Consider the following 72,089-nt stretch of genomic DNA (forward strand, 5'->3'; position numbering starts at 1 on the left):
AAAGGAAGACACAGCTGCCTTCCTCCTCATCCATGGCCACAGTCTCTGGAGACACTCATCCCCACCATCTCTTTGCCTGCTTTCTTCCCTCCTCAGTGGTCTGCAAGTCTACTTTCAAGATCAGTTGCTGCTCCAGGACAGTCTTGGGATCCCACTCCCTAAACAGCGTCTGACCTTCACAGGCCTTACTGCTTTAAACACATATGAAAGGAACTGGAAAACTCATCTATGCTGAAGAGTTAGTGGCTGATGTGGAGGTGGTATTCACGTCGAAAAGGGCATAATGAAAAGCCGACTCTTTGGGACAGATCCTGATGCTGGGAAAGATTGAAGGTAAAAGAAGAAGGACGTGGCAGAGGACGAGATGATTAGATAGCATCACTGACTCAATGGATAGGAATCTGAGCAAACTCCAGGAGATAGTGAAGGACAGGGAAGCCTGGTGAGCTGCAGTCCAGGGGGTCGCAAAGAGTCAAACATAACTTAGGAACTGAACAACATGATGAATTCAGTAGAAAAAAATAAAGATGGGATTTCAGGCTTCATAAGACTTGAGGAATACGGTGCCCGCTTATCCACGTATCATCTTGACCTTTAGAGTAGTGATGAAGTGGGGAGGTCTCCACCTGGCACAAGGGGCTGTCAAGATATTTCTAAGTTCTTTAGCTTATATGTCAAGGGCATCACTGGGGAGAGGAATGAAGGCATTTGGGTAGAAGGGTCTTCCCTGGCTCCAAATGTAGAGCATGCTTCCTGCACACAGGGAAGTTTCAGGGTTGAAGTCCTGGTCTGTGGCCACATTCACTTCCTCTCTGAAGTCTGTTTTCCTAGCAGTAAAAAAAAAAAAAAAAATTGAAGACTGTGATCTCTAAGGGTGTACAAAAGGAAGACACAGCTGCCTTCCTCCTCATCCATGGCCACAGTCTCTGGAGACACTCATCCCCACCTCTCTGTGCATCCACAAGACCTGGATTGATGGCACTCACTTCAGAAGATGATGCCTGGAAGAATGATGCCCCAGAGGTGTTGTTAGTTTCCGTGGCTTCAATCCCTCCCACCAGTCAGGACACCCCATCAAGAATGTGCTACTTAATGCATCCTCTGTTCTTACCAGAAGTAAGGCTGGTCCAACCCCACTCCATAGCCAGGTCAATGAGGAAATATCTACCTGTGTGGAGGGGGCCATTCACCTCTGCCCAAACTCCAAATGCAAAGTCCAGTGCTGGGGACATAATGGGAATTTGTGACACTCGGCGGAGAACTTTAGGTCCATAAACCATAGACAGTATGTAGTCGTTCATCTGTGGCAGACATAATAGGAATAATCATCACTTAATAAGCAATCCAAGGCTAATTAAATGTTACTAATACACATTACAGAGATTCTATTTTTTTTTTCTCACACTCCTTCAGCATACCCTTTGCGAGAGTGTATAGGAAAAGATCCTGAACGTGAATACAGAGGAAAATACTGGGGAAAAATGTCTTCTTCAATGGGGCTGAGGAAGAGCCATCACTCACTCCCTGACATCCCTTCAGAATCTCTGCAGGCAGATGGGTTCACAGAGCTGAAGTGGGGGCTGCACAGAATGACCTGGACATTCTGCAGACTTACAACTAGTGTAGCCAAGATACTGGCGCCACGCTGCCAGCCCCCATCCTGTGTGGTAGCATTTCCATGTGAAGACTCCATGCCTGATTCACCTGCGTGGCAGCAGGTACCGACCTATGCCCTAAAATTACTCTTTAAAAGCCTCTGAATCCTTTATACTTGGTGGCTTCTGACTCTGGGGGAGGATCGTCCTCACCCTAGGGTGGGAGGACTCAGAGGCTATGTACAAAGATCCTTTGGGATCAAAGGACCTTTCCCCTAGTTGCTGGGAATGTTGGTCATAGACAACTCTGCTGAATTCCTCTCCAAAAATTACTATCTTCTGAGGAGAGTTTCCTCCTTGAGGTCATATGGCAGCCCTGGGGGATGCCCATGTCCAGTGACAAGTCATGTGGGTATACAAAGGTAGGCAATTCTGAAGGTCCATCCCAGTTCCTGAGCTCCCTGTGGGGTTGGCCAAGGCTTGGGCATGACTGCATCCCAGTTCAACTTTTCCCTCTGCTCAGTCCTGCTTTCCTCCCTGAAGTACTGGTTGATGCCAAGCACAATCTTGAATAAGCCTCCTGCCTAAAAATCTAGGGCCCAGAGTCTATTTCCTGCTCCTCTACCCCGGAGACCTATATGGTGGCTGAGCTGCAAGTTCACTGTGTGAGGATTTGATTCAGACACTCAGTTCCCAGCCCACTGTGGCTCTGAGCTAGGCTCTCCAGACACAGACCTGAACCAGAAAGGTCTCCTGTGAAAATGGTTCCCGTGAGAGCATTGAGTTGAGGTTTATAGGAGATGGAATGAACAGAATAGGGCAGGAGGAAGATTCCAGCAAGACGGGGCCTCAGGGACGTTCTAGTCTTGAATTCAGGGGGAGAGTGTTCTGGAGCATAAACCACACTTGGAAGCCAACACCTTTTATATCAGTCAATCATTGATTGTGGTTGCCATGGTGATAAGAATCAGGGCGTAGCTTCTTGAGGGGTAGCTCCCATGGCAAAGAGCAGTTCTCCAGAGAAGGAGCAACTGAGAGCCGGTACCCTGGGGAATGGGTGGGCACAGTGTCTACTGTACCACTTGTCCTTATGCTAGGAAAAAAGCTTGTCGCACATGAGCTGTGTCCACCCTGGTCCCAGGAGACTCATTCCATGCATTTCCTGTCTGAACCATCATCACAGATGATTTAAGAGAAAGGACGCTCTTATATTTGCATGTTTAAAAATTTTTGTTTTGCAAGCCTTTTCTCATCTGCAGTCTCCTCTTTTCTTCACAACCACACTTAAGTAGGTAGAACTGGTGCTGCTATTCCATTTCACAGATGGGGAACACTAAGTCCTAAGAGAGGCCAGACCAAAAGTCACCCGTTCTGAGTCAGAGGTGGGGCTCAAGACAGCCCTCCAGTGTGTAACTCAGGGTACTGGAAATCAGGCAGGGATCCCTGGGTGCTACCACCAGTGGAAGAGCCCACATTATTGTCTATGAAGTACACAACCTGTGCAACTGTATCAAGCTACCCTGGGTGCACTCATACTGACCTGAGCTAGAGTCAGACCACCCTAGAGACTGTGGGGATTCCCCTCTAACCTGAGTCAGCCACTTTTCACTGGTATATTGTACTCTACTCTGCCTCCCACTGTCTTCTTTTCCTTCTCAAAGTTTCTGCTCTTCAGAACTTCAGCTTGCAAGAGTTTTCAGCTTGTCACTACGGCTCCTGCTTTAACCAGCCTGCTAATGGGCAGTCCCTGCCCCAACCCAGCAACACTTTTCTTACTCTCCCATTTCTCAGAGTATATTGGCTCAGCTTATCTTTTGATGCTGCGTCAGAGGTCATGGGCCAGTCAACGGATTGTTGGACTTCTGATGTTCATCCAGACCCAGGTCACCAGGTGGGATTATCTGGTACAAAAGGGTGGCCAGCGCCCTTCACAGGGTCTGTGAGGGCAGACTGCTCCAGTACACCAGGTCTGGATTGTCACCTCTCAGGGTTCAGAAGCAGATCGTGAACTGAAGCTCTTTCCAACTCTGAATTCTGTGATCTTAAGGCCCAAACCATACCTCTTAGAAACAAACCACAAGGACAACTCACCATCTGGATGGCTGATCCATTTGCTGGTATCTTCCTAGTCGAGCCACCGGACTGTAGACGAGATCTCAGCAGCCAACATGCATCAGTGTCTCACGTGGCTATCCATGGGATCAGTACATCTGGTGCCCTGGAAGGGGACGGGCTTCAGTGGTAGGCACACAGATCTCTCTTGGTGGAGAAGATGGGAGAAGAACGTACTACTAAAGAGAAAGAAAGAAAATAAGACACTCAATTTGAGGTCAGAAGACCCACACTATGACATTGGCCAATCAAGGGGTCCCTCCAAGCTATCATTTCTTCACTTGAAAAGGAGGACACCACTTTGGAAATTGACCAGGTAGATATTTGTGAAAGCCAGAGATGAATGCTGGGGCTCAGCACAGGTGCACGCAGTAGTCACATCTTCGGGGACATTCCTGTCTGGAAGTAGCCACTCCCGGGCTTGTGGTGGTGGTAGTGAGACAGGGCCTTGCATCTTTCCTGTTTGCTCATCGTCCCTGCCACCTCCTATCTTCCCTCTGTCACAGCTGAGTCTTGCTCCCTGGCCATGCAAACGGGCCACTCCTTCTGGCGGGGAGCAACAGCCCTGAAGGACCCAGCTGCTCAGCTCCAACCTCTACCCCAGGGTTGTGTCCTGTACACCCACCATCTTGCCCCCCACCCTTTTTAAAGTTTCTTTTCAGAATCCCACACAGTGTGTGGGGAGCCCTGCATAGCTTCCACCTCTCTTATATACAGTAGCTTGTTTTATGACTTTGTTTTAAAAACTATTGGCTTAGGGTGCAATAACACAGATGTCTTTGCCTCACAAGAGAACCGTGAATTTCCACTTCTCTCTCCTCAGTGACAGCTCCATTACCTTCCATGGATAGTCTCTTCTCTGGCCCTGCAAAAAGCAGGGGGAAAATGGTGTTTCTCCCTCCATTGGCCCTTACCGCCAGGGCCACCGGATCAATAGCGCCGGCGCCCAGGCTCCCTCCGTGGGCCCTCTGCATCCTCGCACTCAGGCCTGTCTCAGCCTGCTGGTGGAGGAGGAACACCACGTCTGAATCCCCAGCGGAGTGCTAAAGCCATCACGAAAGAAAGATCTGTTTTCTCGCTTGCGTCCTGCAGGCGTTTCTGTAAGTGGTGGCAACCCAGTGGCAGGGAAACTTTGTGGGCTGCCTTCCTAAATCTTCACCTGCCTGACCTCAGCTTGACAACTTCTTAACAGGCGCAGAGAACAGTCAGTGCTCCGTGCAGAGCGCAGCGCTCCATCAGCCTCTCCCGCGGATGTCGGGAGTCCGGGCTGGATTCGAAGTGGGGAGAGCGGGAGGCAGATTTACACGCACATCACGGCGGGCACGCGGCGGAGTCAGCCTGTCTTGTGCTCACAGGCAGAACTCTTCCTGCTCGGTAGCATGTCACACTGTCACGCTGCCTCTTCCCTGTGTGTAAAGTGGTAAGGTGTGAGTTTAATTAGCATAGAACAAAATTTCTTACTCTCTAATAATAACACCTTGAATTTTGATGTTACCTGCTCTCCGAGGAACTCAAAGCATTAAAACAAAAAAGCATTTCTTCATTGTGTCTCATCTGACTTCAAAGACAAGGGTCAGAGCCCCATTCCGCAGACAGGGAAACCGAGGTGGAGGGCTATTCCTGGTTTACTAAAGCACTGAAGGAACTTAACTGCCCTCTTTTCTCTTAATAGTTAGTTGTCCTTCAGTTTTATGCAGAATGTATGAGCTTCAATTCCTTGAAAACAAGGGTGATGGGACTCATGTAGGGGTTGCAATAAGAGTGCCTTCAGACAAATGGCAGGTGACATTCATGAATGGGGTGGGTTGGGTGTACCCAGCGGGAAGTGGCTGGGCCTGGACAAACCAGAAGGAGGTGCCTTCCCTTGCTCCAGATAAGTATTGGCATGCAAGACAACGAATCCAGCATCATCAAGTCTTCTAATACATACATCTACAAATGTTGACATCCACTCCCCCAAAAACTATAATATCCTCTCTTTTACAACTAATATGTGTCCTGTTGGGCACAGCCTCTAGTCCATGACTTTTAGACTAAGGTAGGGTTTGCACACTGAGACTAGCGTGCTAGCTTGTGGATGGCATGTTAGGGTAGATTGGGAAACACACTGGCCTGAAACAGGTGGAGGCTCTGCTCCAACTGTAGTGTGAGATGCTGGGTCCCTGGGGCATGGCAGTGACATGGAAAGAAAGAGATGAAGCCGAAAGAGGTAGAGGAAAAAGAATGTGGTCCATTAAATGAAGGGAGAACCTCAGTTCAGTTCAGTTGCTCAGTCGTGTCCAACTCTTTGCAACCCCATGGACTGCAGCATGCCAGGCTTCCGTGTTCATCACCAACTCCCGGAGTTTACTCAAACTCATGTCCATTGAGTTTGTGATGCCATCCAGCCATCTCATTCTCTGTCATCCCCTTCTCCTCGTGCCTTCAATCTTTCCCAGCATCAGGGTCTTTTCCAGTGAGTCAATTCTTCACATCAGGTGGCCAAAGTATTGGAGTTTCAGCTTCAACATCAGTCCTTCCAATGAATATTCAGGACTGATGTCCTTTAGGATGGACTGGTTGGATCTCCTTGCAGTCCAAGGGACTCTCAAGAGTCTTCTCCAACACCACAGTTCAAAAGCATCTGAACCTACCTACAAAGGTTCTAACTGGAGAGCCCAGGGTCAGGATGGTAGTCGTGCCTTTGATGAGGACAGAATTGCTGAGAGAAGCCACTTATGGGATCTGGGACTGGGAAAGGTGACTGTGAGGGTTTCTGTATCAGGTACTCCAGGCAGAAAGAGGACAGGTAGGGAGGATTGTCCTGTGTCCTGTATGTTTTGGGGCTTCTTTGTTTCTGAGGAAAGTATACATTGTAAAAATTGTGAGATCAGTTTGGTCTTCAGCTTGAGATCACTGACTTTTTATTTGGCCCAGTGAGCACCTGAAAAATAAATAAATATCCATAGCAACTGTCTCAATTTCGTAGAAGAAAAGATCTTCTCGAATTAGAATGTATCTCATGATAGTCCTATAAAAGAAATAAAATTTAGCTTAATAAAAAACATTTTTCCTTAGCTTGTATATATGTATTTATTTTATCACGAATGGACATGAGTCCATGGATTACTGTTTGAGAGCCACTACTCTGACCCTCCAGAAGTAGCTGAGAAGAAAAGACTTGGGCTGGATTTTAGAAGCAGTCACAAGAGGGGAGATTTGTGAGCTTGAGGAATCCCCAGCGCCGCTAAGACAGAGAGGCACAAAATATAGCTGCTGTATTCTAAGACCCAGAGGATGTTCCCTGCCAAAGGCTTGGGGAAGAAAGAGCGAGGAGACAGAAGGAGCAGTGGGGTGATGGGCGGGTGAACCAGCCCTCAAGGGAGGATGCACTTGGCAGGATAAAAACAGTCCTTTGGCTCAATGGGTGCCTTGGGTTGTCTGGAGCCCCATCCGATTCATTTTAGGGGCAGAGACAGAGCCTTCTGTGTCCCTGTGAGAACAAAGGCTGGAGTTTGAGATGCAGGGACAGCCACCTTCCTCTGGACACGAAGAACAAGTAGGCGAACTAAGTTGGGTAGCCGTAGGGGTTACACTGGTCCCCAGATGCTGGAGGACCGTCCCGCACAATCCATAAACTTAGACGGCTGCTTTCGGGCAACTATCTCTCTCTGCACTGGGCCTCCAGGCTGACATTGATGAAGCTTCTCTGGACACCGAGGCAAGAGTCTTTCACTGGGTTGGGGATTAACCATGGCTGTTAGTACTTGTGGAGAGGGAGCCTCCCCTCCCCTCAACAGAAGTGTGCGCTTCCTGGGGATTATGAGTTAATGCATCTCATAATGTTGTTGGCTTGTTGGCTTCTCCAGGTTTTGTGGTCTATTTGGAAGTTGTATTCCAGGGCTCCCACGAGCCACCTGGCTGCAGTTCCACTTGGATCAGGGTTTGCCATTAAATGCAATGAGGAGCTCGGGCCATTTATCATGGTGAATCCAGTGCCTAAATCTGGGAGGAAATGGTCATTGCTCCAAATCGGATCTGAGTCTCCCTGCCAGGAACCGAGTAGGGCTAGCTCTGCTAGATTTCTGGGCTGAGTTGTTATCTGTTTGTAAAAATGAATGCTATTCATTTAACTCCTCTTCTGGATCTTATCCATCAGGCAATGAATTTCACTGGTTTGCATATTCATTCATTAAATGTTTGCTGAACTCTTACTGTATACCAAACCTTGTACTCATTACCATAATCAAGTAACATTCTTGTCTCATATTCTAGAGGAGAAGACAAACATAAAACAGCAACTAGGTAATTTCACAAAGTAATAAATGATCAGAAGAAAAAGCAGAGAGATTAATATTATAACAAACAACATAACCAAAAAATGAGCAAAAGGTCTCAACAGACTTTTCTCCAAGGAAGACATACAGCTGGCCAATAAACACATGAAAAGATGCTCAACACTGCTCATTACTAGAGAAAGGCAAATCAAAGCTACAATGAGATATCACCTCACACTGATCAGAATCATCAAAAAATCTACAAACTATAAATGCTGGAGAGGATGTGGAGAAAAGGGAACCCTCTTTTCCTACTGTTGGTAGGAATGTAAACTGAACAGCCACTATGGAGAACAGTATGGAGATGACTTAAAAAACTAGGAATAAAATTACCATATGTCTCAGCAATCCCTCTACTGGGCATATACCCTGAGAAAACCACAATTCAAAAAGACACGTGTATCCCAATATTCATTGCAGCACTGTTTACAATAGCCAGGACATGGAAGCAACCTAGATGTCCATCTGCAGATGAATGGATAAAAAAGTTGTGGTATACATATACAATGGACTATTACTCAGCAATAAAAAGGAATAAATGTGAATCAGTTAAACCAGGGTGGATGGGCTTAGAGCCTGTAATACAGAGTGAAGTAAGTCAGAAAAACAAGTATCATGTATTAACACGTGTATATGAAATCTAGAAAAATGATGCCAATGAACCTATTTACAGGGTGGGAATAGAGACACAGAGAAAGCAGACTTATGGACACAGTGGGAGAAGGAGGGGGTAGAAAACACTAAGAAAGTAGCATTGACATGCATTCACTACTACGTGTAAAACAGCTAGCCAGTGGGAAGCTGCTGTATGATACAGGGAGTCCAGCCTGGCACTCTGTGATGACTTAGAGGGGTATGATGGGGGTTGGGGTGGAGGGAGATTCAAGAAGGATGGGATATACACGTAGTTATGGTGGATTCACATTGTTGTATGGTGGAAACGAACACAATATTGTAAAAACAATTATCTTCCAATTAAAAAATAAAAGAAAAGAGTGACTGGGCTTCTTTAAGACAGTTGTTGGAGATGTTTCTTCTAGGGAGGTGGTATCTGAGAATATCTGAATCCACTGAGGGCCTGGGAGAAGATTATTCCAGGGGGAGATAACGGCAAGTGCCAAGTTTTACTTGGAGGAATGAGCATGGCATGTTTGGGGAACAGACAGAAGATCATTTTGGCTGAAACAGGCAAGCAAGGTGTGACTGGTGGAAGATGAGGTTGGAAGGGAGGTAGAAACCAGATAATGCAGAAACTTACAGGTCATGGTGAGGCTTTGGGATTGATCATATTAGAGTTGTGAAGAAAAGCATTGAAGAATTTTTAGCTATAAGTTGTATTAGTCAGAACAGGAGAGGTTGTGCTGCAGTAACTGATAACTGTGAAATTCCAAAAACTTAAAATAATTTCTCCCTCAGACCATAAGTGCATCTTAAGTCAGTGGCGGGGATGTGCTTCTCACCATGTGTGTTAGCAGTCTCAGCTTGACAGACAACCCACTGTCTTGAATGTTACTGGTTCCCATGTCTTGGAGAAGGCCAGTGGCACATCACCCACAGTATAAATTCAGGGAGTGGCATAGGCAACTTTCATCACTTTCCGTTAACAAACTAGGTCACACAGTTTTGCCTGCCCTCAGAAAGATGTGTTGCTAGCCTGAATGACTACCACCCAGGGCCCCTGCTGGTGGAGGAGAGTCCAGGGATCCAGCAATAGCCTCTGGTGTCCCCGCAATCATGGGCTCCATGGTTCAGTGTTCACCTTGTTAGAACCATTTTCCCCCTAAATATTAAGACTAATCCAGCTATTGAGTTTAATCGCTAATGTAGTAGTAAAGACTGGAGTTATTTTTTTTTATTGTTATTTTTATTGGAGGCTAATTATTTTACAATATTATATTGGTTGGTTTTGCCATATATTGACATGAATCCGCCCCGGGTGTACTTGAGTTCCCCTTCCCGAACCCCCCTCCCACCTCCCTCATCCCCCTATCCTCCCTCTGGGTCATCCCCGCATACCAGCCCTGAGCATCCTGTAACATGCATCGACCCTGAACTAGCGATTCGTTTCACATATGATAATATACATGTTCCAATGCCATTCTCCCAAACCATCCCACCCTCACCCTCTCCCACAGAGTCCCAAAGACTGTTCTATACATCTGTGTCTCTTTTGCTGTCTCGTATACAGGGTTATCATTTGCATCTTTCTAAATTCCATATATATGCGTTAGTATATTGTATTGGTGTTTTTCTTTCTGGCTTACTTCATGCAATAAATGCTGGAGAGGGTGTGGAGAGAAAGGAACCCTCTTACACTGCTGGTGGGAATGCAAACTAGTACAGCCACTATGGAGAACAGTGTGGAGATTCCTCAAAAAACTGGAAATAGAACTGCCATATGATCCAGCAATCACACTCCTGGGCATACACACTGAGGAAACAAGAATTGAAAGAGACACATGTACTCCAATGTTCATTGCAGCACTGTTTATAATAGCCAGGACATGGAAGCAACCTAGATGTCCATCTGCAGACGAATGGATAAGAAAGCTTTGGTACATATACACAATGGAGTATTATTCAGCCATTAAAAAGAATGCATTTGAACCAGTTCTAATGAGGTGGATGAAACTAGAGCCTATTATACAGAGTGAAGACTGGAGTTATTGATTTAAATTTTTGCAAAACATTGGGATAGAGCTCTGAGAAAGCAGCTAAGGGGGAATCTCACTTGGTGCAAGACTGGACTTGGATATGACCCCTGGGCTGTTGCTGGTCTGCTCCCTGCTTGTGAGCACTCACCCGCTGCCCACCTCCACAGTGGCCTGGAGAAGGTATTTGCCTGGATTGGGTGGCCCCAACAATGGTGAAGACCAGACATCCCTGGAGAGTCCCCGCATTCTCCTTTTCTTCATGGACTCTAATCTCTAGGGGTCCCAGGACTGGCCACTGTGATATCTATGGTGTGGGCATCCCTCCAGCTGGGGCTCCCTGTTTGGCTGGTGTCTCTTTCTCCAGCCTTGGTTTTCCCAGTTGAGTGGCTTCCTCATGAATCACACCGTCTACCTCTGAGGGCCCCTTCAGGCCTTTAGGTGCCAGAGGAGCAGCAGGAATCTCTGCCCTCCTGTTTGACCACTCACTGATTGGACTTCACATAGAATGGCCTTTCCTCTCTCCCCAAGCAGGGCAGGGGCTTTCCCCAGTGACCATCTGACTGAATTCTGTCTTCCCTCACTATGACTTCCCTGCCCAACTCCAGCTCAGCTGAGAGGTGAGGGGCCAAGGTGCCTGGACCACCAGCCCTGGCTGAGACCTCTGTCTGAGGCTCCTATTCTATTGTTGGGCCAAAAACCTTGTTCCCGAGCCTCATCTGTAGCCTCCCTTCTGGCCCACCCTGAATTTCTTGGACTTGACCCTGCATTGTGAATATATTCCCATGGGCATATTCTTTTGATCTTTTGGCCTGCTACGTGCATTGCTAGCTGGCCATGCCTCTTGTGTCTGGAACTGTAGGCAACAATCTTGAGTCATCTTTCTCTTGCCTCCTGTGGCCTGAGACAGTCCAGAGCATTCAGTATGAACTCCATGAAGCCTCACTGGTTTGCATTGTTCTGTGAAAGTGCAACAATCTGAAAGTTGGATGGGGAGAAACATCATCCTCTACAAGGCTTAGGGCAGAAGATGGTCTTAACCCTGGTAGGAAAACAGAATCCCTGGGCTCACCTCCTGGACCTCCCCTGACTTACATGTCATCCTGAGCCACTTCCCCTCTCCAGGCCTCAATTCCCTTCTGAACAACGAGGAGGAAGGGCTTCCAGATTGGAAGTCTGTGCTTGTCAGATGTGGGTCTTTCAAGTACAACAGTCTTAAATTTGACACCTGACTGCCCTCCCCTCTAAGCCAGGTGTGATGGGTGGGTGGGGGGATAAGAAGAGATGAACAGGAGAGTTAAATTCCCAGGTGGCACTAGTGGTAAAGAATTTGACTGCCAAGGCAGGAGACACAAGAGATGCAGGTTCGATCTCTGGGTTGGGAAGATCCCCTGGAGTAGGAAATGGCAACGCATTCCAGTATTCTTGCCTGGAAAATTCTGTGGACAGAGGAGCCTGGCGGGCTACAGTCCATGGGGTCGCAGAGTGGGACACGACTGAGCATACATGCATTTGCCATTTGTACTCCCTGCAAATCCTCTCTGCCAAGCCTGACATCTCTCCTGCTACCCCAGCTGATGCCCATATGTGGGGGTGCTGAGATGGGCTGCCCAGAACCCCTTCAGGAGGAAAGGATATATTCTCCCAGCTGTCTGGAAAGGCTCCAACATTCACCCCTCAGCTGTCAGCTGTTTCAGGAGCACCTGCCTGAAGACCCCAGCCCTGTCCGTGGGTTAGCCTTTTTCCAGGCTTGATTGACCCAGGTAGGGGCTGTAAAGGCCTCAGAATCTGGAGTCCTCCAACCTGTTGGCTGAGGCCTCACAGCTCAGCATCCTCCCCTGCCCAGTCCTGCTTCTTTCCTCCCCTTCCTTGTCTTCCATGGGGATCCCAAGAATGCTCATTAACAAACTTCTACTCTGGAGCCCACCTCCCAGGAAACCCCACCTGTGCCTGCCACAAGCAGCCTGTGAGGAGGAGAGAGGCCTGGGAAGGGGAGGGAGAGCCGTGGAGAGGCACCTGAGGCAGACACGGTGGCCTCGTCCTATCTCCCAGCCCCTCTCTCGGCCTCCTGCTACCTGACCTGGGCCATCCTGCTTCCTGACCTGGGCCATCCTGCTAGACAGGACTTCTGCTTTTCAGCCATGTCTACATGCTTGGGTCCAAACGAGCAAGTTCTACACTCTGGTCAAACAAGGAGTTGATTACATAGCTTTTCCATTCATCAGGGTGAGTGTTGTTTTTTTTTAATATATGTATTTCAGTTGGAAGCTAATTACTTTATAATTTTGTAGTGGTTTTTGCCATACAGTCACATGAATCTGCCCCAGATGTACATGTGTTCCCAATCCTGAACCCCCATCCCATCCCTCTGGTTCATCCCCGTGCACCAACCCCTAGCATCCTGTCTCATGCATCGAACCTGGACTGGCAATTCGTTTCATATATGATAATATACATGTTTCAATGACCCATTCTCCCAAATCATCCCACCCTCGCCCTCTCCCACAGAGTCCAAAAGACTGTTCTTTACATCTGTGTCTCTTTTGCTGTCTCGCATATAGGGTCATCATTACCACCTTTCTAAATCCCATATGTATGCGTTAGTATACTGTACTGGTGTTTTTCATTCTGACTTACTTCACTCTGTATAATAGGCTCCAGTTTCATCCACCTCTTTAGAACGGATTCAAATGCGTTCTTTTTAATGGCTGAGTAATATTCCGTTCATTTTGCTCTCCTTTTCACATTTGCTCTTCAGCTCCTTTTAATCTAAGGTGGGATGAGGTGTGACCTAAGGGGCACCTGGCAAGGGCCGCAGGGTCTGGAGGCCCGGGAAAGGGAAGGCCTTGCTCTTCAGTCTGGCCAGAGGCCTCATCTTTGCCTTCCCAGTCTTTCACCCTGTGGACGGTGAGAGCATCTTTTGGTCTCCTTTGGCTTCCTTGGCCCTAAGGATGCTGAGAGGGCTCATCCTCTTGTCATGAGTATTTCCCAAGGATGCGTGCCCTCAGAGCCAGGCACCTTGTGGACGGGGAGTTCAAAGGAAAAGAGAAGGTCATCCTTGTAGTGAAGGGCACAGTCTCACACAGAGGAACACAATTGAGCTGTGGAAGAATGGCATCAAGCAGGGGTTCCCAGCCTTCAGGATCTAATGCCTGGTGATCTTAGGTGGAGCTGATGTAACAATAATAGAAATAAACCGCACAATAAATATAATGTATAATACACTTGAATTATCTGAAATCATCCCCCCACCCCTCCAGTCCATGGAAAAATTGTCTTCCATGAAACTGGTCCCTGGTGCCAAAATGGTTGTGGACCGCTGGCATCAGAAACTGTGCAGAGACCTAGAGGATCAGCATATGTCACCAAGGCTGGGAAGCAGCAAGGGCTTCCTGGAAGAGGTGACATTTGAGTTGAGCCTTGAAGGGAGAGTTGACTTTCTGGGACTTCACCACTTTCTTGAGTTGCCATAATCCTCCTTGGCCCCTCTGAGGGCTGAAAAGCGAGGCAGCCATGAGGCCCCTTCCAGGCCAGGCAGGAGCATGTCCTGTGTTTGTGCCTTGGTTTTTCTGTACACGTGATACCTGGCCAGCCTTCATTTTGTCCACATGTGAGCAGCTGAGCTTTGGGAGCCAGAGAGGAGAGTGGCTGTTGAGACCAGGGGGAGTGACAGGGCAGAGGGCGCTCAGGAGGAAAGGTCTCTGCTCTCCTGGTGGGAGGACGCAAAGGTCCAGTCCTGGGACTCTAACTCCTGATAAGTTTCCCTGGTGGATGCCTTCTGATGCCCCCAGCAGTGAGAGGTCCTGGGCGAGGCCTTTACTTGGGGCTCAGAAGCCCCAGGATGGCCAACACCTGGAGTCTGACAAGCTCAGAGATTGCAGGCAAACCCCCGTCCCTCCTGGGCCTAGGTATCTTGATTGGGAAATACGAACCTCCCTCTAGAAAAACTCTCTGTAAAAGTTCTTGTTGTTCTGTTCACTTCAGCTCTGTTTTGATACACGGTGCACAACAAATGTTCAGTGTTCATCTGCCCTGCGTCGGGCAAGGGTAGATGTTCGTTCATCCCTTCTTTATCTCACTTATCAACTTATTCAACAAATACCCTGTCTGTGCCTGGCCCAGGTCCAAGTGTTGGGGACACAGAGGTGAACCCCATGTGCATGTCTCTACCCTTCCGTTCTGGTGTGGGAGGCAGGAAAGTGAGTAAACAAAGTGAAATTCCCCTGTCCCTCCACCACCTGCCCTCAGAGTCACTGAAGGGGCTAACGAGGACTCCATCTCTGTGTTCCCCCAGGAGGCCAGATGCTTTAATTGGATTTAACTCTCCCGAAAGTTTAATACGAAGGCAATAGTTTGTTTTTCATTATGATGGATATTATACTCTGAATATGTCTTTTCAAAGAATGTGGCCCTTCCCCCTAGTTACTGATCTACCCCAAACTCCACTGGAGACCCATTAGGGCAAAAGGACCAAACCGTGCTGTTCTCTCAGAGAGGAAACTGAGGCAGCAGGCAGGAGACTCGCCCACTCCTGACTTCCAACTGGATTTGCTGCTGAAGCCCCTGTCTGAACAGCTTAGGAAGGGTCCTTTTGGTCTGGGCTGGTCCCTCCTGCTCCACACCATTGCCCTGCCTGTCCCCTGGTAGTGCAGCGAAGGGTAGGGCCCTGGTGGAGTGAATCTGGTAAATTCAGCAAAGTGGGTGGTCTGAGCCGGGCTGGCCCAGCTGATGAGCATTTTTGTGTTGTTTGGTTTTTGTGTGCCTCTGTTTATTTTTGCCTTAACAGCACAGACTGACTTTTGATCCTGCCCCAAACTGACTTTCTTTCTCCTTCCTCCTAGACTCAGCTCACTTTGCTTCGGTTTGGAAATCATTTCTCAGTTTTTTCCCTCTGTGGACTCTAAGGTTTCAGGAGCAGCTGAACTGTAAAAAATCCTTACTGAGAGGCCTTCCCCAGAACCACAAAGTGGGTTCAGAACTGTGTGAGGGGTGTAGCCCTGGGCACGGCCTCGTGAGGTCTACGTGGGGCCAAACATCTGCTCAGAGATGGGAATCACCAGCTGGTTAGCTTCATGCAGAGAGATATAACCCTAGGTACTTATAAATTGTTATTTGTGGATACAGAGAAGCTTCCATCAACCCAGCTGTGTTAGAAAATTTGATCAAAACTGAAAGCTGTTCAGGTAATAAATTTAATTCCAAATTACAGAGCCCAAGATATACACTGACTTTCAGGAAATGGAAAAGTCCACCTAGGCCCATCACTGTAGACTTTGAACACTAAGGCATTTGACAAAGCTATGCAGAGACCCTTCCTGGATGAGGCACTATCCTTGGGACCAGCTCCAGCAATGAGCACAAGGTTTCTGCCCTGACACAGTGTACTGTGTGGCTGGAGGAGGGGCCTGGTGTGGTAACAGACACCCCAAACAGACCATGTGATGTGAGCTGCCACTTCAGGCTGCTGGTCTAGCCAGGGAAAGGAATGCAGGTCCTGGTCTCCTGGGTGTGAGATTGGGGAACAAGATAAAACTTAGCACTTTTAGGAAACAGATTGAGTTCAGTGTTTCCAGACTGATATGGCAAATCAGGACCCACCTAGGGAGGCAGGTGAGTCCCATCATGAAGGTCTTTGAAAACATGTTAAAGAGGGAGAGACTCTGGGTATTTCCCTGACAGTCCAGTGGTTAAGACTGTACTCCCAGTACAAGAGGCCAGCTTTGATTCCTAGTCAAGGTAATAGATCTCACATGCCACAACTCCATGCTTGAAATAAAAACAGATCCTGTATGCCAGAGCAGAGACTGAGGATATCACCTGCCGCAACTCAGACCTGGCACAGCCAAATAAATAAATATACATATATATATATATATTTAAAAAGATGGAGGGATTCTGCAACAGAGAATAAACATGCAAGCTGCAAGGTCAAGTTTGCATTAAGAAGGATGACTGGTTGCTGTGTGAAAGATACATTGAATGTATCTGTACTTTTTAGTTTGTGTTCATTCTTTCAGTCATGTCTGATTCTTTATAACCCCATGGACTGTAGCCCGCCGGGCTCCTCTCTGTCCAAGGGATTCTCCAGGCAAGAATACTGGAGTAAGTAGACATTTCCTACTCCAGGGGATCTTTCCTGACCCCAGGGATCAAACCTGCCTCTTTTGCATCTCCTGCATTGGCAGGTGAATGCTTTACTACTAGCGCCCCCTGGGAAGCCCGTTGGATGTATTAGAGGCTGGCAATATGGAAGCTGTTGAACTGATCAAGGGAAAGGAAGCGGTGGTGGGGGCCTGCTCATGGCAGCAGTAACGATGAGAAAGGACACTCATGGGAATGGACACGATTCAGTGATGGAACAGACGACGGCTGTACTGGGGAGGAGATGATCTAGGATGGTCTCTGGTCATTGATCTCTAGACAAAGAATTCAAGGCAGGTGAGGACAGGAAGAGAGGCGGTAGGTTAACCTTGCACGCGCTTATGAGATATCCAAGATTGCTGTTCACAAAATTTATATTTGAAGTCGTATTTGATGCCAAAGGAGAGATTAAGTTTGCCCACAGAGTAAAGTGAAAAGAGAGAAAAAAGGAAATCCCAAGGAAATGACTTATAATGGAAAGATCATGAGAAGTAAGTAGACTTACTTCTCATGTAAGAGACCAGAAGGAATGGCCAAAAAGGGAGCAACAATCCAAGTCTGAAAGTCAAACATTTTTGAAGTAGTTATGCTCTCATGCTTGCAGAGAAATCAAGTTAACTAGCAATTGAAAAGCATCCTTGTCTGCATGCATAATGGCATTCTTGGTGACACAAGTTTCCATGAGATGGAAAGAGCAACTGCCAAACTGTGTGATGAGTTAATTGTGAAATCACATACAAGCCCCCATGTCCCTGTCCTTTGAAGGAAAAAGATTTTGCTTTAGTCTCCCAAGCATTCTCTGAGACTCAAAAGACTGGCTCAAGATTTAATGATTAGGAAATGTGAAGATGTAGAAATAAGCAAACAAAAAAATAGCTTTGGGCCAGGAAATGGCTAACAATTTAGACTATAAATCTGCCACATAGGGGCAGAATTTTGGAATCCCTGAGCTCCCAGTTCCTTGGAAGATACAGATATAGGCTATATCTGAGTTGTTTTTACAGGAAGCAGACCCCCACCAGGTGAAAACTGCTGACTACAAGCACTAGACCCTAGACCAGTTGAAACCAGGAGGCAGATGAAGATTGAAATCTTACCTTGATGCCAACCAATTGTGCATGAGCTGATTACACACTCTGCACCCCTGCTCCTTCACACTGCCTTTAAATACCCTTCCTTGAAAGCCATTGGGGAGTTTGGGTCTTCTGAACATAAGCTGCCTGTTCACCTTGCTGGGTGCCCTTCAGTAAGTGCTGTACGTTCCTTTACCATAACCTAATGTCAATACATTGTCTTTACTGCACAGGGGTGAGTACACTCATATTTGGTCACTAACCATTTCGGGGAAAGTGGAGACAGCAAGTGTAGACCACTCTTTCAGAAACTTGTCTGGGTATGAGGACAAGAAGCTGCTTAGGGCTGCAAGGATTTTTTTATTAAGTTGGGAGGGGTTTAAGTATGTTTTGTTGTTAAAAGGAAGGAATAGAAAGATGTTGAAAATATAGGAGAGAGAGGAGTGAATCCACTAAGCCATAGCAGCCAGAGAGCAGACTTGGAAGAAAAGTGGAGCAGAAACAAAGTGGGATGGTCAACTTTCCATACAAGGAGAGAAGATTTTTATACTGAGATGGGAGAGAAAGATGGAGGGTAGGAGATGTAGAGAAAGCCAGGCGGGAAAACTCAAGAGAGGTGGTACAGAGTGTGGAAGGTTCGGCTAGGCCCAGAGACTTTGTGCTTGTAGAGCTCCAATTTGCAGAAGACTGTGGCTTTTCTCCAGCATTGCTTGTTAATTCAGAGTGGGAATACAGACGAAGGGGAAATGGATGAATTTGGGACTGGGATTTTTGCCAGGGTAGAGCATGGACAATGCGAAGAATGGTGACAAGGAGGAGCCTCACACCTAAGTGAGGATCTTTTGAAACAAAAGAATGTAGAGCACAGATGAAGAAGCAAAGGCAGAAAGCATTGCAGGAAGGATGAGAGAATTGACATACGTTCTACCAGAAATCCCAGGAAAATCAAAGAAAATGTATATAAAGAGAAAATCTCCAAGACAAGACCCTGTGCCTGAGAATGTGTTGCTTCCAGCATTTAAGACTTGAGACTCATAGTTCCTAGGGGAAGGTATAGACCATCTGGGGTTGACCAGACACCCATATGGCAAACATAGGATGGATCAGGTCACTGGAAATCGGCAGGTGGATCAGACATTTGTGAGCCATCAGTGATGGATGATGGGTCATGCATGTTAAGGCTGTGTGATGTGCTTGCTTAGTCTCTCAGTCATGTCCAACTCTTCGACTCCAGGGACTATAGCCCACCAGGCTCCTCTGTCAAGGTGATTTTCCAGGTAAGAATGCTGGAGTGGGTTGCCATTTCCTCCTCCAGGGGATCTTCCTGACCCAGGGATCAAACCTGCATCTCCTGTGTCTCCTGTATTACAGGCGGATTCTTTACCCACTGAACTATCTGGCAAGCCCGTGTGTTAAGGCTGAGGTCACCTTAAATGATGACAATGGGTTAGGGGTAAGAGAAAATGTTGATTCCGTTGTCATGGTGTCTGATGAACGAGAATGACTGAGAAGAATACTGTATCCAGGAGATTGGTGAATGCCAGGAATTACCAAAAGTGAAGGGTAGCACAGGCAGATGATGCTTGTCTTCAGGGATAGGAGGAAAAATGATTCCCAGATGACACTGATGTACATGAGCCTGGAAGAAGGAACAGCTGCCACTATAGAGGGCTGCAGGGGAAGCTTGTCCCTAAAGAGCATCAGCAAGACCACAGCATCAGTTACAGCAGAGTGAGAACTTTGGAGATAGAAGGGAGATTTAAGGAGGTTTGTTTATCAAGGAGCAGGACTTCCATCCAGCAGTTTGGAAGGGAGAGGAACACATGGCATAGGAATGGGAGAACTTGGAGGCTGGATCACTAGAGGTCAGAGGTAGAAGGGTTGTAGGAGTAGTGGCATCAGCTTGTGCCCAAGGTACCCGTGAACTGGGAAAAGAGTGCTTGAGAGCCAGTCAGTAACAGCAGAATTTATTGCTTCCATAGATTCCCAATAAATGTTGGAAACACGGGCCAAGGCTCCATCATTTCCATAGGCGTTCAGCCTGTGGAGCCCAGTGCCCCCTGAGTCCTCCTCCTGCGGGGTCTTCCCTAGGTTAACCAGGAGCTCTGCCTCCATGGAGGCCCAGTTTGTCCTGGGATCACCAGACTCCGGTGGTTGCCACTCTGGGGGAGCTGCTGCTTCCCTACTAACAATCAAGGTCTCTACCAGGAAGCTCGTTCCACATAAGATAGGGGGAGAAATGACTTTTTCTTTTCTTAAATTAGGATTTGACAGAGTAATTGTTAAATTGGTATTTTACTTTAAAACCCTTTCTTTGAGCTTATAAATTGACAGGAGAGAGAAACTTTCTCAACAGAGATTTTTGTAAGATGTATCATTACTAAACTGTATTTAAACACATTGAATGAGCATACATTATCATCAGTAAAATGGGGAGGGGGAAGGACAATTGTTTTGTGTCTAAAATACTTCAATGATGTTCACACAATGAGACCATGTGGCCTTATCAGCTCTGAGGGATGATGCTGGTGCTGCAGCTTTGAGCCTCTTAAAATAGAGCATCTCAGGTCTCATGAGGGAAAGAACAGTGGATGGGATGTGTATTCCAAGACCCAAGGGTTGAGATTTCTTTAAGAACATGTTTTTAAAATTACTGCTGTGTTGCAAGAAAGTACAAATAGTCTAAGATCGTAGGCCCGAATTTATTGAATTCCTGGTTCCTAAACTAAAATCTAGTATCGATAGTCCTGGAAAAGTGTATGAGAAACTGAGCTAAAGCCAATTTTCAAGTGAGCAAATTGGAACTCACCACAAGAAAGTCATTAGACTAATTCCTGGGGGGAGATAGTAGCCAAGACTAATAACCCACATTATTAGTGGGCAGACAATAACCCACGTGCTGATGGTGATGGCTGGAGGAGCAAGGCCCTTCTGTTACATTCCACCCAAGAAAGCACTCTGGGACAGCAGAAGGGGGTCTGGGTCTAAATCTGTGATTCATCCTCCCTGGGTTCTTCTATCTTGAGATAAACCCATCTTCTGTCCCTCCCTGCCCTACTTGTTCCCATGCTGAGCTCATACCTGTCGCTCCCTGCAGAGGACGTGGGTGGATGGATGGATGAGAGAAGGAAGAAAGTCACCTCTGAAATCCGCTCATCTCAGGCTCAGCATCAGTCTGTGGTACCCAAGGTAACATGCTGGGAGAGCCCCGAGAGGCTGAGTCCCCCCACCCCCAACCCCGTGAGGCTCCAACCAACTCCCTGAGGACTCAGGTTGGAAAGACCAGCACTCCTCAGTCTACAAAGCTTCAGACCAAGAAGAAAGGTGGCTCAGTGATAAAGAACACACCGGCCAATGCAGGAGACGTGGGTTTGATCCTTGGGTTGGGAAGATCCCCTGGAGTAGGAAATGGCAACCCACTCTAGTGTTCTTGCCTGGGAAATTCCATGGACAGAGGAGCCTGGCGGGCTACAGTCCGTGGGGTCACAGAGAGTTGATAGGAATGAGTGACTGAGCATGCAAGAAGAAAGCTCCTCTACCTTCCACATCTACAGTGTGGGTGCCAAGAACGCAGATTTGTTTGCCTGATTTCAGCGTCTAGAGCAGAATCACATATTATAGCCACCTTGCAGGTCTTACCTTTTCTGTTCCCCACTTATGACCTTTAAGAGAAAAGTCATAAATATTAGATGTAAGACCACCAAAGGTGCTGAGTGTAGAATAAAGTCCCAGAGCCCATAACTCTGCTCGGTGGTCCCAGTGGCCGCTACAAAGACATTTAATGAAGACTCAAATGCCTCCTCAGGTAGCTGATGCATAGTGGACCATGAGTCAAGTTAGAAGGCTAGGGGGTGAAGAAGTCCCAGAATCTTTCTCTCTTCCTCCTACCCTATCTATTCACCTCGCATTCCTCCAACTTGCCTCTCTCCCCGACTAATCCTTGACTCAGAGAGGAAACACCTCTGGTCTGACCCTGTGGGGATCTCTGATACCTTCAGCCCCCACCCTCCCTGACGCCTCCCCGCCCCCTTCTCCGTCAGCCAGAACTTGCGCTGATGACACTTGGAATTCCACCTTCCCTGGCACGTTGGATGAAGAAATGACTGGAAACCTGACAGTCTATCACTACCAGGGAGTGACAATATATATATAAAAAAAAGATTCCAGTTATGAGTGTAAGTTTAAAAATGTAACTAAAAGCCTTCATCAAAGTTTAAAGAGCTCCTTGCGCTTTTAGCATTTGCTTATTCTGATTTATTGACAATGACACACCTAGGAACCGTCGTCTCAGCTGAGGCAGTGAAGTAATGGACTTTAGGGGGAGAGGGAAGAAGAGAGAGAGGGGGAAAAAAAGGGAAAAAAAAAAGAGAAGGTGCAGCTCGCAGAAGAGAGACCGCTGATTACAGCCCGCTAATTTGTTATGCACTCCGGCAAATCAGCAGTGATTCATATGACAAATAAGGAGGAAAAATTAACAGCTGTCATGTTGTGATGTGTTAATTTCCTGACAGTCTCTGCACTGAAGCCAATTACTGATTTAAGGGCAGGGAGAGAGAGCCCTGTTCAAGCTTCTAATTAGGCTTCTTCAAGACTAAAAGGATAAAAGCAAAAATAAGAGCGAGAGAATGAGGCAGGTAGCTGGGCTCCACAAGGCTCACATGCTTTTAAAGCCCCAGTTAAATAGCTTTAAGCTTAAGTGTGTTTAAGATAAGAATTTAGAAACATTTATTCACTTTTATCCCTGACCTGGTAGTTTAGGCTTTTGTGGAGTAATTGGGAGTCGAGTGAGGCCCAGGGCTCTTGTTGGCCTCTTTCTGCACGAGTCCAGCCTCTCAGATGTAATCTACTAATAATACCTTTGTTTAGTCGTGTCAACAACCATTCATCACCATGGTAGACAAAGGGCGGTGGGCACTCTACCAGCATCTCTACTCGGGAATCGCGCAGGAGGCATTGGTCTCTGGCTGTGCCTCTGTTGCACTAAATATTCCTGTTGGCATTGGCCCCAAAAGAGAGGCCCTGGGGTAGGGGGTTGTGGGGTCTGGATATTTAGACATCAAGGTGACCTCCACATAGAACCAGGGAAGGGAGAATTCAGACATTATTGGCTTGACTCTGGCTCCTGCTGTCTGGTCTGGCTATCTCATTTGGCATCTCCATTGGTCCGGCTATCCAGAAGACAAGACGTTCTCTAGGAACCTGAAGAGTCTCTCACAGGAAGAGCTAGGGGTTACAGGTTGGTGGGGGACTTATCCTTGCCCATTCTGAGCCAAGGCTTCAGCAAAGCTACCCATAGTAGAAACTCTTTGTCTCCACCATTATGATCCATGAGAAAAATGGAACACAGCTCAGTGTTATATTCCAGCCTGGATGGGAACAGGGTTAGGGGGAGAATGGATACATGTATATGGATGACTGAGTCCCATTGCTATTCAACTGAAACTATCACAACATTGTTAATAAGCTATACCCCAATACAAAAAAAAAAAAAAAAAACAATGAAATCTAAAAAGAAAGAAAAGGAAAAATGGGACTTCAGAGGACCATGGATCTCTGAGTATGACCAGCTACACGGGTGACTCTCTTTTTCTATTGCCTTCCAAGAAAAGCAATTCCTTTTGCATCTGTGCCCTCACTCGTTTCTGGCATATATGCATGCCTGCTAGGTCACTTCAGTGGTGTCTGACTCTTTGCGACACTATGAACCAAGCCCACCAGGATCCTCTGTCCATAGGATTCTCCAGACAAGAATACTGGAGTGGTTTGCCATGCCCTCCTCCGTGGCATCTTCCTGACCCAGGGATTGAACCCGCATCTCTTACAACTCCTGCATTGGCAGGTGGGTTCTTTACCGCTAGTGCCAGGGAAGCCCAAGGAAGCCCACTCATTCCTGGGGCTTGCTTAAAGACACGGTAAAATTTAGGTTTGGGTACTCAGTGGAGGGGGCTTCCCTGGTGGCTCAGATGGTAGAGAATCTGCCTGCGATGCAGGAGACCTGGGTTCGATCCCTGGGTCAGGAAGTAAGAGAAGAGACACTTATCCTCTTACACAGGAGTAAGAGAAGACAGATTTCCAAAGAAACTCAGGGAACAAGCCCTGGAAAAGGAGCAATGGACGCCAGAGAGACAAGCCACAAACGTGTCCCGGACTGGACAAGTGGCCACAGAAGCAAGGCTTTTCAGAAATCTTCTAGATCAACATTGATCGTTTCTGAATTTCCTTGAGCTTCCTAATATTTGAATTTATTTAAGGTGATGTTAACTGACTTTTTAGAGGGATGCAGGCAGGGGCCATGGCAGAGCAGGGGTGGGGGCAGAAGCCCATTAGCAGTGATTCTTATTTTCTCAACACTGACTCTGGGATCCTGATATACAGAGTGGGGCCTCCTTTATGGCAGGGCTTTCTTTCCATTGAGATTTATCACAAGTCTGGGAGTAAAACGGGCCCCTACCTGGGAGGGGCAGCCATGGACCCTGGTAATACAGCCCTGCTCAGGGAGCTGTGTAGCCCCAGCTGAGGTCACGCCAGCTCTGCGCCCCAGAGAATTGCTGCCTCCTGCTGCCCGAGCGTCTGGGTCCAGGGTAAGCGCATCATTACTACAATTAAAGAATCACTCATGCGTTGACCGGTGAGGGGAAAACAGGTCCCTAGAGCCCCAGCCTCCTCCCGGATGGCTTCCTCCTTTCAGGCAGGTGCTCTGATTAAAAGGCTTCAATGGTTTATTTCATTAGGAGTCACTGTAGGTATTGCCTGAGACAACAAGAATCCTTCGACATTGATTTTGTTGGTGACTGCAACCCTAAACTTGAAGGGATGGCTAAAAGGTAATTCACTCTCTAAGCTGTGCTCAATCCTGGCCCATTATCAATTGAGTTGAAATATGTCAGGAGGGAGAGATACTGAGTGTATTACTGTTTTTAGGAGGGTTCGCTGAGTGAAGAACACACATGCATTTACCTACCTGAGTGCTGTCCAACAGACTTATGATTTATTAATTCGTGGAGCATCTTTCATCTGCATCAAGATGTTCTCCAAGACAGTGTCACACCCCAGGTCAGGCCTGAACTCAGGAAAAAGAGGGCATCTCCAGGGTGAGGGGTCTCATCTCCTACATGGGAGACCTGGCCAGCAGAACAGGATTTATTGTATGAGGAGACCATGAACTTGACTGAGCTCCCCCAGGGTGCCGCAAGGAGCAGCCAACCAGCTGTAGTCGGAGTGGGCCTCAAGATAACTCCAACGGAGGGCTGATACAGGGGAAACAGACCTGGGGTTGAAACAGAAAAGTCAGGAGACACCTAGGAGGATGGCCAAGACACTTGACTGAAAAATACTGTGGAAATGCTGGCTTTGAGGAAAACCATAATGCCTTATCAGGCTGAAAATCTGGCACTAGCATTGGTAAAAATGAGGAAGAGGATATGATATGAGATTCCAGGACTTGTGATTTGGCCCTTGAATAATCCAGAAATTTGCTCAGGGCTCCATCCTGCTGTCTGTTGGGGGACACACTGCAGGTCTGTTGTGGTTCCAAAATTCTCCCCCTGTCTTCTGGGACTTTGAAGGATACCTTCTGTTTCCTGGACCCCTGCCTTCCTCCCATCCTCCATCCCCATCTCTGCTTCTGCATGTGTTCTTCCATCTACCTTTATCAATCCTTCTCCTCCCTTCTTTACTACTTCATCTCTCTTGTGCCATGACCGGTCCTGATAATTTCATGTCTGGTGGCTTTTTAACTAGCACTCAAAGACTGTAGGTGGCTCAGTGGTAAGGAATCTGCCTGCCACTGCAGGCGACACAGGTTTGACCCTTGGGTAGAGAAGACCCCCTGGAGGAGGAAATGGCACCCCACTCCAGTATTCTTGCCTGGGAAATCCCATGGGCAGAGGAGTCTGATGGGGTTGCAAAGAGTCAGACATGACTTATCGACTAAACAACAATGAAGGCTATAGGGTATTTGAGGAAGGGCATGAGGAAAGACTCCAAAGGAAACAGACAAGTGAAACCTAAGCTAAAGTGTATCCAAACGGGCAAAGCAGATGTCAGATTTATAGCCTGCTTACACCAAAGCCTAGCGCCTTTCCTTGGCCTTGTTTTTTCCATTCATACCTACTCCTGACCACTGGCCAACGAGAAGATGCTTCCCTCACGATGGCCTTGGTGGCAATTTGGGGACCCCAGTGTCTCCCGTGCCTGAAGCCTGCCTTCTTCTCATCTGACTTCCTCTTTTGCATTGAAAAACTTTGCAGGTACTTTTTCTTTTATCTCCCCTCCATGGGTACCTGTAAATGTTTTCAAGTGCTTTGATTTGGCGGTTGCATTTAGGAGGCATAACTTTCTGATGTTCTCTTGGCCTTATCAGCTTCCTTTCTCCCTGCACCGCCACGTCGAGTGTTATCAGCACAGCTCTGGGAAGCAGCCTCAGATGAAAGGTGCTGTGTTGCCACAAAGCTTTCAGATGATGGAGTGGCCGGTGCTGAAAGACACATCGAGATAGCAGGAATCCTGAGAATGTTCTCTGTAAGATTAAACAGCAAGAATGGGTCAAACCAGGGACCCACAAGCAAACATGCAGGGAGAGGAGAAATAGACACGCGTGATGTCCTAAGTGATGACAAGAGTCAGAGAGCTGTACCTTTGGACCCTGGGAAGGATTTTCCCAGTTTAGAGATGAGTAAACTGAGCTTCCCTGGATTTCGACCAGGCTCTGTACCTGTCTGGGTTCCTGGAGGGATGTTGTCAGAGGCTTGCAGGTGACCTGAAGGCTTTAACTCTTCTTCTCAAGAAGGGCACCCTAGGCGGGCATGTGGGGAGACGCTGACAGAGCGGGAGTATCTGAGTGGGAGTGCCAGCCATCCGTCACTCTCCCAGCCCTCTCAGATGCAGGGAAGACCAGGTCCTGTCCCAGCACTGTGATACCACGCTCCAGTCTCTCGAGCTCCACTTGGGTCCATTTCAAACTCTGGTGACACTCAGCTGGAGTTCAGGAAGGAGGGCAGGAACAGAGTAGGCAGGTGCCATGTCTGGTAGCATTCATTTCTGTTTGTTTCAACTGAGGCTGGGTGAATGACAAAAGGGGACACTCCCAACCTCTCAGGAGAGCTCTTTCAGACCCGGTGCACAGAGCCCCGTGTGGGCCCTACAGAGATGGCCAGCAGAGAATCTGGGAAATCTATAAAATCGTATATAAAATGTCATTTGTGTAAGAAACGCCCAGTCCATAGATTTCATCAAATTCTAAAGAGAAAATGTGAGACCTGAGAGTTATTAATAGCTGTCTCCCCACACTGCTCCTGAATCCTGCTCTGAAGTTAGACAGACCTGGCTGGAACCCTGGCCTTGCACTTACAGGCTACACAGCCATGGCCAAATTCTCTGTCCTCTGTGAACTACAGGGTCATAAAAAACTGCAAGGGGGATCATAACACTACCACCTCAAAGAACAGCTTTGGGATCAAACAATGCATTGCCTGTGGAACCCTTAGCCGAGCTCCAGGCACACAGCGGTCCTAAATCCGTGTGAGAGAGTGGCAGTGGGGGGGAGGGGGCGGAGGCAGGACTCCAGCCTGAACTTGACCTCAACGTGAAAGCCCCTTCTCTCAGGACCATTTTCTTCTCTGTGAAATGGGTACAGTGGCCCCAGCCTGCCTGACTCACATGGCTGATATGAAGAGACAGTGTGCAGAAATGGTCTTCAGAGTATTCATAAGGCCAGAGTGGTGATGCCAATGGCCTTTGCCCACAGCCAGGGCTCACTGGGGGTAGGGGGAGTGTTCCTGGCTCCCAGCTCCAAGCACAAGGTACGGGAACAACCTTCTCAAATGCCAGCTCTACCCTGATCTCCAGTGGCTTTCCCCAGCTACCACATCGCCAGAACTTCACCTTTGATAAAAGCCCAAGGGTAGCTGGGGGAGGGGAGATTGCATTTTAATTTAATAGGGAAAATAATTCACGTACTTATAATGAAATGCGACAAGCAGAACATAACAAGTAAATACACTACACACTATGTTGCAAGCCTCTAAGGTAACAGAAAATAACTAGTTTTAGTTGCTTTTTTATCTATTATGAAGAATGTCAAGCATTTGACAACAGAGTATTTAATAAAAAATGCTATAATTTGTGTTTAAGCGATAGCAATAGATATTACATTTATTTTATTTCTATCCAAGGAGACAGGTTTGGGATTTCTTAAAGGAATTAGGAAATACAAAGTGAGAGGTTTAATGGGCCTGGGAGGAGCAGGCCGAGGGCTGGGGCTCCCTGAGGCTTGCGTGTGCAGACCTTACCTGCTAGGGGCACACGGCGTGCCCAGCCTGTGCCAGCCTCAATGAGAACTGAAGGAAATATGAGCACATTCCAAGAAAAATACCAGGCGCTGGCTGGGGGCTGAGCTGGGCACCTTCTCACATTGGCCTTGCAGGCCCCCAAAGGCCTCAGTCTCCCTAGGGAGAGACTCAGGATGTGTCAGAGAACCGATGAAACTCTAGAACCAGCCTCATTAATGAACCCCAGAAGAGATACACATGGCTGCCAGAGCTTCACCCTTGGTGAGAAATCAGCAACAATGTACATGCCAATCCAGAGAGGAGCAGGAAGACAAAATGGTACATCCCTCATGAAACCCCTCGTACAATGGCTAAGTGGATTCCCAAGTGTGGGTCCTCGGACCTCAAAAATGCCACGATGATGGAAAAAAAGCAAAGAAGATTTATGTAGACTTAGATATTTGCACATAACCACACAGTAAATAAAATTTAAGAATGTGTGTACATGCATATGTGTACATAAGCGTATGTACATGTGTGTGCACAAGTTGCTCTGTGTTGGGTGTGTGAGCGTGTGTATATGCACATATGCATAAATCAGAAGGATGTAAAGCAAAGACACGACCTCAGGAGAGAGAGAGAGAGAATGGAATGAGATCAGGGATGGTATGGGGACCTGAAAAGTACCACGCAGGCCTCCCCCCAGGACTGGGCTCAGGATTGTTGTTATTTTTTAGTATCTGCAACCAATATGGCAAATGTTAATATTTGTTGAATCTGGATTCTGTGGAATTAGGCCTTTGGCTATTGTCTGTACCTTTGTATGTTTCCCCAAAAGAATAAAAAATGAAGGGCAAGCAAGAAGTGAACTCAGGTAACTGTGTCATCAGGAGGCCTTATGGATCAGGGGAAGGTGTGAGCTGGTAACATGGCCAGGCCAGGGCCCTGGTTGGCCTTGACTGCATTTCATGTCAATAGGAAGGGTGCATTCAAATATCCCCCTGGGCCCCTCTGGCTCTGACATGTTCCCTGTGTCAATCAACTGAGAAGTCCTGCTGAGCTTAGGAAAGAGGAGGCCAAAGAAGGCTGACCAAGGCGCCAGCTTGAGCTGGGTTTGGAGGCCAAGAAGGTGTTAGGCAGGGAAGAGGATGGCGGGTGTGTGTGACAGTGATGAGTGTATCCTTTGGAGGAAAAGGGAGCAGCAGCACTGGGCCCTGGGAAGAGACCAGCATGGTCAGTGGCCAACCTGGGAAGGTCAGTGGAGGGTCATCAGATCATTGGGCAGCAGGATGAGGCATCACTTGGGTCACTGTCTCCATGGAGCCTACTGGCCTCTGAGAGCTCCTGGCCCTCTGAGCCGAAGCCACTGCCTGTCTCTATCCAACACCACCATGATGCGATAGCATCCTCTGATCAGATTTCAAGAGGTTTCTCCCAGATTGGCTTGTCAAAAAAGAATCCACCTGCAATGAAGGAGATGAGAGTTTGATTCCTGGGTTGGGAAGATCCTCTGGAGTAGGAAATGACAACCCGCTCCAGTTTTCCTGCTTGGGAAATCTCATGGACAGAGGAACCTGGTGAGCTACAGTCCATGGGGTCACAAAAGATTTGGACACGACACGAGAACTAAACTACCACCACCATCACCTCCCAGGTTTCAAGAGGAAATTGCAATCCCTTCTATGAAACTTCTTAATTTTCAGATATTTGCTCAACTTATTTTTGTTAATTGTGTTTGGAACACAGTGCATAGGTCTGGGGGTTGCATTGGGCCTCTGGAGATGGGCAGTTCAGTTCAGTTCAGTTCAGTCGCTCAGTCGTGTCCGACTCTCTGCGACCCCATGAATCACAGCACGCCAGGCCTCCCTGTCCATCACCAACTCCCGGAGTTCACTCAAACTCATGTCCACAGAGTCGGTGATGCCATCCAGCCATCTCATTCTCCATCGTCCCCTTCTCCTCCCGCCCCCAACCTTTCCCAGCATCAGAGTCTTTTCCAGTGAGTCAACTCGTCGCATGAGGTGGCCAAAGTATTGCAGTTTCAGCTTTAGCATCAGTCCTTCCAATGGAACACCCAGGATTGATCTCCCTTAGAATGGACTGGTTGGATCTCCTTGCGGTACAAGGGACTCTCAAGAGTCTTCTCCAGCACCACAGTTCAAAAGCATCAATTCTTCGGCGATCAGCTTTCTTCACAGTCCAACTCTCACATCCATACATGACCACTGGAAAAACCATAGCCTTGACTAGACGGACCTTTGTTGGCAAAGTAATGTCTCTGCTTTTTAATATATTATCAAGGTTGGTCATAACTTTCCTTCCAAGGAGCAAGCGTCTTTTAATTTCATGGCTGCAATCAGCATCCGCAGTGATTTTGGAGCCCCCAAAAATAAAGTCTGACACTGTTTCCACTGTTTTTCCATCTATTTCCCATGAAGTGATGGGACGAGATGCCATGATCTTTGTTTTCTGAATGTTGAGCTTCAAGCCAACAGAAGACTTGAATTCAGACAACCTTTTTTCTGTGGTTTTGAGCATGACAAGCCCCAAGAGAACCCCTAGACAGCCCCATCCTTCTTGCCTTGAGCAACCAGCTGGTCCGGCAGCTGAGCCATTTCCCAGCCACTGGAGCTAGGGCAAATCTTCAGACTTCTCCAAGTTGAGTCTCAATTTCCTTAGGAGTTGAATGAGTGTCCCTAGCCCCAACTCCTAGGCAGCTGGGAAGATTAAACAACATCCCACAAGCATGGGAAAGCATTCATGAAGCTGGGAAGTACTATGCACACACAAAACACACTGCTACCTTCCACGTTGGGCTTTGTGACTATTTATAAGCAAAAGGTCATTGTCAAATCCATTCGGCATCCTCATCTTTTAACTCCAAACAGATAAATGTTCGTAAGAATTCCTCTCACGTGGCTCAATGCAGGACTCTGTGGAGAGGCTGTCTGTGTATGTGATCAGACAGGACCCTCTTGCTGACAGAAGCCACACCTCCTGTCCTGCTCCAGGGCTGTCACCAGGCAGCTGCGCTTGAGAAAGGAGCTGGCCACCCTGCTCTCCATCCCAGGCCTCATTTCCAGTAGCCCTGCTCCACCTACAGCTGCTCTGTCCACAGCTGCTCCAACCTGGCTGACACTGCACAGCAGAAGGAAACTGCAAGGGTGAAGGACCTGGAAATGATGCTATGGGAGAGACGCACGGAGGACTTCTGGGGAGAAAATAGCCGCTGTCCTCAGCTGTCTGAAGAACATGCGGTAAGGTGGGTGGTCCACATCAGGGTTTTGCAATGTGAAATGGGCAGCTTTGCAGGTGGGGGGCTTCTGTTCATGGGAGGTGTTCATGCCAAGGCTAGTGGATCTCAGAGAAGCATACGTTTCAATCAGGGGTAGGATCTTACTCCATTCCAGACCAGGCATCTAGGATGCTCCAACAACCAGGCATCACAGGCAGCCCTGTGTATCAAAAGCTGGGGCCACCTCCGAAACCCAGACAAGCATCAGCGTCCCCCATGGGCTGGGGGCCTCTGCAGTTGCAGCCCCAGGACAGTACAGAAACAAATGCGGGCAAGGCCAGTCCTCCAGCCCCCACCCCATGGCCTGCCCAGGTAGGGCCCTTGGCACAGCCAGAGCGATTAATAACCTTGGCACCTGGAGGAGAAGCCCTGGTGGGTTCCCATTGGTCTCCATTTGCCTTCCCAGTGTCTGTGAATAAATTAATCCCCTAATACATAATTAACTCGAAGTTGAAAGGTGAAGTCAAACTTAACCAATTTACTGTTCTGGAGCTGGTTTAGTTCGGATCATGTGATTTTAATTCTTTCCGTATGACCAGGTGATGGGGAAGGCGGAAGGGGGAGAGGAAAATGCACAGATTAATTTCATTCCTTAACCTCCCTAATGCGCCTGCTTGCTCGCATCGTGTTGCAGACAGCAGATCATCACATGATTTATGGGACTGACCGCTGCCTGCATCTCTCAGGCTAATGACACACACACTAGAGTCATTGATTTGTATGAGTAGCCCCCACTCTTCATTTATCACAATTTAATGTAAGAGTTTGCAATGCAGAGAAAAAAATCCACATGGGAAACATGGGCCCATAGGCCTAGCCGCCAACCAGTTATGAATCATTTGCTGCCTTTTAATATATGGACTATTCTATTCTGGAAAATGCCCCCGTAAGGTCACATTCTTCTCCCGAACATCCCGACAATTAAAGTCCCCAGGAATCAGTTTTAAGATAGGTGACCCACAGGCACCTTTGTTAGCTCACGCTGTCCCGTAATGCGCCATATCGATTGCTCCTGAACTCTCCGGAACCCTTCATAAGCCATAACCCACGAAAGTTTCCGAGGGCAGTGTTGTACAACCTGAGTGTGGGGTGCCTGGAGCTCCTGTCATGGGCCAGCCAGGGGGCATGGCCTCTTTCTGCAAAAGCGCTGTGGGCAAAGCTCAAAGGGTCTTGTGCCCTGCCAGAGCCAAACCAACACACCAAAAGTAACAGTATTTCAAAGGTTAGCATTTAATTTCTGATTATGAAAAGTGGTCTTGAGTTAATAACTTGGAAGGTTTGGAAAAGAAGCAAAAGATCGGAAGAACATTGAGGTTGAGTAATTCCTGCATTTCTCAAGCTTGAGAGCCCACCTGGGAAAATTTTCAGGACACACAGAGCCTCAGGACAGCTCTGGGTATCTTCCTGGAGGGATTGATCGAGCCCATGTTTCAGGAAGAAAAGCAAAAGTTTACTTAAAACACAGAGAGCCATACTATATAGTAAGATGGAAAATGCACGATTTTTTAAAAGATTAAAATATAAGCTTTTGAATAGCTGTGCTGATGCCAGAAAGTTGACCTTGGCCCCAAGTGCTCGATTGTGAAGCAGAAGTGAGTGTTTCTGGGAGAAAGCTGAGGGAGCGTGGTTGGTTTGAACCATGGTCACAGACTCAGACAACTCTTGGTTAAGCAGGCCAGGCAGGGGCTGAATGAGGGAGGAACTGGAACCCAGGTCTGGGGAACAGCACTGCTCAGCTCCCTTGGGAAAATAACAGGACAAGTAAGACCCCACCTCCTAACTTAAAAAAAAAAAAAATTATTATAGTTGCTTTACAATGTGTTATTTTCTGCTGTACAGCAAAGTAAATAAGCCACAAATACACATATATCCCTTCTTTTTGGCTATTGTAAACAGTGCTGCAATGAAATAGAGTGCATGTATCTATCTTTCTGAATCACAGTTTTATCTGGGTATTGGCCCCCCTGGTGGCTCAGATGGTAAAGAGTCTGCCTGCAATGCGGGAGGCCCAGGTTTGATCCCTGGGTTGGGAAGATCCCCTGGAGAAGGTGATGGTTAGCCGCTTCAGTATTCTTGCTTCGAGAATTCCATGAACAGAGGAGCCTGGTGGGCTAGAGTCCAAGAGGACGCAAAGAGCTGGACATGACTGAGCGACTAAGCACTGCTGCCACTGCTGCTAAGTCGCTTCAGTCGTGTCCGACTCTGTGCGACCGCATAGATGGCAGCCCACCAGGCTCCCCCGTCCCTGGGATTCTCCAGGCAAGAACACTGGAGTGGGATGCCATTTCCTTCTCCAGTGCATGAAAGCACAGCATGATAACTTTTTAACATAAGAATAGGATTCTGTTGTAAAACAAAGGGTGGGGGCGGGGTAGAGAATTCTGTATTGTTAACAGTCAGAATAATGGAAAGAACATGGCCCAAGCAGAATGCCAGAGCCAGGCCCTGGCTGTGGCCTGTGATGTAACTGCCCACCATGTGCACCCGAATTACATGCTCCCCCTCAGCCTAGTCCCCCTGACTCGGAAAGGAGCTTGTTGTAAACTGTGGAGAACTTTAGAAAGTACTATACGGTATCCTGGTAAAGCTGGTGTCTCAGAGGTAAAGGATCCGCCTGCCAATGCACCAGTGCAGGAGACATGGGGTCGATCCCTGGGTTGGGAAGATCTTCTTGAGAAGGGAATGGCAACCCACTCCAGTATTCTTGCCTGGGAAATCCCATGGACAGAGATGCCTGGTGGGCTACAGTCCATGGAGTTGCAAAGATTTGGACACAACTTAGCAATCAAACAACGGTATCCCTGAGCAGCAGTAAAAAAAAAGAATGGACTTTTGGTGGATTTCAGCATGGATGGGAGGTCAGTTTCAATTCCAGGGCCAATAACCTCCAAATTAGAAGCTTTGGGTTTGGAATAAGGAAGAAATATCTATTCGCCATGTATTTTTTTTTTAATCTCTCAAAGGCACACTAGGGTTTTTATCAATCCTTGAATGAATTACTGTTTAAAATAATTGGTCTGAAAATGTCATCTTAGGTCACGTAGCATTTTTCTGCCAAGTTGATTTTGTCATGAGGTCCACCTATAATACCTTATTGTTTTTCCAGAAGCATCCTAGCCCCAGGTCTTGGAGAAAGAAGATAGAAAAAAATTAGGAAATCACAAACTGACCCGTTTTCTTCCTGAAAAGTTCTAGCCCTCTCAGGGTTTGGCTATACATGCAGAAATCTAGACCGTAAAATTGTGCCAAGCCCTGTTCTCTGTGATATGGTGAGTGATTGGAGGAGCAAAGGGCTGAATTATGGCTCAAGAGGAAAGCCAGCAGCATCCTGATGGGAGTGATGGCAGTGAAGGGGAGGAGACACCTCTCCCTGTGGGGCTTATTCTGGTGGGGGAGGGTGGGGATGGAGTGTCAGGGAAGTAGCCCAGGGTATGGATACCAGTATCCACAAAGAGGTGGCCCCTCTGTGATTCTAGTGCCACATCTATTACAGGAACCTGTGCTGTCCTCCCCTGCCCTACTCTCTGCTGAGGCTATTGGTTGGTGAGTGAGCCCACTGGTTCGCTTTCTCATTGACTGACTCATTAATTCATTCAACAGCTACATACAGGCATCTCCTCGGAGCCAAGCTCTGCTCTAGCTCCTGGGAGTCTGGAATGGGCAAGGTCCTTGTTCTCATGAAGATTTTATACTGGAGAGGGGGCAGGGGACAGAGTGTTAAGAATAAAATGCATCAGATAATTTCAGATGGAGGGAGAGTATAGTTATTAAAGTAGGTGGTCAGGGAAGTTCTCTAAAGACAGGACTATGAGCTGAGACTTGGATGACAAGAGAAGCATGAGGACCTGATGGAGGGTATTCCCAGGAGGATAAATAGCAAGTGCAAAGGTCCTGGGGCAGGAATGAGTCTGGTACAACTGGGGAAATGATCAGTCCAGTGCATCTAAAGAGGAGCCTCACCCATTTGAAGGGAAATCTCCAGGTTCCTCCACTCCCCTCCCCACTCAGGACAGAGAAGGGCAGCAAGCCAGGGAACTAGAGACATATCCATACACACAGCCACCTGCCCAGGCCTGCAGTGCAATGCACAGGGGGTAAGGTCTCTCAGAAGATATACCTCCCACAGTGCATCAGGGGAAGCTTTGTAGACGTGAGGTTTAAGTTGGCTCATGAAGGAAGAGGAAGAGTTTGCTAGGAGGAGCAGAGGATGGGAGCTGCATCTAAAGACAGAAGGCTGGACCACAAGCTGGATGTACATGGAGGGGCTGCACGTAGGAGGATGGGGTGATACTGATGAAGCAGAGAAAGACTGGGAGTACTCGTGCCAGAGCAGCTGAACCCTGTGTGGGAAAAGTTAGGAGCCATCATCCCTAGTGGTTTCAGGGGGAGCCAGGCAGGGACCCCCACGGAGCATTCATCAGACAAGTCAGCTGGATAAAGACCTCCTGGGGCTGGACCTTCCACACCGAGTCAGGCCAGTCCTACATCTCTAGCAGTACAGACAGCTGACTGGCACCCGTAACACACTAAGTGAGCGCCTGCTCAGGGCTCAAAGACTCTCACCCTTGTATATCCCATCACTGCCTCTGGGACAAAGAAAGGCCAGTCTCCAGGCACCCGGGTGACTCCTTATATCCCAAACCAATAGCTCCCAGTGCTTTTTCCTTCAGCTAGTGACCGTGTACCACTGTATCATTTAATCCTCCTGTCAATCCTGTAGTGTAGGCACAGAAGCATCCTTGGAAATGCTCGTTGATCGGCTCAAGATTTCAAGCTAACAGGTGATGGAGCCAGGGTGTAGGATTCATGCCTTTGCAGGGGCACAAAGTGACGTTAGGTGCCACAAAGATGCCATGTTTTATCTTGGGCTTTCCTGAAGTCAGAACCTGGAAACAGGGCTTGTATGCCCGTGGTTTACCTAGGAAGTGATCCCAGGGAGCAGGGGTAGGGGACCAGGGGATGTAAACAATGAAGGAGTGAAACAAATTCAATCGGGAGGTGTGTTGAGGTGTCCCCAGGCCTGCCAGATAGGCGGTGTGGCCAAGATGGGGACATTAGATCAACCTGCTCACAGTCGGAGTGAGGGCAGGCCAGAGGGATAAGGCTAAGACCTGAACTCGCAGATGGCACCGAGTTCCCATGAAGGAAACATAATTCCCTTCATGTTTTTCATTCAATCCTGGGACTCCCTGTCACCTAAGCCCTGCATTGGGCTGGAGCTGGGGCAGGGAAGTGAACCTCACCATGATATATACTTACTGCTTTGTTGTTTAGTCGCTTCAGTCGTGTCTGACTCTCTGCGCCCCCAAGGACTGTAGACTAACAGGTTCCTCTGTCCAGGGGATTTCCCAGACAAGAATACTGGAGTGGGTTGCCATTTCCTTCTCCAGGGGATCTTCCTGATGCAGGGATCGAACCCATGTCTCCTGCATTGGCAGGTGTATTCTTTACCACCGAGCCACCAGGGAAGCCCAAAATACTGCTTTATAGACTTTTTTCACTATTATCTCCTACTTATGTCAAATGATATATGTTTCCCATTTATGATAATTGTTGAAAATTTCTTTCAAAAACTTCTCGCTTATGTAACAGAGGTAAGTGGATATAATCAACATATTAGTGATCAGTGGAAGAGACGGCCAGGGGTGTGGCGAATGTCGTGAGGACACCCAGAAATCCTAGAAGGCAGGCCCTGCGGCCCTGTGTTGTGCTCACTAGTCCCGATCAGGTGCCCACGTTGGGGGACTCACCTAATCCCCGATCCCTGCATGCCTGGGGTTCCTGCTCTGTAGTCAGAAGGCAGCCTCCTCCAGAGCAGAAGTGACCTTGCTTGCTGATGATGGTAACAGCAACAGCCACAGCAACAGCCACAATCGTGATGATGGAAACGATCGTGTCTGATCACAGCGCTTTAGTGTTTGTCAGCTGGTTTTGCTCACACCTCTTAACGGTGTTTGGATCGGGTCTCCTGTCTGCATCTCCCGAAGGGATCACTTTGGCCAGAGGGCCCCTGGGCACCCAGACCATGCACAGTGAACAGCTATGAATGGACTTATTGACTGATTGGTTAATTGATTATTAAACAATCATAAGAGCCATAGGGAGAAGCAGACCTCTTGAGTAAGCCCTGAGCTAGCAGATGGCACCAAGTTCCCACAGAGGAAACAATTTCCTTTATGCTCCTCATTCAGTCCTGCTCACTCACTGGAAACCAGTGATGGTATAGTTACTCCTGCCTTTAGCTGATCATTAAAAGTAGCAGTAATGTTTATCTGCTGACTCTGGACTGTTAACCCTGTGGGTAGGGTCTCTCTCTGCCTGTCTACTTCCCCAGGTCCTGATACAAAGCAGGGGCTCCATATGTGCTTGGGGCATGAATATCACTGTTTTATTTTTTAAGCATAATTTTATATATTTATTTTTTGGTTTCCCTGGGTCTCTGTTGCTTTGCTCGGGCTTTCTCTAGTTGCAGCGAGCAGAAGCTTCTTTGCAGTGTGAGGTCTTCTCAGTGCGGTGGCTTCTCTTGTTGTGGAGTGTGGGTTCTAGTGATCATGGGCTACAGCAGTGGCGGGGCATGGGTTTGTTGCTCTGTGGCCTGTGGAATCTTTCCGGACCAGGGATCCAACTCATGTCCCCTGCAATGGCAGGTGAATTCTTCCATTACTTCACCAGGGAAGTCCAGCATCACTGTTTTTAAAAGATGATGACTCCTTTCTATAGGTCTTAGGAGGATCCTGAGTGCAGAAAAGACTGATTTGCAGGAGCTTGTCCTTGATAGCTGGGCCAGGATGCCCGTGAACTGTTGGGATGTTAAGTGCAGCCATTAGCCAGGAACTCTGGATGGTTTAAATCACTGTGCAAACCTGGGGCCATGATTGTGCTATACTGCAGGCAATCCACATTGAGGGATTATATTCTCATCTAACTTCCACACATGCCACAAATGATGGTGTAAGGGAAGAGGCAGAGAGAAACATTCACATCCCACCCTCCATCTGCTGCTGGCAGTCCCTGCTAATACGCGATACCTGCTGTCTGGTCCCTGGAGGTTTGTCCACTCAGGCTGACTCCCTTTCTGTCCACAAGCTCCTTCCGGCTTAGCACTCTGAATTTCCAGGAGTGCAGGACAATTCTAGTGGTCCTGCCCCTCCTGGACATCCTGAGTCAGCCCAAGACCTATCTGGGATTCCTCCAGTCCTGGCGCAGGCTGTGGGGCTCAGTCTCCTTCTCCCTGTCTCTGCTGTTGCTGGATCCCAAAAAACCACTGGGTGCCTGGAAACAAGGCCCATTTCTCAGGGTCCCTGGGGGCTCCCACGCTTTGGTGCCCCTTCCCAAGCCCCTCACTGTTCTGGAGGCACACCTTGTTCTTTTCGTTCTCCTGTTCTCTCTCCAATGGTATTTTGAGTTGCCCCTCCCCTCAAGCCTAGGTTTCTGGGTATCTAAGTCAGAAAAAGACTCTTTTGCCTGCTTTCTATTGCTTTATTTCTGCCCTGGACCTGACTGACAAGAGAAAGATGAGCTGAGGGATAAAATCAAAGAGAAGGGAAGATGTTAGGTAACAGTTCAGAATGTTATCCCACTATTCTCCCCTGCTAAAATATATTCTTGTTTAATTGCTCAAAACAAGTTTCTTTTTTGGGCCCATTTTTTAGATCAGGAAACTGAACGTTAATGGGGCTAAGTAATATCTCCATGGTCATGGTTAGTGAATAAGAAGCCATGATTCACAACCAGGTCTGTCTGACCTTAGAACTTACTGTCTCACAGTGCACCAGCCCATTCTTCCAGATGAAATCTAACAGCTTGGGGAAAGGGGAAGCCAGTGGTGCCAGGTGGTAGGTAAGTCAGGTAAGCCCATAGCCTCTGTTCTCCAGCAGGCATCCTTCTTGGTGTCTATAGACAGAAGCCCCTAAGTTCAATATGGGGTTTGCAGAAGCACATTTCCAAGTAACTTGGTCCTAGTAATTCAGGAAGTTCACATTAAGTAGAACTGAATTTTAATTTAATTTCTTTCTTGGGGGGAAAAAAATCAGCTATGCCTCTGGGCTCCCTCTGTTTGGCTCTAAGATTCATTTTGGCATCTGCTGTTGTCTCCTGGTGTCACAGAGAATCAGATCATGAAGACCGAGCAGCAGCGTGTGCTCAGAGCTAGGAAGCTGTTTACTTGCAGCTCAGAGAGCCTTTTTGTGCTTGGCCCCAAGGGAGGCTAAGTCCAGCTCCACTTGTGCCAGTTACGCTGGGCCTTGCACAGCACGCCTTGTTTGAGTCCCAGGATAGGCAGACAATGCTACTGAGGAACAGAGGTAAAATGACCTATCTAAGGTCTCATAGTGACTAAATAATAGAGCCAGGATTGAACCATTGGCTGTCTGATTAGAGGCATTTTTTTTGACCCTGAACCTTCACACAAAAAGTTAATAATGAAAGTAATAGGAGCCTAAAATATATTATAATAATGGTTTAAAAGAAAAGGAAGATATGTAAGTGTTCTGTTGTAAGATTCTTATAAAATCTGTGAAGGTGCATGAACTTACTTACAAATTAACTGTGTTAATGATGTATGTTGTAAGTCACAGACTAATCACAAAAAATAAGACAAAGAGGTCTTAGAGATAAATATGGGGATAGAAAAATGAAATAAGCTCAGAAGAAGATAGGGAAGGGGAAAAATAATAAAGATAAATGAGACAAATAAAAAGCAAATAACAAGATGACAAAATTTAACTTAAGCATATTGATAAGTACAATAAATGTAAATGGCCTAAGCATTGTAATTAAATTAATTTAAATTGAATTAAACTAAAAATCAAATAATTTTGGATATAAAAATATATAGTATCTCAAAAATTATACACTAAATATAGGGCACAGAAAGGGCAAAAATAAAAAGATGCCAAACTGTCCTTCAAAAGATGATTGGATAGAGAACACTGTGGTATGGCTAAACAATGGAATGACTGTATTAAGCAATAAGAAGGAATAAACTATTGATTTATACAACACAGATACATCTTAAATGCACTTTGCTAAATAAAAGAAGCCAGGTCCAAATGTTATATATTCCATAATTTATTCTCATAAAATTATAAAAAAGACAGAACTTTGAGGGCAGAAGACAGATCGGTGGGTGTCAGGGGCTGGATAATGGGGAGAGATTGACTACAGAGGATGCACAGGAAATTTTTAGAGTGGATGTATTTTGTGTTGTAGCAGATAATGGAAGCTAGGTTTCTCACTGTCAGAGAAAGAAGTTACAAATGAGCAGGAGGGTGGATGGGAAGAAGGGAAAATATTCTGAATCTTGAATTTTAAAATTATATATATACATATATATATCAACATATTATATCAATATATCCATAACCTCATAAATGCAGAAGACACCACCCTTATGGCAGAAAGTAAAGAGGAACTAAAGAGCCTCTTGATGAAAGTGAAAAAGGAAAGTGAAAAAGCTGGCTTAAAACTCAATGTTCAAAAAACGAACATCATGGCATCTGGTCCCATCACTTCATGGCAAATAGATAGGGAAACAATGGAAACAGTGACAGACTTTATTTTCTTGGGCTCCAAAATCACTGCAGATGGTGACTGTGGCCATGAAATCAAAAGACACTTACTCCTTGGAAGAAAAGCTATGAGCAACCTAGACAGCATACTAAAAATCAGAGATATTACTTTGTGAACAAAAGTCTGTCTAGTCAAAACTATGGTTTTCCAGTAGTCATGTATGGATGTGAGAGTTGGACTATAAAGAAAGCTGAATGCCAAAGAATTGATGCTTTTTGAACTGTGGTGTTGGAGAAGACTCTTGAGAGTCCCTTGGACAGCAAGGAGATCCAACCAGTCAATCCCAAAGGAAATCAGTCCTGAATATTCATTGGAAGGACTGATGTTGACGCTGAAGCTCCAATACTTTGGCCACCTGATGTGAAGAACTGACTCATTGGAAAAGACCCTGATGCTGGGAAAGATTGAAGGCAGGAGGAGAAGGGGACAGCAGAGGATGAGATGGTTGGATGGCATCACCGACTCGATGGACATGAGTTTGAGCTGCTGCTGCTGCTGCTAAGTCACTTTAGTTGTGTCCGACTCTGTGTGACCCCATAGACGGAAGCCCGCCAGGCTCCCCCATCCCTGGGATTCTCCAGGCAAGAACACTGGAGTGGGTTGCCATTTCCTTCTCCAATGTGTGAAAGTGAAAAGTGAAAGTGAAGTCGCTCAGTCGTGTCTGACCCTTAGCGACCCCATGGACTGCAGCCTACCAGGCTTCTCCATCCATGGGATTTTCTAGGCAAGAGTACTGGAGTGGCTTGCCATTGCCTTCTCCGATGAGTTTGGGCAAGCTCCAGGAATTGGTGATTGACAGGAAAGCCTGGTATGCAGAGTCTTTGCATGGGGTTGCAAAGAGTCAGACATGACTGAACAACTGAACTGAACTGATATATATATATATATATATATGTTTGTGTGTGTATGCAATTGTATGCAAACTAAATAGATATATATGGAGATCAATCCTGGGTGTTCATTGGAAGGACTTATGCTAAAGCTGAAACTCCAATACTTTGGCCACCTCATGCGACGAGTTGACTCACTGGAAAAGAGTCTGATGCTAGGAGGGATTGGGGGTAGGAGGAGACGGGGAGGACAGAGAATGAGATGGCTGGATGGCATCACTGACTCTGTGGACATGAGTTTGAGTGAACTCCAGGAGTTGGTGTTGGACTGGGAGGCCTGGCGTGCTGTGGTTCATGGGGTTGCAAAGAGTCGGACACGACTGAGAAAACTGAACTGAACTGATACAGAAAATTGTGGCTATATATGTGTGTGTGTGTGTATATATATTTATATAAACTTTATATATCTCTCTTTCTAGACACTTAGTCATGTCCAACTCTTTGTAACTCTATGGACTCCAGGCTCCTATGTCCATGGAATTCTCCAGGAAAGGATACTGGAGTGGGTAGCCATTCCTTTCTCCAGGGCTTCTTCCCGACCTAGGGATTGAACTGGTATTCCTGCATTGTAGGCAGATTCTTTACTATCTGAGCCACTAGAGGAAATCCAATAATTGTATATTAACATATATACATAGGCATGCTCAGTCACGTTCAACTCTGTGACCCTATGGGCTATAGCCTGCCAGTCTCCTCTGTCCATGGGATTCTTCAGGTAAGAATACTGGAGTGGGTTAACATTTCCTCCTCCCGGGGATCTTCCTGACCCAGGGATCAAACCTGTGTCTCCTGCGTCTCTGGCATTGGCAGGCAGATTCTTTACCACTGAGCCACTTGAGAAGCCCAAAATGTACTTATATGTGTACGTAAACACATTCATTGGAAGTGACTCACTCCCAGTGAATAAACTATGGAAAAGAGAGAATACAGTGGTGAAATCTGGCAGATGTCATCTTAACCAAGTGATCCAAGTCAACATCACCAGGAATCACGTGATATTAGGTTGTTGCAAAAGTAATTGCAGTTTTGCATTGTTGAACTTTGCCATTTGATATTTGAATGCATTCTTAAATAAATCTGGTTATGTTATACATCATTTTAATGCATATTTCTTGTTTTATTTTTTGATAATGACTTATTATCTGCTATTTCCTTTTTATTTATTTTAGACTAGGGAAATGATGTTAGACAAAAAGCAAATTTTCTTTTTTGAGTTAAAAATGGCTCGTTAAGCAATGGAGATAGCTCACAACATCAACAATACACTTGGCCCAGGAATTGCTAACAAGTGTACCAGTGGTGGTTCAAGACATTTTGCAAGGGAGATGAGCACATTTGCAAAAGGAGGAGTGCAGTGGCTGACCATCGGAAGTTGATAATAACAAGTTGAGAGGATCATTGAAGCTGAAATTATAACTACGTGAGAAATTGCTGAAGAACTCAACGTTGACCATTCTATGGTTGCTCAGCATTTGAAGCAAACTGGAAAGGTGAAAAAGCTAGATAAGTGGGTCCTTCATGAGCTGATTGCAAGTCAAAGAAATCATTTTGAAGTATCATTTTCCCTTATTCTACACAACAACAATGAACCATTTCTCGATCAGACTGTGATGTCAATGAAAAGTGGATTTTATATGATGACCAGCAATGACCTGCTCAGTGGCTGGACAGAGAAGAAACTCCAAAGCACTTCCCAAAGCTGAACTTGCACCAGAAAACGGTCATGGTCACTGTTTGGTGGTCTGCTGCCCCTCTGACCCACACAGCTTTCTGAATCCTGGTGAAACCATTACATCTGAAAAGTATGGTCAGAAAATCAATGGGATGCACTGAAAACTGCAATGCCTGCAGCCAGCACTGATCAACAGAAATGGCCCAGTTTTTCTCCAGGACAACACCTGACTTCACAGTCGCACAACCAATGCTTCAAAAGTTGAATGAATTGGGCTACAAAGTTTTGCCTCATCTGCCATGATTCACTGGACCTCTCGCCAACCAACTACCACTTCTTCAAGCATCTCAACAACTTTTTGGAGGGAAAATGCTTCCACAACCAGTGCAAGGCACAAAATGCTTTCCAAGAGTTTGTCAATTCCCGAAGCACGGATTTTTACACTACAGAAATAAACAAACTTATTTCTCGTTGGCAAAAATGTGTTGATTATGATAGTTCCTATTTTGATTAATAAGGATGTGTTTGAGTCTAGTTATAATGATTTAAAATTCACAGTCCAAAATTTCAATTATGTTTGTGCCAACTTAATATCATTTACCCCCAGCATGATGTGATGAGCAAAGCAATCCATCTTCTATAATCTTGGTATAATCATGAGAATGTATCAGACAAATCCAAACTGAGGTGCAGTCTATAAAATACCTGATCAGTATTCTTCAAAAGTATAAACAAAAAAAGACAGAGGATATCACAGAAGAAAAGAAATGAAGGAGGCAAATGTGAACTCTTGGATTGGGTCCTGGAAGAGAAAAGTAGATTAATCAAAAATCTGGGAAAATTCCAAAATAAGTCTATATTTTAGTTAATAATAATATGTCAACGTTAGTTTCTTAATTTTGAAAAAACTGTACCATAGGTATGAAAGAGATGGGTGAAGGGTATATAAGGAACTTCAGTACTATCTTTTCAACTGTTTTGCAAATCTAAGATTATTTCAAAATAAATGCATTTTTTAGGTTAAAGGATGAACAATGATATACCTAACCACTAATCAAAAGATGAGCTGGGGTAGTTACATTTCATATCAGAGAAACTAGATTTCAAAATAAGAAATATCACCAGGGCTAAAGAGGTACATTTTATAATGCATGTGCACTTAATAAAATTTTAGAATACATTAAGAGAAAACCTGACAAAACACTAGAAAGGAATGAAAAAACTGACAATTATTTTTAGCAACACCCATCTACCAATAATTGAAAGAACAGTCAGACCAAAAGCAAAATTAGTAAAATATAGAAGATTTGGACAATGTTATCAAGGTACTTTGGCCAACTTGCCCTGATTAGTGAAAGTGATCTGTGTGCATTTCCTCCCAATTCCACATTCCAAGACATCACATCGGTAGCTTAAGTTTGGACACAATGGGAGGATATTTCTACAGAAGTCTTCAAGAGCTGCAATTGCTGTTGTTGAGTCCCGAAGTCGTGTCTGACTCTTTTGCAACCCCATAGACTGTAGCCCACCAGGCTCCTCTGTTCATGAAATTTCCCAGGCAAGAACATTCAAGTGGTTTGCCATTTTCTTCTTCAAGAGGATCTTCCCAACCCAGGCATCAAACCTACATCTCCTGCTTACCACTGAGCCACTGGGGAATGGGAGGATATTTCCACAAGGCCTGTTTCTTCCAGGGATCCAGTTAAACATTTCCCACCATCAATCAATCAAAACTAAATGACATTTAGAGACACTTAGAGTATCCAACAACAGTAGAAAGCACATTTTTTTCAAGTGCTTTTGAGATAGCCCCCTCAAGATAGTCCATATACTGGGTCATAAAACAGTTTTCAGTAAAAGTAATAGAATTAAAGTAGAAGGGAATATGTTTTCTGATTATAGTGGAACTAAACTAGAAATCAGTAACATAAAGATATCTGGAAAATCCAAAAGCATTTGGAAATTAAAAAACGTGGTTCTAAATAGCCCATGGGTAAAAGATGATATCACAAAATCAATTAAAAAAATACTATGACTTGAAAATATTATGAACTAATGATTTGAATGAAAATGTACCAAAATAGGTAGGTTATGTATTTGAAAAGAAGAAATTAATTATTTAACCTTTATTCAAATAAACTAGAAAAAGAACGGTTATTGAGACCCAAGGTAAGCAGAAATAAAAGAAATAATAAAGATTAGACAGTAACAGAATAGAAATAGACAAACACTTGTGGAATTTTAAGAAGACAAAAATCGTTTAGTTTTTTTTTAAATCAATGAAATTTATAAAGTTCTTAGACTGATCAATGAATCAAAGGAAAAGATGCACATAAATTTCCAATATCAGGAGTTAAAGAAGAGACATTACTACATATCCTACAGGCATTAAAGGAAGTATAAGGAGATATTATGAATAATTTTGTGTCAGTAAATTCAACAACCTGTGTGAAATTGACAAATTTCCCAAATTTATATCTTTCTTTGAAAGATACAAGCTGCCAAAGCACATTGGAGAAGAAATAGATAAGCTGAAGAGCCATATATCCATTAAGATACTTGAATTCACAATTTAAGCACTTCTGACAAAGAAAACCTCAGGCCCAAAGGTGACTCCAATGATGAACTCTACCATGCATTTATGGTAGAATGAAAATTGGTGTGTGTGTCAATTTTGCACACACACACACACACACACAAAATAGAGGAGGAACAATGTTTCAACTTACTTTATGTGGTCAGCATCAATCTGATATCAGAGTCAGACAAAAGCATTACCATAAAAAAGAACTATATATTCATATACCTCATAAATATGCATGCAGAAATCCTTAACAAAATTTTAGCAAATTAAATCTAGCAAAATACAAAGATAATAATGCATCATGATTAAATAGGATTTATCCAAGGAATGATAGACTAGTTTAAAATTCAAAAAGTAATGAATGCCAGTCACCTTTTTAACAAACTTCAAAAAAAGAAAAATCCATATACAGCCAGATCTGCTATAACATTTGTCTTGAAATTTCAATTTGTTTCAACACAACTGATACATCAGGGAACAATTTGAGCATAATGTGAATTTTGTGTTTGTTTATGTATAATTTTGTTCATGAGAAACACTAAGTGAATGCAGAAAACTACATCCAGCTGAAGTGAGCCATGTAGGAACACACAAAAAGCACCAGGCACACACCTCAAGTGTCTACCAACTACTATAGTTACCTCCTGTGTTAGGAGTCACCCATCCTCCCCAGACCAAGGGCCGGTCACCCTCCTTTGGTCATTTACCATTGACTTATATGAGACCCACTTCCACAAACAAACTTTAGATCTTTTTCAAGGTAAAGTGATATATTTATTGTAATCTTTACGTATTTCTCAACTATTTACCACAAGTAAAATGGTGTTATTATTTTCATTAAGTTCTCATCTTTCTGTATATATCTCTGATAAAGTTTGGGGTGTGACACCCCTCAATTTTCTCATAGGCACTGTAGTTTTCCTTACAAGATTTTGAACAGCATGGTGTTTTTTAGAGACATAAGCATTGTGTTAGAGCAGAGTTGATTGCAATCATCTCAACAGATGCAAAAAAATAAAAATATTTGTGCTAATTCAGCACCCAAGCCTGACTTCCTCAATTAGATTAAGGCCATGAGTGAAAAATCTACAGCTACAGATTAGGAAGAAGACAAGGATGTCTTTTTTCACCATTTTATTCAAACTTTTTCTAGAGGTCCCCCATCCAGTACAATAAATTACAAAACATAAATAAAAGGCATATAGGTAATTTGATAATCTATGAAGAAAATCCAATATAGACATAAGATACACTTAATAAATGAGATTAGCAAAGAGCAGGAAATACAGTTCATACATGAAAATGTAAAACAAATATTAATAAAAGTAAAAACTTTAAAAATATCATTTACAGTAGTATTGAGTATTCACTAGAGATAAAGTGCACACTGTGCAAGGCATACGCTTAAAACTACAAATACTGCTTAGCTAAAGTAGAGAAGGCATACATAAATCAAGGTATATACCATGCTTAAGACTGAAAAGCTCAACATAGTTAATATCCCATTCCTTCTCAAGCTGACCTATAGATTCAATAGAATTCCAGTCAATTATTGTAAGTTTAATTTAGTTTAAAAATTAATAAGCTGAGTCTAAAATGTATATGGAAATGCAAAATCACTATAAAATAAAAATAGCTCTGAAAAATATGGAAAACTTAGATTATTACATCTTAAGAATAATATAATGCCACAGTAATCAAAACAATATAGTTTTAGTATAAAAATCAATGGAATATAATAGAAAATTCAGAATGGAACCATATATATATATATATATATATATATATATAGCCAATTGAGTCTTCACAAAGGTACCAGGGTTGCTCAATGTGGAAAAGAATCTTTACAATAAACCTGGCCAAAATAACTATACAGAAATATGAATATACAAATAAATGGAAAATATAAACCTCATCTCTTACCTCACATTGTACCTAAAAGCGAACACTTCTGGAAGAAATGAGAGAAGAAAAGCTCTGTGACTTTGGAATAGACAAAAACTGATCAAATAAAACACAAAAAAAGCACAAATCATAAAAGAAAAGACTGGTAGGCCCAACTTAAAATTTAAAAAAAACAACTTTTACTCCTTGAAAGACACAGTTAAGAAAATGAAAAGACAAGCCACAACGGGGGGAAAATATTTGCTAAGTATGTGTGGAAATGGACTTGTTTCCAGGATATATAAACTACTATCAGTCAAATACTAGAAGATAGGGTAAAAGATTCTAACAGATGCTTCACCAAAGAAGTTCTAAAGGTGCCCAAAAATTAACACATTAGCAACATCATTAGTCTTAGAGAGAGGCAGATGCAACCACAATGAGATACTACTATACACACACTAGAAAGGTAAACTTAGAAAGACCGACAATACCAAATGTTGGTGAGGAGGTGGAGCAACTGGAATGTCTTCTTCATTTCTGGTGGGAATATAGTCGTTTTGGAAAACAGGCAGTTTCTTATGGAGTTTATATACATTTGTCTTTTGACCCAACAATCCCACTGCTAGATATTGACACAAGTTAAATGAAAAGACAACACAAAGACTCGGACCTAAATATATATGGGCTTCCCTGGTAGCTCAGCTGGTAAAGAATCTGCCTGCAATGCAGGAGACCCCAGTTCAACTCCTGGGTCGGGAAGATCTCCTGGAGAAGGGATAGGCTATCCGCTCAATATTTATAGCTGCTCAATTCATAATGGCCTCAAACCAACAATGACTCTGATGTCTACAACTGGGAAATTGAAGAACTGTGATACAGCCACATAGCGGAACATCACTCTGCAACCGAAGAAGCAATCACATAAAAAAATGACGATCTCAAAACTTGCTGCTAACTCAAAGGAGCCAGATATAAAATCAAATCACCAGGTGATTCCTTTTACATAAGACCCTAGAAAAGGCGTAACTATAGTGGCGGAAAGACCAGGGGTTGTCAGAGGCTGCAGGCGGGATATGCAGTTTGAATGCAGGGAACATGAAGGCCTTTGGGGAGGGATGGAAATCTAAATTCTGGTCGTGGAGGTGGTTACACAACGCTATGCATTTTCCCAAATGCAACAAATGGCACACTTAAAACAGGTCTCACTGCACTGAATCATACTTCAATAAAGATGATTCAAAATAAAGTACTGTAGAGCGGATGTTAGGAGAGCTTTGGAAGGGAACTTCGGCCAAGGACCTCCTGGAATCTCTGTCTAAACAGATGTTTCTATGCAGAGATCAGCTTTCAGGAAAGATGTTTGGGCAGAGAGGCAGGTCTTAGATGGCTGCAGGCATTGGATCAAACAGATGCTGGATTTTTCCAGATAAACTGGGTTTAGCCTCAATAGTGGTCTTAGAAATGGCCTGAGTGCACCCGGACATTGCCAAACCTGGGGGTTTTGTCCTCATCTGCACAATAGGCATAGAACCCACCCTGTCAATCAACTGAGTTAATAAGCAAAGGTGAAACAGCTCTGCGAACTTTAAAGTTCTGTGCATGTGTGAAAGGGGAAATGGGAGGCCAGTGTTGAAAATGGGAAGGTAAGCTTTAGGTTCAAAGTAAGTCTGCACAGTTTTAAAATTACTGTTGGCCCTGAGCAGCCTGGGAAGGGGGAATCTGTTTTCTTCCCACTGGATGTTTTGACCACTTATCTTGAGGCTTCAGTGGGTTTGTTTAGATTTAAAGATACGCTGCCTGCAACACTCAAGATCAAAGAGAACAAAGCTTGGATGGAAGGAGGCCCTTATGGGCCAAACTAGATAATGTCATTATCCTATAAACAGGTGATAAGATGAGCCAGGCTCATCTCAGACTAATCCAGTTCTAATCCCTTCAAGGGTCTGGAAAGATGTCAGGGAATAAAAGGCCACTGCCACTTAGCAAGCTGTATCTTGTGAGTGGATTTGTCACCTTTCAGTCCTGAGCATCTGTCTGGTTGTCTGGACATGACAGGCATGAGGGTGGGGGTGAGCGAGAAAGTGCTTCCTCTTCATGTGATAGAGACCTGAAGCGGCCTTATGTCCCCTCCTGCTCTTCAGGACCTGAACTTGAGGATGAATAGCTGACAGCTCTTAACAACCCGGACCACTACAGCAATAAGAATTACGAACAAATACCGAGCTCGTAGTGTATATTGCTTTCTGTCTGTGGTAGTGAGCCAAGGCTAAGAGAGGCAAAGGGCCATCCACAGTCACGGGGCAGTAAGAGGCGCAGCTGGATTCCAAGCCAGGCACTCTGACCCAGAAACCTCCTACCTCCACCGTCTCCTACATACTGCAGGGCATGAGGCATTCCTTTTTTTTTTTGCCTTCCGTTTCCTTTACCCTAAATGGAGCTAGGGCTTCCCAGGTGGGTGCTAGTGGGAAAGAATCCTCCTGCCAAGGCAGGAGACATAAGAGATGAGGGTTCGATCCCTGGGTGGGGAAGATCCTCTGGAGGAGGGCATGGCAACCCACTCCAGTATTCTTGCCTGGAGAATCTCATGGGCAGAGGAGCCTGCAGGTTATAGTCCATAGCATCACACAGAGTTAGACACGACTGAAGTGACAACATACCCACAGGTTAAATGTGGTAGTGGATGTCAAGTGCCTTTGAACGAAAGCTACCCTTACCAAATCACTCAAAAAACATTAGGCTTCATCCACTCTCCTTAGGCAGGCAATTCTCCAGCCCTGGGGATAGTGAGTGTGGGTCTTTAAAAACATTTCACAGAGATCGTGTAGCTGGAGCCTGCCTTCCTGCTGGCTAGACGTGGCCAAGGCCGCTGCCATTGGAGATTGTGAACAATTCAGCCTCCACCACGGAGTTTCAAGGCTTTCACTACCCAGACTGGACCCTCTATGTGAACATATATGCTGATGGAACCCACCCTCTGTTCCAGTAAGAAAACTTCAGCCCCGACGGTAGTGGACTCTGGCTGCCTGGGAAGCTAGCAGGTCCTGCTCTCAGCTCAGGTTCAGGAACCTTCTGGGATTACACTTGCCAGACTTCACCTATGCCTGGCAGTGCGGGGGCGGGCAGGGAGAAAGAGGTGGCGGGAGGAGCCTCAGTCTTCAAAGCCCAGGAATAGGAGGGACCTACAGTGGTTGTACCTGCTCCTGGGATGAAAGGCAAGCTCACTTTTCCCCTCTTGACAGGTCCATCTCAGTTTACAAAAGAGAAGAATTGACCAGGTTGCTAGGGGTGTGGTCTCAAGGGCTGGGATGGACCCAGGCCCTCCCGCCCCCCAGCCTATACTCCCCGGACACTGAGCATCCACGGCTCTGTGCCATCACACTGACCGCCAATCTCACCATCCGCAGCTCTGTTCAGTAACTACAAGACGAACATCATCTCAATTAACAGCGTACCTTTAGGGCGTCTCATCGCCAACTCTTCCAGCACAATTGTCCACACTGTCATCAGGGCCTAATCAACTAATGATGGCTGAAAATGAGGGAGGCCAATCCCAATAAATTCGGAGGCAAGTCATTTTTCTCTTTTAATGCCCCTCTCCCTCCTTCTTCCTCCTTCCCACGGCACAATGCAGTAAATTAATGTCACCGTGGTTATTACAGCACCGCTGCTGTGGCAAGTATTCAAGCTACGGTCCTGGAATATTTTACCTCAGCATTTATTTGTCCATAAAATAAAACAGGATTTATGGGATGACTCTCCAGTTTGAGGGCTGCATGGACAGCAGCTGGGCCACATCCTTACCTCCCCCACAGGTAAAGATATAGGGATGCTCTCGGGAGCAAAAGAAACCTGGTGGACAGGGTGCCTGGGGCTGGGGAGAACATGTCCCCAAAGGACCCACTGGCCATGCCTGGGGGAAAAACTTCAGTGAAAAGGACTGAAGTGGGGAATTCAGTTGCAGGAGAAGGATACGGCTTTTTGAGGGGAGGATGCAGACAAATAATGTACTCCTCCGGCATCCCAGCATTTGGTACCCTGCTGCACAGGCTCCACAGAAGCGGAGCCAGGATCCAAGGGTACCCACCAGGACCCCACGGTGGGCTCTATTGCCCCCAGCTATCTGCCTGGAGCAGCTGGGTGCTGGCAGAGGCGGCGGCACCGAGGCAAACAGGACCCTGCCGGAGCAAAAGCCAGAAGTGAAGTTCATTAAAACACACCCGCGTGCACAGAACTCTTCCTGGGAACCACAGGCTCCACCTTTGAGGACGCGCTCTGAAATTATAATTCATTGATTCTGAAGCCAATCATTTTGTATTTTGACTGCTGGCTTAGGAATATTCATATTTTCCACTGCATTTAAATTTCCCTGTGCCATTAAAATCTCCGAGCTCTATAATTAGGCCTCTCCTGATAGATATGGATGAGGTCTCTGTTCTGGGGAGAGCGAGCAGGAGCCTCTGGGAAGCTGGGGGTTTACTGGGAGGGCTTCCCCTCAGGGCTGCTCCTGTCCCCTTCCCTCCCCAGCTGGAACCTTCCAACCCCGACCCGCCTTCCACCTGGACCCAGTTCACAAGCCGCAACTCTCCCCCTCTGCCCCTCTCCCTTCCTATGCTCTGGGCCCCCAGCCACGAAATGTTTACTCACTTAAACATAATTTGCATTCCAAAAGCTGTATTCCCGACTCAGATGATATTTATGAAATAAAGTCCCGCCGGTTACAGCAACCGAAACAGATGTGGCCAGCCACACCACTCCGTGTATACAAAACTGTGCTCCTGCTCAAAAATAAATAAATAAATCCGTAGAAATCTTCTCCAGAGGTAAATGTTATTTTATGAAATGCAATACCACACGCACGCTGTTTCTGCCTCCTCCTTGTCAGTGCAGCCCTGTAGCTGGCAGAAGGCCTCCAGCCGCTGTGTGAGTCTCACCGGCCTTGTCCCCTTGACCAGATGCTCTCTCTGAATCAGGAAAGTCACCAAGCCTCATGGCCTGGCCACATCTCGCCCGTCCAGTTTCTGCTGAGATCGACTAAAAAATATTGGTTAATGAAGATGGAAAGCCAATAGAGGATGGGGGAAAATAAAGAATTGCTTAGAATGAATTCTGTACGTAATTACTTGCGTTTTTGCTAACTACTGTATAAACAACACTTTTAACAAGGCAAATTGGAATCCTGAAGACAATTCTGCTTAGGGATACAGCTTCAATTTATTATACGAGGATAACTGAAAACTTTGTTTCTGCTGCGTTGCAGTCAATTTCCACAGCGCGCACATTTCGAATGTGTGATTAATCATATGAGTGCAGGGGTTGCCAATAGATACCAAAACTCTAAAACTGTAACAACTTGCTCATTTTGTGCGGTCATTCCAAACAGCTAAACAGCCCGAGCCTGTCAATGGGCACCAGGATCAATACTCTGGGGTCTCTGCGAGGGATTGATTTTGTTCTCAGAGGATTTCATTGTGCTCATCAACAAAAATACTCGTCTCCCTAAATAATCAGATCCCAGGCTTTTGTGCAGACCAGGAGAGCTGCCACCAGCTGCCACTGCTTGGGTGCCCATGGAGGGCTTCAGTGTATGCTAGAACCTCACCACCTGTTGACCAAAAGAACACTTAACCCAAAGTTTGGCCACTTCAAAAAAAGAAAAGAAAAAAAAAATCATTATCTCAAAATAGCTTGATTTGAACAATTATGCTTTAATTTAAGAGTGAGCAACTTGAGGATGGAGATGAGGAGTATTTTTCTAACTTCAGCTTCTATCATAATCAATTTTATTGGGACTTCCCTGGTGGCCCAGTGGCTAAGATTCTGTGTTTCCGATGCAGGAGGCCCAGGTTCAATCCCTGGTTGGGGAACTAAATCCCTCATGTAGCGGCTAAGTGTTCTCTCTAAGCTGCGACTAAAGATCTCACATGACGCAAGGAAGATCAAAGATCCTGCATGCCTCGACTGAGACTCAATGCAACCAAATAAACAAATATTCAAAAAATAAGAGCAACAATAAATCCCAGCTCCGCCACTTAAAAAATTCAGTTTTATCATGGTTGTGTTTCTATTCTTCTTTCCTGGTTTTTAATCCACCCTCATTTCTCATACGTAGCTTCTGGTGAACAAAAAGCAGTATTTCACACACCTGGAATGACTGTTTACTAATAGTAGAATGTATACACTGTTCCTTGGGTGTTTATCCCTGAAGATAAGCTTCCATAAAAGTGAAGGATATGGCAGAACAAACACATTGTCATGTGTGAGGGGAGGTGGTGGGGTGGGGGGGGGGCAGTTCCCCCCTGGGACAGGGAGGGGACGATTTCTACCTAGCATCTCTGTGTCTACGTGGAACTTTAAAATGTTTGCTTTACCTACTAATTAGTTGATTCTTTTGCTGAGAGCTCAGGCCATTAAAGGAGCCTATCTTCTAAGGTGGGAATTCTGCCCCCAACACGGCCCCCACCCAGAGATGCCCTCAGCTCTTCCCCTACCAAGCCGCCACCCTCTGATTAGGATGGCTTACAAAAAGGTCTTGATTGACTAAACCTCAGCCCCGATTACATAAACATCAGAGAGGCGCTGAATGCCAAACACCTTTCTCAGGAGGGAAAAAAAAAAATAAGGTGAGATCGCTTCATTCTCTAGCAACCTAAAAATAAATGGAAGGGGCTTCTCCCAGCTTCAGGGAGTGCATATGGATTTCTTGCTGACATTCGATTCTCTGAACTGAATGTCACACTTGCTGCGAACAGTTAAAAAAAAATAATGCTTGACTGTTATCGTTATTAGAAGGGCAAGAAGAATGAAATATCATGATTATCATTAGGAAACCCTGTAAAACATATTTGTACATTATCTTGGGGCAAATACAAGTGTCATGTGTTACCAATTGTTAGGCAAAGAGCGCGGTAATATATTGTTCCCCTCCGGCCCTCTGAGCCGCTTGGCGCAGGGCAGAAATGATGTGCTCCCTGTGTGTGAGGCTGGAACGCACTGATGGGGGTCGGGGAGCCCTCCAGGACTGGCCTCCCCGAAAGCAGTCGAGTCTGGGATGGATGGAGCGCTGATGGCAGAGCGGGGCAGCGGGGTGGGGGAGTGGGAGGCAGCCCAAGGCCAGGCTGAGTTTGGAGAGCCCTTGCTTGAATGGCAGGTCTGGTCCCTGGGCTGCGATTCCTGTCTCACTAGGGAGCCCGATTCCCAAGGAGGAAGCAGACTTACTTTCCAGACAATCTGCATGCCTCTGAAAAGGGGCTTGAGGGTGAGGTTGGCGTGGAGGAGGAAGGTTCCAAGGAGTCCTGCCCTAGGAACCCAGACTCCCTCTGCAGCCTTCAGCTTAAGAATCTGCAAGTAAAGGGGTTTGGTTTTGTGTTATTTGTTTGAGCATCAAAAGCCCTTTAGAGAATGTTATAAAAATGGACACGCACGAGTGCCCACAATAATTCACGTCAGTGTGGTGGACCCACAGCGCCTCTCAAAATTCATCCACCTGTGCCTGGAAGTCCACGGATCTCCAGTTAAACGCCTTTCATTCATTTGATCTAAAGGGGACGTTCCAGGTCCCGGATTCCAGGGGTCCCCAGCGGCCAAGAGCATCCGTGGGGCCCTCTGCTGGATGCATGCCAGGCCGGGGTTCCAGAGAGCCTTCAGGGGATACACAGGAGGAGGGAGTGCTCCTGGCCCCGGCAGGCAGTCATGACCCCCATGAGTCCATGCTGGTGTTGGCAACTCCCGGGACCATCTCTGCTCTGGAAACTGGACTGAGAGGAAACTGCCAGAGAACTGACGGATGGTACTCTTTGCATCGTCACAGAGAAATGACAGTCTCTGCAAAGGGACCAGAGGACACTGCTTGGAAAATACCCACTCTCAGGCCCCGGGACTCCCAGAGGCGCCAGCTCTGAGCATCCCTCAAGCCTTCCCGTCTCTCGGACAAGCACAGAGGACTGAGGCTGAGGCTGCACACAGGGTTTCCTCACCAGGAAGAGCAGGCCTTCATGTTTGCAGGGCAGGGCTCATGGGGGTGGCCTGGGTGAGAGAGCAGTACGTGCTCTGACTGCTCTCCCAGCAGTCTCCCTCCACCTGCCCTGCTCTGAGACAGCCCGATCTGAAGGGAGATCCTTAGGCCCCTCTCTTCAGGGGTATACTTTGTAAGTGAGCCCCTTTGTCCCCAAAGTAATGCCATACTAATGGTGGCATTCCAGGAAGGGGGACTTGCCAGGAAGTAGAGAAGGCATTTGGGGGCAGGAGCTCCCTCAGTCCACACCAAGCCTGATATGTCTAAGCATATTGAAGCCGTTCTGTCTATATAGGAAACCAGGATAGTCCCATAAGTTTCTTGCTTACTGGGGAAACTAAGGCTCTGGGGTGGGAGGGATGGGGGTGAGAGCTTGCAGTATCTTTCCCTGTAGCCTGGCACCCCTTGGGCCCCCACCTTTTGTGACATCAGAGATTTGGTTCCCTCTGGCTGGGGTCCACAGCCTGAGCTTCGGGTACCTTGCTTCCAGGACTAAGCTCATCTCCCACTGGGGGTTGGCCGGCGCCCTTGGGCAGGCTTGGAGCACTGACATGCCTCAGTTCTCTCTCACATAGAAAGTGCAGAATCTCAGGGCCCCTGCAGCCCCACAGAACCCTGCTCTGCACACTCAAGTTTGAGATACGCTGACCAGAGTTCCTCTCTTCCAGAACATTCACAGCCAAGTGTCACATTAGTCATTGGCTCATCTCAGATCTTCAGATTTTTCCCTCTTCTGGTTTTATCTCTAATTTTTCAAATTGACAGTGTTTAATTTTCTAAGCAGTTACCAGCCAGGCAGGTAGGGCATAACGAGACAGACAGCGAGCTGGCAGCCGACGGTGCTGGAGGCCTGGAGGGCACGCGAGGTGTCTGGACCCCCTGAGCAGTTCAGCTGCTGGTGTGATCATCTGGACCCCGGCAGAGTCTCCCCTTCCCCACAGCCATGGCTCCCCGTGACCCCAAATCCCTGCACAGGCCCCCCTCTGCCCCATGCTCCCCTACAGCACCTAACAATCTGCTACTGCTCCCCACAGACCCACTGCCCTGTGGCTCCACATGGACCCCCACTGACCACCATGGACCCTACTGGCCCCATTGATCCCCCATGGATCTGCCCTTGAGCCCATGGTTCCCACAGCACCCACAGTTCCTCTGTGGCCACTATGTACCCTCCTGGTCCCCTTAGGTTCCCACCTCCACCCGCACCACCCACGAGCAACCTGGACAAGCTGCCATCTTTCCCAGGGGAAACTCACTCCCATCCAGCTCCTCTGAGCTCCCGGCCTTTTCTTGCTGCTTTTCAGACCTCTTTTCTCCAACTTTCCCACTCGCTCAGTACATGATGCAAAGTTGTGAAAAATGTGTGAGGACATTAACCCGAGGTGTTATTTGTAAATATGTTATAATTTATTAAATTATAAGGCACTAGACAGCAACTCAGATAAAGAAACACATTGGAGTGTTACTCCAGCACATGCACTATTTTAATAATCCTTTTATCTTAAAATATTGCCTCCTATCAGGCTGTCAGGGAGCAGCAGGAGAATCTGTTAAGTGTAGAGAGGGGGGCATCTCTCCAACACGGTTTATGGTGAATTATTAAAGGAAGGAGAGGCGCCAACTAATCATTTGATAAACACAAGTAGATTATGTGTAATGGGTACCTTCGTGGAAAGAGTCCTGGACAGCTCAGGAAAATCCTGGGCCCCAAAACAGAACTTCTCCAAACCAGCCTTTCCTGCTGCCCTCTCTCTCCTAAAGAAACTTATGCCAAACTTGAACTTCAAACTTTCATTTACCACCATTTCTGGCCACACCCTAGAACCACTGGTAATCTATTTTACGTCATATTTTTATTTAATTTATAGCCATTCTTTTTTTTCTTTGTCTTAACTTAAATAGATTTAATTTTTAAAGGAAGCTTTATATCATTACCATGAATAGAAAACTAATAGCACTTACCATAAATATGAAATAACCATTAAAAAAAAGTATAATGGAAACAAAACCATGTAATTAAATTCCAGCTCAATATGAAGGTTTGATGAAGCCTGAGGCCTGCTCTCTCTGTTAAAAGGGGAGATTATCTCTTGTCATGGAGGCATTCAAGATGTGCTGGAGCCAAAGGGAGCCTTCCTCGCTGACCCTGGATGGACTGAGGGACCCACAGAGGGGACCCCTTGCTTCCCAGGCAACTTGCTGTGATACAGCATGGGCTGAGTACCACCAAAACCCCTCAGGTCCCCACAGTAATCCCGTACCACTGTTTTAGAGGCAGTGGGTCAAAATCAAGAACACTGATCACATCACTATTCCCTGAGGCTTTGTCCCACAGGTGAGCAGCTGAGAGTTTTCCAGGAATCTCGTCCGAGAGGACACAGCCCCAGAAGCTGGGATGTGAGCCCAGCTCTGCTTGCAATTGGGGACAAGCCACCTTCTGTCTCTGATGACAAGTCATCGGAGTCTGGAGACAGAGCTTCTGGACTGCGATAGAGCTTCTCAAAGGCTGTCCGCCTTCTTTCATCCTGCCCTTACCTCCTGCACACGCAGCGAAACTAAGACAGTTTTTAAAGTATTTTTCCTGTCCCTGTGATGCAAAGCGTGTGTCCCTGGGACTGAGTGTGTGAGACATCTTCCTTGAACTGTGGAAAGGAAATGTTGGATCATCAAAATGCAAAGCCAAATAAGGGGGGAAACATGAGCCTAAAAACGAATCCCTAAGCCCCAAGGAAAGCATGAGCATCTTGCTGTCAAAATAGAAGTCTGAGCCACGTAAAATAGAACTATCCCAATGTGAAGCCACACTCTCCCATCATATTCAGAACCCACTTCAAACCAGGAAAAGGCAATGTCAGATCACCAAAATTCACATGAGAAAACACAGCTATGGTTCTTCCTGTGAGCTACGATTAATACAAGCAGTTAGAGGAAGGCTGAAAAAATGAAGTCATACATTATTTTTTTTTTCCTCGTAGGTATAGATTTTATTTGACCTATTGCTTTTAAAATAGAATACCTTCCCAAGCACGCTTTACATGATAAAACTCAGAGACAAAAGAGAGAAAATGCAAATCAATTCTACATTACATGTATGTTGCTGCATTTGGCAAAATCAAATGAGATCTTTTCATCTCCTTACTGTAGAACAAAAACAGAGCAATATTATGAAATCTCACAGAGCTTTATTTCTCGGCGTCTTTTGTGTCCAGCCTTTTAAATTCAGGTTTTTCTGCCTTTTTTACTGACAAGCCCACAATTTTCAGAAAAGAAAGCTAGCATTAATTAAGACAGTGCCAGATGTAATTTTCTTGGGAAGTAAATTTCTGCACAACTAAAGGTTACAGAGACCTTTTCACTGTCAAAATTTACTACAGCCTGTGAATGTTAATGTTTCTAATGAAGACATGTTCTCTGTCCCTGAACTTAAAAGTACCCAGAGAAGAAGGCAAAGAGAAAAAAAACTCTATTTGACGAATGTATCTGGAGCCTTTGCATTAATGCAGGAACTCTAGGCTGCTGGTGCACGTTGTAATTATAGTGTTTGGATACTCTTGTTTTCCAAACAAGGAATATTGCCATAAATTGGCAATTTTGCATGAGGAGTGGGATTGTAGTAGGTGCCTTCTGCTACAAATGAGCTCAGAGTGTAATAAGCATTTACCCCATTAGGCTTAAGGATATGTGCCTTCTGACTCTGGGGAAGGTGCTCAGGAAGCAGGCCGAAGACCCACAGCCTCCACAATGGACCACCAAGTCAATGTTGGGGCCCCTGGGTTTCCAGCTTTCTGACCTCCCACCATGTGAGCTCAGAAATTTGCCTTGGTGTGTGAACCCATACATGTCATTCGTTTCTGGCCAGTCTTCTGTTTTCGTTTTGGAGGCCTGAGCATTTTCTGTCCAGCGTGCAGGAAAAACACCATGGTGTACAGAAAGCAGGGCCCCCACCTCCCCTGGGGCTTGCTGTGATCTTCGCTGGAGGTTCCCAGAGTGACAAGACGGCAGAAGCCAGCCTCAAGCCCACTTTGTGATTTTTCCTTTTCAATAAATTGAGCAATGGGGCTAAAAGATAGTTGTTTCATTGACCGAGTGAAGTCTTTTTCAGAAATTTCTCCTAAGGAAGCAGCTTGCATTGAGCAAGTGATGTTCTCCATTCACAAACACAACAGAAAATGAAAGACTTCATGCTGAACAACAGTGAATGAGTAAGTAAACCATGTTATTGTTTAGTCGCCAAGTCAGGCCCTTCTGTTTGTGACCCCGTGGACTGCAGTATGCCAGGCTTCCCTGTCCCTGACCATCTCCCAGAGTTTGCCCAAGTTTCTGTCCAGTGAGTCAGTGATGCCTCATCTTCTGCTGTGCCCTTCTCCTTCTGTCTTCAATCTTTCCCAGCATCAGGGTGTTTCCCAACGAGTCAGCTGTTAGTATCGGGATATACCCCCAAACAGAATATTATATAGGCATCAGTTTTGCCAATAAAGAAGACATTTTGATCAAAAGGAAGACATTTATGTTATATAACATGTGAAAAACAAGATACAGAATTTTGTGATTTCAATTTTATAAAATGAGAAATTGCAATTTTGTAAAATAAGAAATTTGTTGACAGTGGAAGTCTCTGGTGGGCAAAATCACAGACACTTTTCCTTTTTCTAATAAAAGTTAACAGAAGAAAAGTTTTGAAAAATTTCCCCAAAATGTCTTTTTTATCATCAGGAAATGCCAGAGGGTCATCAGGACTGAGTCAGCTTCCCATTTCAACATGAACCCTCTTGAGTCTTAAATTCTTTACAGTCTGATTTATCATTGTCTGTCTTTCTTCTAAAGCAAAAACTGGCAAAGCTTTTGTGCAGAGCCAGATAGTAAATATTTTATGTTTATGTGGCATAAGGTCTAAGTCACAATGACTCAACTTAACCATTACTAGCATGAAAGCAGTCATACACAATACGTAACGAGCGTGGCCATGTTTCAATAAAACTTTACTGACAAAAGCAAGTGGTGCGTCATACTGACCACAGGACAGTTGGCCAACTCCTTTCTAAATCAAACCAGTCTTGTGCTATTGAAGTACAGCATATAAGCACAATGCTCTAACACCTCCAAGATATCAGAGAACCAGCACTCCCATTATGGATGAGGAGACTCACCCCAGACAGGTGCAGAGAGCTCCCAAAGTCATAGAACAGTTCCTTGCAGAGACGGCAAAAACACCAGGAGCACCCCACCTTTCCAGAAGCGCTCTTCAGCTTAGTCACGGCATCAGTCTATGGACTAGAGCCCTGGTCTCTCCTGGTCTGTGTGGTTGGGGATCTTGGGTCTTGATTTGCATCTTGTGACCTGCCCTGTCAGTGGTGGTGGGCCTCTCTACCCTACTCCTCTTCCTCTCCCTCATTCTCTTGGAGGACTTGGATGATGTGTTCCACAGCATCTCTGTGGTCACCGTCAGCTCCTAGAGAGGAATAACCAGGAGTCTTAGCTGACCTGGCGCAGAATCAGATTTGCCTGTTGTCCCTTAGTTATAAATGTGCTCCCTTTCATGTTCAAAAGCGCCAGTCTTGCCCAAGTTATCATCTGTATGATCAACTCCCCAAAGCTGAATTTACTTGCATTGTATCCTATGCAAGAAGAAACTATGAAAATTCAATTATCCACATGACTTACAGAAAAAAAATATACTTTTAAGAAATGAAAAGCAAAAACTTAGAATTCAGCAGAGTGGCTGATACTGCACGGTTCAGGAGATGGGTGTATGCCTGTAATGGGAGATGCGATTGTAAAGGGTCCTCAGACCTTAAAGTGGCTGATCCTAAGAGGTGGTTTGGTGGCAATACTGACTTTGGTGCTGACTTTCCCTTCACAGTTGACTTTGAACTCTAACTCCTGTGCTTGTGTCTCTTGCTCTAGCTCCTGCGTCCATGCCCTACCCCCACCCCAGCCCTGGTGTGCTCCTGCAGCTTACCCTGCATCTCAGGGTCTCTGCTCTAGGCCTTAGCCCATTGTCCTTCTCCAAGTGACCAGGGCAATTCACCCAGCTACCTTATTTGGAATCATCCAAACCTTTTCTAGGGCTTCCCCGGTGGCTCAGATGATAAAGAATCTGCCTGCAATGCTGGAGACCTGGGTTCAATCCCTGGGTTGGGAAGATCCCCTAGAGAAGGGAATGGCTACCCACTCCAGTATTCTTGCCTGGAGAATCCCCATGGACAGAGGAGCCTGGTGGGCTACAGTCCATGGGGTGGCAAAGAGCTGGACACCACTGAGCAACTGACACTTTCAAACCTTTCCCAATCACCCCCCTTGAGACCTCTTTAGACAGAGAGGTCAGCAGAAGATGCTTGTGGAATGTACACACCATCTCCTGAACGAGTACACTTGTTCAGAGGACCAAATAGCCTAAAAGCAAGACGTGTGATCAGGGAAGAGAGAGGAGCAGATGGAGAACAATGAAAGCATGTGTAGTACCTTCCCTCCAAAAAGACTCTGTCCGGGTGACCTGACTCTGGGGAGAGGGGAAAACAGGTGGAGAAGGAAAAGCATGGAAATGTCTGGCCTGGCCCAGAATGTGTGATTTTCAACAAGACCGGTTATCTCAGACCATGGTGACTGTGGCACCCAGATGATCAGTGTCAACATCACTTGGGTCCTAGTTAGAAATGCAAATTCTCAACCCCCCTTGACCTTTTGAATCTGGAGCCCTGGGGGTGGGTTCGGTCCTCCAGGGGATGTAGGTGCGTGTTCCTCCAGGTTGAGAGCCACAGCCATTAAACACAGGGTCTAAAGAGGCTCTGGGGGCCCTTGTCCTTGGATGGAGCCGATGTGAGGAGGTGTTTGAGGTGTGAGTTGCTTAAATGATGGTCGATGGCCAGACTGACAGGGTGTTTTATCCTCTGACGTGACTGAGGAGGCCAACAGTCCTTGTAGCTGCAGACACAGAGTAAAGCTCCTGTCTCTCCACAGAGATGGTGTTGATGTCACTCAAACTACTGTTCTGTGAGATTTTCCTGGGCGTGGTCAGGCCGGCATCCATCCCAGAACCCAGATAAAGAGGCCAGCCCCAATCCACCCAGGAGAGACCCATGCTCCCAGCGAGACTATCTCCCTAAGCTGAGGTTACTAAGGAAACCACCACGTACCTTTGTCTACCCTCGCCACACACAGCTCTCCAGAGTCCGCCTCATGAGGCAAGGGGCTCCCCCGAACAGCTGAAGACAGCAAAGTGTGAAACCTATAAAGCAATAGCGGACACAGCCCACCTTGGTAGAACTGTGCAGAGGGATTTTTAACTCTGGGAGGCAACAAAAGGGAGGAAGGGTGAGAGAATTCAGGAGCTGGGTCGTACGGTTCTCATCCGAGGATTAGCCAGAGGGGTCCATGTTCCTCTATAGAAAACAGGGCACGAAAGGAGGATTTCTGCTAACGCCTATCCCAAGGCTCTCACAGTAACCGTGGCAGAGCGCAGGTTTCCCCTGGCTGCTCCCAGGTGAGGGATCCTGACTTCAGGGTGTTGGACACTAGGGACGGGGCTTGAATGGAACAGCAAATTTGCCAACAAACCTGTGATGGTTTTCCTTTCTGTGTTTTTAAAAATATATATTTGGATTTCACACTCCACTCGGGTCTCTCTATATTATTCAAAAGAAGTCTTGGCACCTGAAACTGACATAATATTGCATGCCCACTCTACTGCAATAAGAAAAAAAAAGGAATTAACTAATTTGAATAAATCTTTTTTTCTTTCTCCTTTCCTCCCTTCCTTCTTTTATTTCTTGTGTCTCACAGCCCTGGTAGAGTGACTGAAACACTGAAGCAGCTAAATTATAGCACAGAGGAGTCTGATGGGGAGATTCGAGGGTGCCAAAGTGAATCCTCTGAGGGTCATGCTCTCACCTTCTCCCAACCGTGGCCTCTGTTCAAATGACCCAGTGTCCATACACAGGTGTAGCGCGGGTCTAGGGGTGTCTCTGCAACTCATGCATCCTTTTTGCAAGCAGCCACTGAACTCCTTTTCTGTGCCCACACTGTCCCAGCACTATGGGGGTGTACATATGGGTAGGAGATAGCCTGACTGCAAGCATGGACAGCACCAAACAATGAGACCACCCGGCTCTTGGCAAAAAATTCCTTAAGAGGAGGAAATGAAGTGTCAATGCTCCTGGCTCTTGGGGAAAATTCACCAAGCAGAAGAAACCTCACAGAGCCAGGATCTCAGTAGGTAATGGGAAACAAGGGATTGATTTTGTCACAGCCTCTTCTATCTGACCAGCCCCCAACTCACTGGAAAGTTGCAAAGAGCTTGCAGTAGACGTACAGTGGATACTGAGAGTGGAGATGTGGCCACAGCTCAAAACTCAAAGGAGTAGACTGTCGCCAAGTCATGAAATATGGGTGGAGAAGGTCACTGAAATGGAAGATTCCTTTGTGCACGTGGAAAGGGCAGACGCAGAGAAGCTGGGAAATGACACCAGTGAGTTTGCCTCCGGATGTTAACATACATGTGCCTGTATCTGAGGACTGCTCAGACCTTCAGAGGATGCTGTCTGATTGATCCAATCTCAGAATCCAGCCAGAGACTGAATGATAATTTCCTCCTTATTCCTATGAGGAAAATGGGACTCTTCCAGCCATACAGATGACCTAAAGAGGCTCTAAAGCCAGAAACCCCACCCAAGGCCCCATGGGCTAGGGGTTATCATTCTTTCTGCTCATCATCGTAGCTAATTTTCCTGGGTGATGGGGAGGGCATAGGAGTGGGTGGGAAGGATACCATTCTCCCCAGGTGCCAATGGGACGTGAGACTCACAGTGAAGCTAAGATTCACTTTTACATGATACAGATGTTTTTAAAATTACGGTGTGGCTTTAGTGATTCTTGTTCAGCTTGGAGATCACTCTGACCCTTAGCTCATTTTCTGCTGCCCAGTTTTCCTTGGTCTAGGGTATGCTTTTGCTTGTTTAAGGTTAGTAAAGTGTGTGTTAGTTGCTCAGTTGTGTCTGACTCTTTGCAACCCCATGGACTATATAGCCTGCCAGGCTCCTCTATCCACAGAAGTCTCCAGGCAAGAATACTGGAGTGGGTTGCCATTCCCTTCTCCAGGGGATCTTCCTGACCCAGGGATCGAACCTGGGTCTCCCACATTGCAGGCAGATTCTTTACCATCTGAGCCACAAGGAAGCCCAAGGTTAGTAAAACTTTCTCTAGTTCTTATCTTCAAGCACTACAGACCTCCACCCCAAATGTAGGGGATGGACTTTGGGGCATGGAGAAGTAGAAGAAATATTATAAAACTACTTTGGCTGAATATTTTGCTTTTCAACCTGCAAGTAACATCTTGCTGATTCATTCCTTCATCCCCTCTACCTAGAAATAGCCTTGACCTCCTCAGCAATTTTCACAGTGGCTTCCCCACTTTCAGCCAAACAAAAGTATTTCTGGTCCGCTCCAATATGGCTTATATTGAATCCTTAAAGCTGAAAACTGCACACAGAGCAGAGAGGACCAGCCTTAAGAAGGCCTGGGAAGACTTCATTCCAGCAAGTCATGTCTCTAAAGGGAGGAAAGACAGAGAAGTTGAGAATTGTCGCAGGTGGGGCTAGATACAGGCCACGGTGTAGACACCTTCATCAGCCTCATTTCCAGTGAGGAAGCTGAGTTCTAGAGAAGCTAAATGACATGCCCAAGGTCATGAAAGATCAAATCCTCAACACCAAAAAAAAAAAACAAAAAACAAAAAAACAAATCCTCAACACCTATGCTCTTAACCACTGCATCTTCCTCTTACAGGAAGGCTTCCTGATTGACCCCAGCTTCCTCTGTACCTCTCTGGGCTTGATCACTCTCTCACAGCCTTGGGCGTACCTTGTTCATGGCCTTGGGTACTCATTTTCTCCTTGGGGCCACATCTGAGCACATATCTGGGGGATATTCAGGACCCACTTGCCAAAGGATCAGCTGTCTGACTCTTGGATGTGCTCTCGGCCCTTGGTCTCCTTCCTGGGCAAATTACAAGGGGGATGCTGGGGTAGGAGAAGAAACTTGTGATCTTTGGGCTCATTTGAACCTTTAGTGGGAGGCCTCTGAATCGCATCACTGGCTGAAGAGAGAACTAGCCCTGGGTTGAAATGGGACAGAAGAAAGTGTTGTGAGGCGACGGTTGAAAGATAGTCCACTAGATTTTCACAATAACAAAACTCCAGCTACTCTCAAGTCATCAGCACAGGCTGAAAAAAACAGAGAGAGAAGGGACTGCAGTGGGGGAAGCCCTCTCCACTGGCTGAGGGTAACACCAGGGAGCAGCAGCAGCCTGTGTGGCTGATGGTTGGGTGGTAATGACTGCTGGGTCCAGGGTCACTGGGGAGCTCTGCCTGCCAGTCAGGACCTTGCAGCTGTGACTGATGGTCACCATATGGTAGAATCTATCCCAAATGGCCATATTTCCTCTCTTTAATTTAATTTATTTTATATTGGGGTGTAGTTGATTTACAAGGTTGTGCTAGTTTCAGGTATATAGTAAAGTGGTTCAGTTATACATATACATGCATCCATTCTTTTTTGGCTCTTCCGGTGGCTCAGACAGTAAAGAGTCTGCCTGCAAAGTGGGAGACCCAGGTTCAATCCCTGGGTCGGAAAGATCCCCTGGAGAAGGAAATGGAAACCCACTCCAGTATTTTTGCCTGGAGAATCCCATGGACAGAGAAGCCAGACAGGCTATAATCCACGGGGTTGCAGAGTCAGACACGACTGAGCGACTAACACACTTCTTTTTCAGATTCTTTTCCCAAATAGATTATTACCAAGTATTCAGTAGAGTTCCTTATATTATACACCGAGTCTTTGTTGATGATCTATTTTACATATAGTAGTGTGTATATGTCAGTCCAAAACTCCTAACTTATCCCCCCCACCTTTCCCCTTTGGTAACGGTTAAGTTTGTTTTCTAAGTCTGTGAGCCTGTTTCTGTTTTGTAAATAAGTTCATTTGTATCACCTTCTTAGATTCCATATACAAGTGGTATCATATGGTATTTGTCTTTCTCTGTCTGACTTACTTCACTTAGTATGATAATCTCCACGTCCATCCATGTTGCTGCAAATGGCATTATTTCATTCTTTTTTTTATGCCAAATGGCTAGGCTTCTTAAATTTTTCAAGAGAAACTGCAAATCTGATTCTTTACATGGAATATCCCAGTTTCAAATTTTATAGCTGATTCAAAGACTTTTAAACATTCCATAAACCAAGTGAAAGCTTTGGACTAGGTTAAGTCTGAAGCCTGCCAGCTTGTGGCCCCTGATCAGAATTCAGTCTTAACCCCTCCCAGTGACCTCAGAGGGAGCAGAGACAGGCAGGCTTGGGAGCTCAGTGCCAGCTGTCAGAGGCTTCTTTTCCAGAATGTTTCAGTCACAGTGAGAAGGCCTGGTCAGGAGGCCCTTCTCCTTGGGAGTGTCCTGCTGCTCCATGTCCTTTCCGGGCCCCAAGACTCCTGTCCTCTGTCCTCCTTTCTGCCACACGGCGGGCCACCTGCTCTCAGCAGGTGCAGGCTCACCAGTGCCCAGGTTCCGAGCTCCTACTGCCCACCCACCGCCCCGGGCGCTCCCCACGGTTTCTGTCCCTCCAGCTCTGTCCCCAGCAGGATGCCACCGTAGCTCGCCTGACAACTGTCAGCCTGAGGTGTGGACACCTTCTCCTTGGTGGCTTCCCCTTTTTCATTAGTCTTGACAATGCGTTTTTCTGAGATTAATAGTGCAGGGGGAGGCAGGATATGAGGCTTTTAGTGGTGACAAACTGCCAGGCCCAGGTGGCTCTGGAAGGTGTGTGGCAGCAGGAATAGGCCAGCAGCAGAGCCCCAGGCTCCCGAAGGAGAGGGGAGTGATGGTCTCATATTCACCAGAGCCTGGACCAGCGAGACCCGGGGGTAGGGGGACGGCCCTCATCCTTACTTTCTTCACAGGAGAGACAGTTGTGCTCAGCCCCATGTACCAAGCCCCCACACACACACCTACACACACACACACACACACCCCTACACACACAGCCCAAACACCCCTTTAGGTAGCCTCTGAGGCTGGATGTTCAGGGGGCAGTTGGCGAGTTGGGGCCGTGCTCACTGCTGGGTACAAAGGACCACATAGCACACCCCTTCAAGCTTAGGCACTTCTGCTCTGGGCTCTGTTTGCTCCTGTCCTTCTGGCTCTTTCTCCTCCTTCTGTAGGCCCAACCTCAGATTCTCTTTTTCACATATGATCTTGAAAGATTGAAAACAAAACAATGTTTTCATTCTTTTTGCAATGCAAGAATGTAGCCTGACCTTTCCATTCTGCCCTGGTCATTTCCATTTCACTGGTCCTTATTACCTGCCTTCTGTACCCTCCTCCAACTCCCAAAACAGTGAAAGAGGGATTTGTAAATGTCCAGGCTGAGAGGGAAGGGGTTTGGAGTATAATCAAGGAAATTCAGGGGAAGGGTATACATATATTGATTCTCAGAAATAGCTTTTTACTCCATATATAATACCCTCTTCACATTTATACACATTTGCATATTCAAAAACACATGCTCACACTCACGCATGCTAAAAAATCCATCCGTGCTCACACGCACAAGACATGTGCACAGACATGTACACATAGCACTTGCACACACACATACTTACACACACACACACACTGCCTTTTTCCTGGGGGCAAATTCTGGCTCTGTCTCAAGTTCAAGATGATCCTTAAGCTGGAAGGGTCTTAGGGAGCAACCAGAGGCCCAGAGAGGGAAAGGGGATTCTCTGAGGTCACACAGCCTTTTCGGACTTGAGCTGAGCTTGAAATTCTGACATACCTAAAGTCTTTCTCCAAGTAAACTGACTTCATATAGTTTCAGGATAAAATTATTTTCCAGTCTACATCTATTACCTCTTTTAATCTTCCTGGTTCATTTGAGAGGTAAGCTTCATTATCACTGCTGAGTTCAAGGTGTGGAAATCAAGGCATAAAGAGGAGATGTTACTTATATAAGACGTGGAGCTGGTCACTGAGGTAGGGCTTGTCCCCAGAGACCTGAGCCTCAGGTTGAGTCACTCTGATGCACTCAGCAGCCACTTTCTCTCCTAAGGCACTGAGTCATCACCCAACTCAGTGAAAGTCCCTTCTCTGCACTCATCCTATTCCACTGGACCCCTGGAGAATGGAGCCCATTTCTTTTGAAATGACATTTAAGAGCTGTGTGACCTTGGACAAGTCACTTCAAATAACTAGCTCTTCATTTATCAGGTTGTAAAATGGACCAAGGGAATGATGATTACTGTCTTTCAGGATTATCTTGATGATTAAACAAACGCATATATAGGCACCTATTTTTAAAACTGGAAAATGATATAGAAATGTAAGAAAATGTGAAAAAGCTATTGAGAACTCCTTTGAGGTATTTAGGGCAATTAAGGCACAGATGGGGTTCCTTCTTCATGGAATCTCTCTAGTTGATACTATCATCTGTCTGCTAAATATAGAAGACAACTAACAAAGCTAATAGACAGATGACTGGAAACAAGAAGACATTTGCAGTGTCTACCATTGATAAGAGACTTGTATCAAGACTACAAAACAAATAGAAAGATAACAACCTAATAGAAATAGGAAGGAAGCATATGAGCAGGCAATTTATAGAAGGGGGAAACCAAAAGATAATCAGCATATGAAGAAACATTCAAAGCCATTAGTAATGAGATAAATACAAATTAAATTAATGAGCTATTACTTGGCAACTATTAGGCAAACATTAGTAAGAGGCAATACCAAGTAGAAGCAGGAATGTGAGGACAGAGGGACATTTTGTAGTGACAATGGGAGAGTAGGCCCCATGGCCTTCTGTGTGCGTGATCTGTAAGATTTAATCAAGATGCATAAGCTGAGTCCATACACTCCAGCTATTTTTTTTTTACTGCATAACAAGCCATTGCATAACTCTGTGGCTTAAAAAAAAAAATCATCATTTTGCTCACCAGTCTTCACTTTGGGCAGGACTTGGTTGAGAAAACCGTCTTTAATTTTTGTGGCACCAGCTAGGGTGACTCAAAGGATGGAGTAGGTTGGGGGGATACTTGATAGCTTGGGGCTAGAACCATCAGACACCTACTCTCTTGCCTGGAACTTGTTCCTGGCCATCATCTAGTGCCTTGGTCGAGGCTGTTGGGCAGAATTCTGACATATGATCTCTCCATGTTCCTTGGCTGTCACTCAGCATGGTAGCTGGTTCCAAAGAGCCAATGGTCAGGGAGGAAATGCATGGCGCTTTTCTGGCCTTGCCTCAGAGGCCCCATGGCTTCATTTCCACTCTCTGCTAGTGCTCAAGGAAGCTACAAAGGTACATCCAGGATCAAGAGAAGAAGACAGACTCCAGCTCTCAACGAGGGGGGTGGCCAAGGGGTCGACATCACATCATAAAAGAGTGGGTGGATGGGATGTGTTGTGGTGGCCATTTTTAGAAAATGCAATCTTCTTGACCACAAAAGAATTCTCATTCAGGTCTCCGGGAACTGTATGGGAATGCCATTGCCATATGGATGGGGTGGCAGAAAATAGAAGATGAACAGATGTCCATCACGGACAGAGTAGAGAAGTAAAAAGCCACAACACACAAAATAGAGTGTTTTGCTGAAACTGGATGGGTTAGATGCACTCACAATAATGTCAGTGGTTCATTAAAAATATATATGTAACAGATGGCCAATGAGCACACGAAAAGATGCTCGACATCACAAATTATTAGAGAAAGGCAAATCAAAACTATAATGAGGTATAACCTCACACCAGTCAGAATGGCCATATCGAAACACATACAAACAATAAATGATGGAGAGGATGTGGAGGAAAGGGAACCTTTGTGCACTGTTAGGAGTGTAAGCTGTACTACGGAGAACAACATGGAGGTTCCTTAAAACACTAAAAATAGAGCTGCTGCATCACCCAGCAATCCCCCTTCTGGGCCTGCACCCAGAGAAAACCATAATTCAAAAAGATACATGCACCCCATCATTCATAGAAACACTACTAAATGTCCATCAACAGAGCAATAAAGAAGATGTGATATATACATACAATACAATATTGCTCAGCTATAACAAGGAGCAAAATTGAGTTATTTGTAGAGACATGGATGGACCTAGAGAGGGTCATACAGAGTAAAGTAAGTCAGAAAGAAAAAAACAAATGTCATATATTAAGGTATGGTTGGATGGCATCACCAACTCAATGGACACAAGTTTGAGCAAGCTCCAGGAGATGATGAAGGACAGGGAAGCCTGGCATGCTGCAGTCCATGGTGTTGCAGAGTCTGACATGACTAAGCGACTGAACAATTAATGTATTAATATATACGTGGAATTTATGAAAATGGTATAATGATCCTTTTTGCAAAGTAGAGATAGAGACACAGACATACAGAACAAATACACGATATGAAGGGAGAAAGAGGGGTGCAAGGAATTGGGACAGTGGAATTGACACATATACACTATTGATATTATGTACAAAATAGGTAAATAATGAGAACATATATATATAGCACAGAGAAGTCTACTTAATGCACTGTGGTGAGCTGAAAGGGAAGGAAATCCAAAGGGCGAGGATATATGTATATATACAGCTGGCATTTTACTGTACAGTAGAAGCTAACACAACATTGTAAAGCAATTTACTCTAATAAAAATTCATTAAAATATATATGTTATATATATACATATATCTTATTTTTAAAAGGTAAACCAGAAATATAATTAAAATATAGAACTAGGTACCATATGCATAATTAAAAATACCTATGCACAAAGTAAAAATACATATTTTACAAGAACGTTTACAAATTAAACGCGTGCTTTGAACACATTGCAATGGATTCTCATTTTGGAGGAAGGAAATGGATGTGAAGAATAGGAATAAAAGAAAATACTTTTTTTGATAGAGGATAAACCTAGAAATGGATTCACACTTATACCATTGTTTGATTTTTGACACAGGTGCCAAAACAATATGATGGGGAAAGGG

The sequence above is a fragment of the Moschus berezovskii genome, chromosome 22 (assembly GCF_049115385.1).
Source record: "Moschus berezovskii isolate FMDL1 chromosome 22, NW_MosBer_1.0, whole genome shotgun sequence".
In the NCBI taxonomy this organism is placed as follows: Eukaryota; Metazoa; Chordata; class Mammalia; order Artiodactyla; family Moschidae; genus Moschus; species Moschus berezovskii.